Consider the following 72,089-nt stretch of genomic DNA (forward strand, 5'->3'; position numbering starts at 1 on the left):
TTCTGGCTGTTGGTAGAAGTGCATCACAGGTATTATTACGGCTCCATCCAGTTGAGGCCAATCTGCCGGGAAATCTCCTAAGACAGTATGGAGTACATCTTCTTTGGGTTCTTCAGTCACGATAGGAGGTACTTCTTCCCGAGGCTTCAATAGACCTGGGCACAACTTCAAGTGGTCTCTTGAGACTGTTACAGCTGTCTTACCTCCATCTTTACTGATTAAACAGGTTTTTCTATTGTCGAACCTGGAATCCAACACCGTGAAAGGCTCTCTTTCCCACTGGTTGTCAAGCTTGTGGTTTCTTCTCTTTCGCTTCAGCACAACTTCTCCAGGTGTTAAGGGTTCTGCAGGTGCACTCTTGTTGTACTGTGCTTCCTGCTTATCTCTCACCCTATTTAGACTGTCTTCGACACAGGCCTGTACTCTCTTGTACTGCTCCTGTCGAGTCGTATCCCAGTCTTCAGTGGACATATCTGCTTCCGGCTCTACCACTCCAAGTTCCAGGTCCATGGGCAACTTTCCGGGTGCTCTCATGAGGTACGCTGGAGTACAATTGGTGGAACTCACAGGTATGTGATTTTACAGATCTACCAGGTCAGGTAGTCTGTCTGGCCACTGATTCCTTTCTTCTAGAGGTAAGGTCTTTAAGCAGGTCTATGACAATATTGTTCATCTTTTCACATAGACCATTAGTTTGAGGGTGGTACGGCGTAGTCTGAATCTTCTTACACCCGTACAGATGGCAAAACTCTTTGAACAGCTCGGCTTCAAAGGCAGGGCCTTGATCCGTCAGCACCTTATCCGGGTATCCATGGGGCCTGCAGAAGTATGCTTGAAACGACCTTGCTGCAGTTTCTGCCGTCAGATCCTTGACGGGGCTACCACCAGGAACCGGGAGTAGTTATCCACCATGGTCAGGGCATAGAAGTAGCCTGACCTGCTGGGTGACAGCTTGACGTGACCCAGGGCGACGATCTCCAGGGGCTGGGTTGTCTTGATGGACTGCAAGGGTGCTTTCTGGCTGCTGTAGTCTTTTCTTCTGAGGCTACAGAGTCCACAATCCCGGCACCACCTCTCTATGGAACTCCGCATTTCAACCCAATAAAACCGACTCTTCAGGAGGGTTTCCAGCTTCTTCCAGCCAAAGTGCCCGGCTTGATCGTGGTAGGCCTCCAACACCATCTTGATGTCTGTCCTGGGCACTACGATCTGCCATACCATCTCATGGGTCCTAGGGTTGACATACCTTCGGCACAGCTTCTCTCTATAGATGAACAGCCGGCTTCTCTCATTTCACAGTTGTTTGGCTTGTGGAGGAGCATCTTTCTCCAGGGATGAACCTTCCTGAGTTATCAGTTCCTTGATACGGCTAACAACCGGGTCGCTGTCCTGGGTCTCCTTCCAACTGTGATGAGGTAAAGGGTTTAGTGTCTTACCACGATACCTCCTGGAGGTGCGCTGCTCGTGGACCATCCCATTTCTATGGAAGGCAGGTAGCTCAATCTCCTCCAGGTCATCCACTTCTTCTTCAGTGTCCGACTGGTGAGGCATTCTGGATAGGGCATCGGCGTTGGCGTTCTTGTGGCCTGCCTGGTACTTGATGGTGAACTGATAGTTTGACAGTCGGGCCATCCAACGCTGTTCCATGGCTCCCAACTTGGCTGTCTCTAGATGTGTCAAGGGGTTGTTGTCAGTATAGGCCGTGAACTTAGTGGAGGCCAGGTAGTGCTTGAATCGTTCAGTGATGGCCCAGACCAAGACCAGGAGCTCCAACTTGAAGGAGCTATAGTTTTCTGGATTCCTCTCGGTAGGACGAAGCTTCCTGCTGGCATAGGCAATCACCTTCTCTTTGCCATACTGCTTCTGGCTTAACACAGCTGCTAGTCCCTCGTTGCTGGCATCAGTATACAGCAGGAATGGTTGGCTGTAGTCAGGGTAGGCCAGGATTTCTTCGCCAGTCAGGATCTCTTTCATCACTGCAAACGACTCAGCCTGCTCTTTACCCCACTGGAAGGGGGGGGGTTTGCCTCTGTGGGACTGTCCTACCAGGAGATCTTGCAAAGGCGCTGCCTTCTTGGTGTAGTCCTTTACAAATCTCCAGTAATACCCGACCAGTCCCAGGAACTGACGTACCTCCTTGAGATTCTTTGGTTCCGGCCATTTCTGGATGGCAGTGACCTTCTCCGGGTCTGGTGCTACTCCTTCTGGACTGACTATGTGCCCCAGGTACTGAACCTTCTGTTTGAGCAGGTGGCACTTGGAAGGCTTCAATTTCATCCCATACCGGGACAATGCTTCAAATACCTCCGCCAGGTGCTTCAAATGGTCCTCATACGTCTTGGAGTACACTATCACATCATCCAGGTATAGCAGCACGGTCTCAAAGTTACGGTGTCCCAAACAGCACTCCATCAATCTCTGGAACGTTCCAGGGGCGTTGCAGAGTCCGAACGGCATACTGTTGAACTCGCAGAGCCCCATCGGGGTAGTGAAGGCCGTCTTCTCCCGGTCCTCCTCAGCAACTGTTACTTGCGAGTACCCACTAGTGAGGTAAAGGGTAGAGAAGTAATTTGCAGACTTTAGTGCAGCCAGGGATTCCTCGATACGGGGCAAAGGGTATGCATCTTTATGTGTAATGCGATTTACCTGTCAGTAATCTACACACATCCTCATGCTTCCATCCTTTTTCCTGACGAGGACCAGGGGAGCTGCCCAGGGGCTACAGCTATCTCTTATTACCCCTGCTTTCTTCATGTCATGCAACATTTCCTTCGCTTTCTGGTAGTGTGCTGGTGGTATGGGCCTGTAACGTTCTTTGATGGGTGGATGGTCATCTGTGGGTATATGGTGTTGTACCCCTTTAATCCTCCCAAAATCAAGTGGGTGTTTGCTGAATACCTGTTCGTATTCCTGGACCACCCTGTGTACCCCTTGTTTTTGATGGACAGGAGTGGTGTCAGTCCCAACATGGAGCTGTTGACACCAATGCCCCACCTGGGTTTCTGAGTCGTTACCCTCCACTGTGTCTGATGAGGTTAAAGACTCTACTGTGTGTATGGCATCATCATTCACAGTACACAACCTGGCAACAGTGGCGTATTTTGGTAATTTAACTTCCTCCTCCCCACAATTTAGGAGACGTATGGGTACCCTCCCATTGCGTACATAAACTACCCCTCTAGGAGTCAAGAGTGTAGGTCTGTGTTCCGAGCTAATGGGCTCCACTACCGCCTGGTAGTTCTGTCCCTTGAGACCAATGGGTATTCGGTCAGTCACGTGTACATTACCAATCTCACCACCTGTTAGCTTTACCTGTTGCTGGTACAGGAGGGCTCGAATCTCTCTCTGGAGCACCTTCCTCTGCCCTGGTCTGGCAGTGTCAGCAATCTGTTGGAGCAAAAACAACACTTCTCCCAAGCAGTTACCAACAATATTCGTACTTAGTATCATGTACAAGTCTGTATCACCAGGGTTAGATTCTATGACAATTAGTCCTTGGTCCTTTAATTACACTCTCCCCACCTTCACTATCACGTCGTTAACCCTGACTAGGTTAAGAGGAAGGCCATTAGAGGCATACACCGAGAGGTTCGGGGTTGGCGGGCGGAGTTCATCTACGGACCAGTACTTTTTAAAGAGAACATCAGATATGATGGTTACCTGTGAGTCGGTGTCCAGTAACGCAGGTGTTGCTATGGCGTCCAGCACGATGGACAGGAAAGGCCTTCCTCCTACGAACCGGTGGTACCAGCTTGATGGGCCTGGTTGATTTACTCCTGGGTGTCTGCCCTCGGCCCCAGGGTTTGCTTGTTTAAAGGACAGTTCCACGCTGTGTGGCCTGCCTTGTGGCAACGGTAGCAGATGAATTCTCCTGGAGGGCGACGTTGGTCGTTGGTCCTCCCACGGGGTGGCGTTGTCCTCCTCCGGGGTGGCGTTGTCCTCCTACGGGGTTGTGTTGTCCTCCTTCTTCTCCTCATCCAGTGGACATCCTCAGGGCTGTCGGCGAGTAGGATCCTTCCTTCCGGCTCGGGCTCCTCCTGTAGCTGCAGGGTGCTCAGGACAGTGGCCAGGGTTTTACTCAGCTGACGCACTTCAGAGCGCAGCCTGTCCAGCTCGCTAGGGGGCACTTTTTGCATCTTTGTTTCAGCCGTTAATGAAGGAGCGGTGGGTGCTGCGGGCACTGTGGTGGCCCCACCCTTGTAACGCTGGATAGCAGTCCCTGATGTTTCCAGGGGCTGCAGGCCCTTAATGGCCATGTCCTTCAGGGTGTCAAAGGTGGCATTTGGATGATCTAAGGCCGACCACCGTACAGTTCTGCCCTCCTCCTGGGACCTCAACCCCTGGATGAACTGTTCCGTCAGCATTTTTTCAGGGCCCGCAAGGCTTCCTGTAAGCGCCAGGCGTAGTCCCGGATACTGTCCTCAGGTTGCTGGACACAGTGGTAGAACCTCATCCGAAGATCTGTCTCAAAGCGGTTTGCAAACACAGTTTGCAGCCTCTTAAAGATAATGGATACAGATTTCTGGTCTGCAGCTGGCCAGGTTTCAACTTCCCGCTCTGCGGCACCAGTCAATTGTCCCAGCAAAACAGCGGCTCTCTGCTTACCAGTCATGGAATACATGTCCAGTACACTGCATATTTTTCTCTTGAACCCGGACAGGGTGTCCGGTTTGCCATCATACTGGGGAAGCCATTTTTCTCCAGGGACATACGGCAGGGCCATGGGTATCAACGGAGTCACGACCCCTGCTGGTGGGGCGGCCGCTCCGGCCTGTGCAGCGCCGGGTGCAAGTTGGGCATCAGGAGCGTTAACCGGTGCTCCGGCGGCTTGCTGGTCGTCAGCCATGGTTGCGCCCCCCCCAGAAAACCGTAGCCTACCTTCACGTCTTATCAGGTAGGCCGCCGCACCGCGGGTGACGATCTTCTTCCAGGACCTTGCGTCGCTCGCGTCTGATGTCAGAGCGTCCTCTGGACTCCTTCAAGGACCTGACGCTTCCTGGTTCGACGTCAGGGGCGGGGCGTGTCCTGGGCTTTGCGCGCTTTTCACAGTCACAGATTACGCGCCCCCAGGGCCGTGGGATACTCGGAAGTCGGGCCTATGGTTGCCGGTGGGGGAGAATATCACAGTGGCTGGCCCGGTCCGTGGCCCAGCGCGGTCACCCAAAAGGGGGAATTATTTATAGGGGATTTGGAAAGTTCGTGACACCACCTGTGGAATGCGGCTAAAGGGAGCCGCCGCTGCGGAGCAGTCCTCTGAGGCAGATGTTAGGGCAGCTTATGATGGAACGGCTCCCCACAGGTGGAGGGGGCCTCAGGGCAGCGTGTAGAAATGGATGGTGGTACGGGTGAGAGACGGCCAGGACGGTTCAGGGAGAAATGACAGACACTCACACGGGGGTTCGCTTCGGTACCTTTACTGGTGTAGATGCAGGTATGGTCCAGGGTACTCGGTATGCAGGGTGCACTTCTGGACTCTCCCCAGTGAGCGGGTATAGGGCCTCCTGATCTGTTACTTTCACTTGCTAAGCTTATGACCTGCCTGGAGCTAGGCCTGGCTTTATTACTGTCTCTCTTCCTCTCTTGCACCTGCTGACCTGGTGGTAGGGCCTTCTCTTGGAGATCACTCCCCCTGGACACTGGGGCCTCCGTAACTCCTAGCCCTGGTACAATAGTCAGCGTTGGTCGACCTGGGACTTGTAGTCCTCCAAGTATCCAGTGGTCCCTACTGGGTATAAATGGTCCCTGTAGGTGGGGACCCGGTGTCTGGTTCGGGGTGAGCCTGGTACGCTCCTCTGCCCCCTTAACTCCTCTCTCCTTTCCTCTTTGCCGTCGGCCACACTCAGAGCCCTCACTAGGCTTCAACTCGTGCTGTAGGCCTTGGCTCGCCTAAACACTGCAGCCAGCGTGCTGCCTCTTTACTGGTCTAAGTGCCAGCACACTCTCTGAACTATCTTCTGACTGAGCTGCCTGGTTCCACCCTCCCTATATATATATCCCTAATGGGCTCCCTCTGGTGGTCTGAGGTGGTAGGGTGGAGGTGTGTGAATGTGTGAGGGCCTCTTGTGGAGAAGTCCATCCATGCACCCTACTGGGTTCTGTGGTACCCGTGCGCTGCAGGGCGCCACACTTCCCCTTTTCTGAAAGTTTTGGGAGAGTTGGCGACAAAGAGATACCCCTACTATAGGGCAATGAGCAGTGCTATGGGTTTTATGAGGGAGATGTGGAAATGGCTGTGAAGGCTCCTAAAGATGGTGGTAGCCACCAGTTCTTTAGAGACCAACTGAGGACAACCATGGTCCTCCGGGCTATGATGTCAGCGAATTGCCCACTAGTTCAACATGTTTCTGATAAGACAACCTCTGTTAAAATACTTTGACATAGGCTTTGGTTATTCTGAGCTTTTTAGTTTGACACTTACACCTAGGGGGCAAATCCTACGGCTCAGGAGCGTAAAGTTGCACAATGCACTGGGTGGGTTGACGTGGTTCTTTTTATTGGCACAGATGGAAAAAGGATCTTGGAAAAGGAGTTATGTTTACTGGAAGTCTCTCTATAGGAGGAAAAAATCTTGAGCAGGTTATAACAGCCGGATAGTGTCTTTCACTTGGACGGTGCCATAGCAATCCCAGCTTTTCTGGAGTATGTCATGGATGATAGCACCTTCATTCTTCCTTCCTTGAGCCTTCAGGTGTCACCTACTCCTACCAACCCATGATCTCAGACACCACTTAGCGATGCTGTGAACCTCGTGATGGGAACGTCACCCTTTTTACAGCTAAAACACCTCCTAGTAAAAGAAAAGGAAAACACAACACCTCTGATTCAACCTTTTATGGTGCAGCCAAAATTCAGAGAACACCGGGGTTGATCTCCTGCTAATCAGTTCCATCTTCGGCTAGGAGAGAGAGGTTCCTGCTGCAGCCAGCTGTCTTACACCCTGCACAGGGCTGCAAAAAAGGAAAAGGAGGGCATGATTGTAAAACATAGGAGATTTATATAGCTTTTTTTTAGTTTACCTATAGTATAAAGGAGGATGAAAGAAGGATGTGAATGTGGGAAGTACTGGGATTGTTTTTTATCTTTTGTGCATTATTTGTGATTAACGTCACTTGAACTCCAATCTCCTGTATTATTAGTCGTCGCTAAATACTATGCAGTCTAAACTATGAAAGAATTTACAATCCCAGTATAAGATGTGTGCACAGAGCACTGACATTAGGTGGAGCCCTCCACTCCCTACAGCACAACCGGTAATAAACATCCAGATCCACAGAGAAGAACGAGGAGACGGAATTAGAAGTTTGCACAAAAAGCAATGACACCAACGCTAATGGACAGAATACACCTTAGGTTCAAAAGATAAAGCTCCAGACAATAAGCTACAGAACGTCATCGCTCCACCCCGTGAATCATCCTCTGTCTTTAGTGAATGGGACACTGACAATCCAGGTAAGAAAAGGATTAATGACGGCGATTCTAAAGTGAGTGGAGGGGTGGAGGGTTGTGACCGATAATGGGCGAAGAGTCTACATATTATAAGTCCTCTGTTTCTAAGCAGGAAAGGGTTAATCGTAGATTATCTCCTGCCTGATTCTACCTGATTTCCTTAAAGGGTAAATCAATTTCTATACAATATGTGGCTCCATGGACTGAGCAGTGCACCTCCATTATATGGCGAAATCCGTGTTGGGGAGAGGGGGGAGATGCAGGAGCTTCTCTACACGGAATAATCAGATGTTCTGATACTGATTGTTGAGTATTTATGGTTTTGTAGCTGAAATTTCTAAGGGATATTGAGATTAGACATATAGTAACACTGACATGATTAATTCCCTGTTAAAGTCTTTCAGTAGTTACTAGAACTTTGAGAGTCACTGAGGTTTTCTTGTTAGACACATTTGTAGTCAGCTCCCTTACATATGGGGGCGCAGCAAGAAATACTTGCAAGCAAGACCCCCATCTGCTCTGAGCGCGGAGGTGACACATTTCCAGTGTTTGTAGCCATTTGTTTCAGGAACAATTCCATAGATATAATCATAGCGACCTTCGTCTTTCCTGGTCCTATTATTTGTACTGAAGATTCTAATGTTTGTCACAATCGTTCACATTGCTCCATGTTCTCTAATCTCACAACTAAAATATTAAAATTCCTTTTTTTTCTAATATTCATTCATTACTTCATTCATTTTTTAAACTATTTATTAATTTATGCATCTATTTATTGATACATTTATTTATGTACTGTATATATGTATTGCTTAATATGTTCATTCATTCATTCATTCATTATTTCATCTATTTACTCATACATTTCCTCATTCTCATCTATTCACATGGTGATGATTAAGGCTTTCATTTTTCATTAATCCTCATTATTTCATTTGTTTCTGAATTAATTCATTACTTACATCCAGTTTAATGTCTTCATTCGTTCACTCATTAATATTTTCATTATTTTATTCATTTATTCCATCCACTTTTGTTTCTTAATTTATTCTTTACTGGTTCTTTATAATTCACTTGTTTTCTTAATCCGTCACTACTTCATCCATTCACTTATTCATTTGCAGTTTTGATCTTATTCATTCATTCGTTTATGCATTCATTGATACATTACAAGTTCATTCATTCTGTTTTCATACTCATTTATTAAATTAATCAATGATTCATATATTCATTATTTCATACATTTATTATTAAAATTGTATTTGCATTTATTCCTATTCATCCATATTTATTTTATTTCTTTATTATAATTATTTTTAATTCATTCCTCTGCACAAATATGCTTAATCATTCATTCTTTATCATTCATTACTTACAACAAATAAAATCAGTTCAGTTTCTAGATGTCCTCTTATTGCACTGTACAATAATGTGTATTCTGGCCATTACAGACCACAAACCATTCATTCATTAAGTTGTAGATTCTTTAATTTTCATTCATTCATTCCAGTTATATTTTTTCCTCCTCTTCTACCAAGAGCCATCACTTTTTTTTATCCCCATTGCAACATGAGGGCTTGTTTTTGGCAGGACAAGTTGTAGTTTTAAATGACACCATTCATTTTACCGTACAACGTACTTAAAATGGGGAAATAAATTCCAATTGAGATGAAATACTGAATACAATGCAATTCCGCCATTGTTTTTCAGGTTTTCTTTTAACAGCATTCATTTAATGGTAAAGATGACCTGGCAATATGATTCTCCAGGTCAGTACGACGACGGCGTTACCTTGCTTGCATAGATTATTTAATTTGTTTTGCCATTTTCCAAGAACATTTGTGTTTTAAAACTTTTTTTTTTTCATTTTTGTACTTTATTTTTCAGCTGTTAGGGACTTGTACCTGTGGTCGCCTACATTTTGCATATTCACAGTTTTGCAGTATATAATATAAAGATAGCAGCGATGTGGGCCTTCAGCAACTGCTCCATTTAAAAGTCAGAGATTGACAGCAGCATCTAAATGGTGAACAGCAGCGATCATAGCTCAGCTCACGACTCCTCTGCTCAGTGTGTCTTGGATGCAGTGAGCGACAGCTCAGTCGTCCAATAAACTGCAGGGTCGTACTGAGCTGTCGGTATTTTGATAGACAGCTCAGCCGTCCAATCGGAGACTCGGAGCTTCCTTCATGTCTTCCCTATTCCATATGATTACCCCCCTACTTAGTTGAGCAGTCAATCCCAGATCTCTGCCAATCATAGCATTTGGTCGGTGGTGCTTTGCCTTGTATTCCTGTGCTCTGTTTGTTGATCTTTAGCTGCCTGACTTTAGACCTTGTTCTGACCATCCATTTGCATAGCCCCTATGCTCTGATCCACTATCTTCCTGGTATTCTGACCTCGAACCATGACCTGACTTTGCCTTTGTCTTTCCCCTTTAGTTTACTACGGGCTCTCTTTATATCTGATGTTTGAGTACCTTGCCTTTCTTCTTGTCCATGAGTAGTTACTAACATCACATTACAATTAGCCATATACTTTTTTTTCCCCCACAATGGATTTAGTTTGTACACTCTGTGTTCAGGTGGAAAATCTGACCCAGATGGTCCAGGATCTGGCCAAGGAGAACCAGAAGCTAGAATCTTCACAGTCCCAGCTGCAGGGTCAGTTTTCTAGTATTATGGATGCTTCTCAAAGCTCTACGCTACAGACAGTAGTTATAACTTCGGTACCGTCTGACGAGCAGTTGGTCTCTCCCAAACCAGTAGTTGCACTTCCTGATAAATTTTTCGGGGTAGAAAGGCCAGTTTAGGGTATTCAGGGAGAGCTGTAGACTATTTTTTACCTTACGACCCGGTCTGCAGAGGATGAGTCTCAGCGGATGGGAATAATAATGTCCCTACTGTGAGGTGGCCCTCAGGCTTGGGCATTTTCTTTGTCCCCTTTAGCCCCAGAACGGTTTTCTGTTGAAGCCTTGTTTGATGCCTTAGGGATTATCTATGATAAATCTGACAGAATCCAGGTCACGGAGGCAAAGATCATGAACCTCTCACAGAGGGAGCCGCACCGCTGAGGACTATAGTTCCGAGTTTCGCCAATGGTCCTCTGAGTTTCTGAGGAATGATGCAGCACTGAGGTTCCAGTTCCACAGAGGTCTTTCTGATACTGTTAAGAATGCTCTGGCTCTGCATACTCTACCTTGTTCCTTGGGGGAGGCCATGACTCATGCCATTCGAATGGATGAAAGAATTCAGGAGAGATGTGATGAGTGACAGGGGGTTTTTGTTTTTTGTCATTCTTCCCAAATCCATCCACTTACCTGAGGTGGAACCTATGGAGGCTATAGCTTCCAGCTCTCGAGTCATTGAGAAGAGACGTCGGCATAATCTCGGACTCTTCCTCTATTGTGGTTGCCCTGAACATTTCCTTAAGGACTGCTAGGCACGCCCTCAAGCAAGCAAGCCAACGGGAAACACCTAAGTCTGGGTGATTGTCGAGGAGGTCACCCAGACTCCCAGGAACCTTTTTACTCCTCAGACAAAACACTGCTAAACGTGGAACTACTTTTTAGGAACCAATGGTTGTCTGTGTTAGCTTTCATTGACTGTGGACCTGCCTCCAACTTCATTGATTCTGGACTGGCTCTGAAATTAGTGTTAGGGACAGTTAGGTTGGAAATACTCATTCAAATTTTTGTCACTGACAAAACACTGTTACTCCAGAATCTTGTCCAGCTGGTAACGATGGAGGTCACACTTAGAATGTGAAAACTTCACTCTGAGTTCATCTCCTGCTATGTTTTAAACAATCTACCTGCTAGGTTGCTACTGGGGTTTCCATGGCTATGTATTCACAATCTTGTTTGTTTGGTGTCGGAAGGATATTGTTAAGTGGAGCCCCAACTGTCATAAGTTGTGCACGGCAACATGGTCAAACAACAGCTAGTAAAAAAGGATTGTAACCAGCTCACCTGCGTGGCTCAAGGTGTGCAGGAGCAAGGGAGAACCATGTGACTCCACATGTAATGCCAAGCAAAAGAGGAAAAAAAATTCCAGCTCCTTAAAAATTCCAAGTTTATTCAAACAAATTAAAAGATAAATCCATAATGTGATCAAAGGCAAATTGCTTCAAACGCTCACTGGAGTTCTTTGTAAAAGCTATATGAGAATGAGTCACAATATGCCTATAAACAGTGTGTAGGGGTTTTACTCGCTGGGGTGCGGCGGGAGGAAAACAGGAGGCATGTTTCTTTTTCCTTTAAGGCTATGTGTCCACGATGCAGAAATGCTTCGGATTTTTTCCTTAGCGTTTCTGCATCTCCCTGGCAGAAAAAACCGCGTGCGGATTGTACAAGCGAATTGTACATGCGGATTGTACATGTGTTTTTCCTGCCAGGGACATGCGGATGTGACGCGTTCTTCACTGCATTTCCGCATGCGGGTTGACAAGCGCTTTCCGAGCGATTTTAGCATCACTTGGAAAGTGCTTGACAACTTGGTCACACTATATAAATGTCAAAAAATAAAAAAATAAATATATACTTACCCTCCGATGGCCCGCGCTGTCTTGCTTCACTCGGTCCCGGCTGCCGGCAGCGGTACACTGAAGGACCTGCCGACGTCAGCGTAGCGTGACCCGTCACATCGCGAAGTGCCGGGAAGCAAGGAGGAGCGCACCGCGGGCCGCCAGAAGGTAAGTATACATTTATTTTTTATTTTATTCTTTTTTTAATGGTACCTGGGTGTGGATGAGACTCTCCTCTCCTCCACACCCGGGTACCATCTGCACATTACAACGCACCAATTACGCAAGTACAAATGCAGTCTTGCGGAATTGGCGCGTTCTAATGCAAGTCAATGGCGGCGAAAACGCAGCACTTCCGCAAAATAATTGGTAGTGCTGCGTTTTTTTCCACAATGATAATCCGCAGCGGAAATTTCCGCAGCATGTGCACAGCACATGCGGATTATCATTGGGGGACATGGCAGGCCTTCTACCATGCGTTTTTTAAGTGTTTCTGCAGCGGTTTTGCTGAAATGCTTAAAAAACGCATCGTGGGCACACAGCCTAAAAGTCCATGTGGGTTTATTGCTTCATTAACCCAGAAGCAAAACAGAAAAGCAAAAGGCCTTGAGATCAGGCAAACGTCCTCAGCAAGTCTCTGCTCTCTCAGGTCTGTGTGGCACACAAGCTGGGGTAGCGTCCAGTGTCCTGGCTTGGTTTGAAGACAAACACACACAGGAGGCCTTCTCCCTCCAAACACACAGACCATGGGACAAACTGCAGCCTCCATTCCATAGGCTGCTAACCACACCCAGAGGTGAGGTATGTGGGTTGCTGGACCCGCCCATTCTCTCCTAGCAACCCGTACCCCGGCTCCCAGGAGCAACAATTAGACCTCTAAGTGCATGCGTGCACTAGAGAAAAATACACCGGGCTACATCACAGATACCAGCCATCTCTGTTATACATACCTCCCATCGCCTACACGATAGCCACCTTACATACCTCCCCCGTCTGCCTAAAGCCGTGGTGCTTGGCACCTTCTACCACTAGACAGGGGATTCTCAAGAGGGCATCAGCATTACCATGTAGCTTCCCTGCTCTGTGTTCTACATGGAAGTTTAAATCCTGTAGGGTTAAAAACCAGCGGGTGACACTGGCATTTTTCCCCTTTGTTTCCCTCATCCATCTGAGTGGGGCATGGTCGGATACCAATCTAAATTTTCGACCTAGCAGATAGTACCGCAATGTGTCCACCGCCCACTTTATGGCCATGCCGTCCTTCTCTATGACCGCATAATTTTTCATGCAGGAGGACCGCTTCCTACTCAGGTAGAGGACAGGGTGCTCCTCCCCGTGTATCTCCTAGGAAAGGACTGCGCTCAAACCGACATCTGAGGTATCTGTCTGGAGTACAAACTCTTTCTTGAATTCGGGGGCAACCAGGACCGGTTGCCTACACAGAGACACTTTCATCTGCAGTAACTCCCGGTTGGTGAACCTTATAATTCACTTCACCAACCTTTTCCACCACCTCATACGGTCCTTGCCACTGGGCCAAGAACTTGCTTTCCATGGTAGTTATCAGAACCAGGACTCTGTCATCAGGATTAAATTGCCGCACTCTGGCTGTAGACCCTGGCCTGTGCCTCTTGTGCCTGGAGGAGATGTTCTTTTACGATGGGGATTACCTTCGCTATCCTCTCCTGCATCAGAGCGACATGCTCAATGATGGTCCTGTGGGGTGTGACTTCGGCTTCCCAGGTTTCATTAGCTACATCCAGGAGACCCCGCGGAGTTTGAATGGCGAAAACCCAGTAGAGCCTGTGGAACCTCTCGGATAGAGAACAAACGGCAGGAGACAGTCCCAGTCTCTCCCATCCTTTTCTATGGCCTTCCTCAGCATACTCTTCAGAGTTTTGTTGAACCTCTCTACGAGGCCATCTGTCTGAGGATGGTACACTGATGTTCTCAGTTGGGAGATTTGCAGGACCTTGCACAATTCCCTCATTACCTTACTCATAAAGGGTGTTCCCTGGTCAATCAGGATATCCCCTGGTAACCCTGTCAGGGAGAAAACAGACTAATTCACGGGCTATAGTCTTGGCGGAGGAGTTTCTCAGCAGGATCGCTTCAGGATAGCGGATGGTATAGTCCAAGATGACCAAAATATATTGATGCTCACAAGCAGATTTGACCAAAGGACCGACCAAGTCCATGGCAATTCTCTCAAATGGCACTTCAATAATGGGCAATGGCATGAGGGGACTTTGAAAGTGAGAGGTGGGGGCGGTTAACTGACATGTAGGACAGGACCTGCAATACTTTAATATTTCCCAGTGACACCGGGGCCAATAGAACCTCTGCATAATCCTTTTCTGCATTTTTTTCACCCCTGAATGTCCCCCCAAGATATGGGAATGGGCCATGTCCAACACCTTCCGTCTATAGGGCCCTGGCACCAATAACCAGCTCCTCCCTTACTTTCGTAACACGGTACAACAATTCCCCACTCAACATAAAATAGGGAAACCGTGTGTCAGCCCCAGGCTCCTGTGCAACCCCATTTATCACCGTGACATTATTGAAGGCTTCCTTAAGAGTTACAGTTGTGGCCAAAAGTATTGGCACCCCTGCAATTCTGTCAGATAATACTCAGTTTCTTCCTAAAAATGATTGCAATCACAAATTCTTTGGTATTATCTTCATTTAATTTGTCTTCAATGAAAAAACACAAAAAGAATTGTCCTAAAGCCAAATTGGATACAATTCCACACCAAACCTAAAAAAGGGGGTAGTCAAAAGTATTGGCACTGTTTGAAAAATCATGTGATGCTTCTGTAATTGGTGTAACTAACAGCACCTGTAACTTACCTGTGGCACCTAACAGGTGTTGGCAATAACTAAATCACACTTGCAGCCAGTTAACATGGATGAAATTTGACTCAACCTCTGTCCTGTGTTCTTGTGTGTACCACATTGAGCATGGAGAAAAGAAAGAAGACCAAAGAACTGTCTGAGGACTTGAGAAACCAAATTGTGAGGAAGCATGAGCAATCTCAAGGCTACAAGTCCATCTCCAAAGACCTGAATGTTCCTGTGTATTCCGTACGCAGTGTCATCAAGAAGTGTAAAGCCCATGGCACTGTGGCTAACCTCCCTAGATGTGGACGGAAAAGAAAAATTGACGAGAGATTTCAACGCAAGATTGTGCGGATGGTGGATAAAGAACCTTGACTAACATCCAAACAAGTTCCAGCTGCCCTGCAGTCCGAGGGTACAACAGTGTCAATCCGTACTATCCGTCGGTGTCTGAATGAAAAGGGACTGTATGCTAGGATACCCAGGAAGACCCCACTTCTTACCCCGAGACATAAAAAAGCCAGGCTGGAGTTTGCCAAAACTTACCTGAGAAAGCCTAAAACGTTTTGGAAGAATGTTCTCTGGTCAGATGAGACAAAAGTAGAGCTTTTGGCAAAAAGCATTAACAGAGTGTACAGGAAAAAAAAAAGAGGCATTCAAAGAAAAGAACACGGTCCCTACAGTCAAACATGGCGGAGGTTCCCTGATGTTTTGGGGTTGCTTTGCTGCCTCTGGCACTGGACTGCTTGACCGTGTGCATGGCATTGTGAAGTCTGAAGACTACAAACAAATTTTTCAGCATAATGTAGGGCCCAGTGTGAGAAAGCTGGGTCTCCCTCAGAGGTCATGGGTCTTCCAGCAGGACAATGACCCAAAACACACTTCCAAAAGCACTATAAAATGGTTTGAGAGAAAGCACTGGAGACTTCTAAGGTGGCCAGCAATGAGTCCAGACCTGAATCCCATAGAACACCTGTGGAGAGATCTCAAAATGGCAGTTTGGAGAAGGCACCCTTCAAATATCAGGGACCTGGAGCAGTTTGCCAAAGAAGAATGGTCTACAATTCCAGCATTGTAAGAAACTCATTGATGGTTACCCGAAGCGGTTGTTCGCAGTTATTTTGGCTAAAGGTTGTGCAACCAAGTATTAGGCTGAGGGTGCCAATACTTTTGTCTGGCCCATTTTTGGAGTTTTGTGTGAAATGATCAATGATTTGATTTTTGCTTCATTCTCTTTTGTGTTTTTTCCTGGCAAGCAAATTAAATGAAGATAATAAGACCAAAGAATTTGTGATTGCAATCATTTTCATGAAGAAACTGAGTATTATCTGACAGAATTGCAGGGGTGCCAATACTTTTGGCCACCACTGTAGGTCCCTATGTTGGGCAGACCCGAAATTCTCACTGGTCACCCCTAATTCTGGAATATCAGATTCAGGGGACTCTACCTCCTCATCTCGCACAAGGACACAAAAAGGAAACTTGTCTGACTCTGGGTATAGTGACAACTCATCAGGGTTAACTAGTTTCCTAGCTGAACCAGCGAACCCGGAACCCTTCCCCCACAGATCCCAAAATAAACAAAAGTCCCGGCCTATAATTATAGAGTGCAACAAGTCCTGAACGACGCCGACCTCATGGGACTCAGTACCGTGGGCCGTTTCAATGTCCACTCTGGCCATAGGGTAGTCCTTAGCATCACCGTGGATGCACTGTACGCCGACTTTTTTCCCCGGGATCAGTTGGAGAGGAAGGGTGAACCTCACAAGGGTCCCCAGACTCCCAGTCTTTTAATTTGTTTGAATAAATTTGGAATTTTTAAGGAGCTGGAATTTTTCTTCCTTTTTTGCTTGGCATTACACGCGGAGTCACACAGTTCGTCCTTGCTCCAGGTTAGCTGGTTACAATAATTTTTTTACTAGTTGTCTCGATTTCTAATTTTTTTGTACCTCTGGGCATTAGAATTTATAACCGCTCTGTTTTGGCAATTTTTGCAATTTGCTCAGGGAAAGAAAATACAGTGGCGCTCCAAAGGTGTGACCGGCAGGACTGCAGCGAATTGCAAACAATACCACAATTGTCCCAGGGGGTAAAATATTATAATATTAGATAATTTGCGCTGAGCTGCTGGATAATAAAAAAGGGAATAGAGGTAAAATCAATAAGAAGAATTTTATTTAAATAAGATTAAAATGTGTAAACAATAGTTTGTTAGATATTAACTTCAAGAACCGTTTTGGAGGGGTAGATTAGATTTAGGGACAGGATTGGATGATAGGAAAAAATGGAGTCCGTTTGACAGCAGAAATACAGCCGAGATTGTCAGTGGTCGATGGGTTAAATAGAGCGACCTTAGATGGAGAGAAAGGTATGTGGATTAGAGTGGATCAATGCTCCGAGTCGTTGACTTTTTTAGAGTAGACTGTTTTATTACCTGATTGGCTGTAAGTTAGAATTCCCGACAGTTGGTGCTTACTCTGGCTTTGCCGGTGGCTAAGTGTTCTAAGGTAACTAGTACACAAAAGAAGCTCAAATACCTACAAGAAAAGGAGGGGCTAAGGGTTATGTCATAGGTAATATTACTCTGCCAATATTTACCTGATGCGAGGGTTCTATGGTTTTATCCTAGATCAGTACTTTAGGTTGATAATGGGATTTTTGAAAGTAGAGCAATTAACCTGGAAGAATAAAGAAGGTAATCATATTTAATGATTAGAAAAGGTATTGACCAATTATATCATGTCATACCTAATATGCCTGAGACAACAAGTGTTGATAGAATTTTTGTGGAGGTATTCTCCCCAATGTTGGTTCCAGTGTTATCTGTCTAAGTCGGTTCCTTCCTGATATGTGGAAAAGTTCCTATTAACTTAGTAGATGGGAGGTCCCCGTGATACCAAGTATCAGGCAGGTGGTGCAAGGAGCGTGGTCCTGGTGGCACCAGAAGCAATGAGTGACCGATACGGCTGCTGCAGGATAGAGGAAGGGACTCATCAGGCAGTTCCCGATAATCACTGTAGCGATCTCAAAAACAGAGCACAGGCACCCCGCTGTGACAGGCCCTTTACTTGCAGTCTTACCTCAAGCAAGGTGCAATGGACTCCATTTTTTCCTATCATCCAATCCTATCCCTAAAACTAATCTACCCCTCCAAAACGGTTCTTGAAGTTAATGTCTAACAAACTATTGTTCACACATTTTAATCTTATTTAAATAAAATTATTTTTATTGATTTTACCTCTATTCCCTTTGTTATCCAGCAGCTCAGTGCGAATTATCTAATAATTATACAATTTTTGCAATTTAATATGACTCATCTTTCTGACAGACTACGCAAAGCAGCACATGTTTTTTTCACCAACCCAGTATTGGAGGCCACATGTAGTGATATGACTCATGATTAGAGATGAGCGGACCCTTGGATGTTTGGGTTCATCGTGTTCAAACAAACTTTAGTCCAGAACAGTACCTAAACTTGAACCCGAACCAGAATCCCATTGAAGTCAATAGGGAGCCGAAAAATGACCATAGTAAGAGCTAAGGGGCTGCAAAAGGGTGTCTCTCCTCAGTATGCGAACTCCAAACACTAAAACTGACTTCCGGAAGAAGTCCGTGTTTGGAGCTCAGCACCAGACACTAGGTGCCCGGTACGAACCCCTAACTTTGCAGTTCGGGTTCTTTCATCTCTACTTATGATTGGAAAACACTTGAAAAATTAATTTATTAATGAGACCAAAATAAGGTGGGACCATAATACTTTGGAAAATTACATTCAGAAGGAGATGATCCCTAGAGGCTGGAGAATGCCAGAACTGTACCTGAATTTGAACCCGAATCAAGGGCCATTCGGAGGACGCAAACATACCAAACATCTGGAAGGACTACCCGCCGCAGGAAAAATAATATAAGGTCTTCAAGATCTAAACAGTATACTGTATTCTCACCCAAAGAAGGGTCAACCAGACAAGCTTTGAGATTTAACACAAAAAAGCCATTTTTTTACCCGGTTCAATCTAGGATGGACTGCACGGATCATTTTCAAGAAACAATTGAAAGGGAACTTAAGAAACTAGACACAACAACTAGAACAATGAAGCATCACACCAACCTCACCTCTTCTCAATTTCCTGCATTACAAAAATTAAAACAAATGTATGACATTACCATCATCAAAATGTCAGACAAAGGTGGTGTAGTGGTGATAATGGATTCCAGTTTATATACAGTACAGACCAAAAGTTTGGACACACCTTCTCATTTAAAGATTTTTCTGTATTTTCATGACTTTGAAAATTGTACATTCACACTGAAGGCATCAAAACTATGAATTAACACATGTGGAATTATATACTTACCAAAAAAGTGTGAAACAACTGAAAATATGTCTTATATTCTAGGTTCTTCAAAGTAGCCACCTTTTGCTTTGATGACTGCTTTGCACACTCTTGGCATTCTCTTGATGAGCTTCAAGGGGTAGTCACCGGAAATGGTTTTCACTTCACAGGTGTGCCCTGTCAGGTTTAATAAGTGGGATTTCTTGCCTTATAAATGGGGTTAGGACCATCAGTTGTGTTGTGCAGAAGTCAGGTGGATACACAGCTGATAGTCCTACTGAATAGACTGTGTAAGGCAGCGCTAGTCATCATAATGGGGGATACTCGCTGCACCGGGTCAATTTAAGGCACATAAGCAATGTCCTTCCGATATTTCACAATGCAGCTTATTATTTCGTCATAAACCGCTAATCACACAGTCCATCTTAGTATACTCCCGGCATGTTTACACCTATCACCTCCGGGAGCTTCTCAAGTGGCAGACCGGCATATTACACACATCACAATTCGGGAGCCTTTCCAGCGACAGATACGTCCACTTGACTCCCGTTATAGCCCTCGGCTATGCAACAACATAAATGTCCATATAACGCAGCGTTTTACCTTTAGCGGGTTTTGGCTGCTACAGTCCGTTTATTCCGCCACCACTGTGGCTTTGCGGCTTTCCCAGGTGGGGGTCTCTAGCCGTCGTCTCCTCGTAGGTTACTGGTATGTCTTCCACACTTGACATCCAGCCTGCGCCTTTCAGGGTTCTGCACCAAGCCGGCTCTCCCTCAAAGGCCACTGACATCCACGCACCGGATCCAGGCTCGGCCTTTCAGGCTGCCAGGCTTCACTCTCGGCCTCCCTAGGCCTCTCACAAACGGTGTCCCACACACACAGAGCACAGGCCTCACGCCTCACACCGAACACACCTGTCTCAAATTACCAGGGTTTATATATCCTGTGCACACACACACATACTGACAGGACCTTGCTGATGTCACAGTCATGTGATCAGTCAGCTGTGTGTATAGGTCCTGTGTGCTGTCCCAGTCATGTGTACAGACCTTTACTGTGCATACAGGACCTGTGTGATGTTACAGTCATGTGACCAGTCACCTGAGGGGGAAGGTATATGGTCAGGTAAAACACATTCTAGACCGTTACCGTAATGCCAGCAAGTCGCTGCATTGCAACTGTTAGACTTTGTATTATGGCAAGAAAAAGCAGCTAAGTAAAGAAAAACCAGTGGCCATCATTACTTTAAGAAACGAAGGTCAGTCAGTCCGAAAAATTTGGAAAACTTTGAAAGTGTCCCCAAGTGCAGTTGCAAAAACCATCAAGCTCTACAAAGAAACTGGCTCACATGAGGACAGCCCCAGGAAAGGAAGACCAAGAGTTACCTCTGCTTCTGAGGATAAGTTTATCTGAGTCACCAGCCTCAGAAATCGCAGGTTAACAGCAGCTCAGATTAGAGACCAGGTCAATGCCACACAGAGTTCTAGCAGCAGACACATCTCTACAACAACTGTTAAGAGGAGACTTTGTGCAGCAGGCCTTCATGGTAAAATAGCTGCTAGGAAACCACTGCTAAGGACAGGCATCAAGCAGAAGAGACTTGTTTGGGCTAAACAACACAAGGTATGGACATTAGACCAGTGGAAATCTGTGCTTTGGTCTGATGAGTCCAAATTTGAGATCTTTGGTTCCAACCACCGTGTCTTTGTGCGACGCAGAAAAGGTGAACGGATGGACTCTACATGCCTGGTTCCCACCGTGAAGCATGGAGGAGGAGGTGTGATGGTGTGGGGGTGCTTTGCTGGTGACACTGTTGGGTATTTATTCAAAATTGAAGGCACACTGAACCAGCATGGCTACCACAGCATCTTGCAGCGGCATGCTATTCCATCCGGTTTGCATTTAGTTGGACCATCATTTAATTTTCAACAGGACAATGACCCCAAACACACCTCCAGGCTGTGTAAGGGCTATTTGACCAAGAAGGAGAGTGATGGGGTGCTACGCCAGGTGACCTGGCCTCCACAGTCACCATGTTATGAGCTGCTACAAACACTAAGGAAAGAAAGGAAAACTGGCCCTACAATTGGACTAAGCTGATTCCCTACGATGCAGCGGGGGACCTGTTCCTTGTGAACAGACCCGCCTAAGTCCTCGGCTGGTCTGAACGCAGACCTATAGATATAAGGGAGGGGTCCCTACAAGAACTAAGGACTGGGATATAGATGGACACCTCCTAGCAGAAATTGTAGCAGAGCAAAGACAAACAAACAAACAGAAGTACAAGTGGTCAAAAGACCAAGCAAACTACAGAGTAAGGTACAAGGCACCTGGCTAGCTTAAGAGTAAATGTAACACTGAAGCCCAGCAAGGCCAGGAGGGCGGAGCTGGATTAAATAGGCAAAAAGTCATGTGACCAGCAAAATAGAAAAAACTAACAGGAGAGTTCTAACACACCAGACCTGAACCCAATCGAGATGGTTTGGGGTGAGCTGGACCGCAGAGTGAAGGCAAAAGGGCCAACAAGTGCTAAGCATCTCTGGGAACTCCTTCAAGATTGTTGGAAGACCATTTCCGGTGACTACCTCTTGAAGCTCATCAAGAGAATGCCAAGAGTGTGCAAAGCAGTCATCAAAGCAAAAGGTGGCTACTTTGAAGAACCTAGAATATAAGACATATTTTCAGTTGTTTCACCCTTTTTTTTAAGTATATAATTCCACATGTGGTAATTCATAGTTTTGATGCCTTCAGTGTGAATGTACAATTTTCATAGTCATGAAAATACAGAAAAATCTTTAAATGAGAAGGTGTGTCCAAACTTTTGGTGTGTACTGTAGGTCACAAATTATGTCTTTGTTAAAGGATACTTCAACTTATAGTATACTTACATGCAACCCTACCTGTATTTTTCAAAATGATACTAATATTATTATTATTGAAGAGGGGTTTTCTCTTGGGGTTCTCACCAAAAAACAAAAGGATTATCTCATAGTTGAACACCAAATTTTTCATGCCCTCCCCAAAGTGCATAAGGCTGTTGACCCCCCTCCAATGAGACCAATAGTCTCACGTATAGGATCAATAGCTAAATAACACCTTAGTGAATGGCTGGACTCCCTTCTCCAACCATTATCCCAGAGAACTCCAGGATTTCTTTGGGATTCCAGACACATTTTGGACCAGTTTGCAAGTCTGATACGGTTAAGTGATTTTTCATGGTTGACTTGTGACATTTTCGCATTATCTACCTCGATACAACATGATATTGATATTAATGCTTTAGAATTTCATCTGTCTAGATGTAGCGATTACTTTATGGATTTATGTTCTTATATTGCTCATGTCACACAATTTCTCATGACACACAATATATTTTCATTTGATAATTAATTTTTCTTACAATGCAGGAGAGTAGGTGCGAAGTACTTACCTTCTTTGGCAAATTTGGTAATAACATTCCTCCCAAAATGACATCTTCACTGCAATGACAATCCATTTATTTAATTTGTTCTGGTATGGCAGATACATAGACTTTTTGCTCTTTACATAGCGAAGGGATGTGTCTGCCACACCTGAATTTATACAGTATCTCAACAACAACCATTGCAACTTGCCCTTCACTCATGCTACTCATTCATCAACCATATCATTTTTGGATCTACAATTAGAGGGTATCTGCAATAGAACCATTCTTACATCATACTAAACCGCTATCAGGTAATACAATCCTTCATGCCAACAGTAGCCACCCAAGGCACACTATTAAATCCATCCCAGTGGGAGAATTTACATGTATCATGAGAAATTATAGTGACACTACTAAATTGACTCCATTACTCACCATGAATGCCAGACAGCGTCTTTAAAAGTATTTAGCATTGAAAAGGTGTTGAAGTCCCTTAGAGGAGGAGACATTAGGAGATGCCTTCTAACAATGGAGACTTGGTACCTGTTATCCTGAAGGTCTTAGGCTAAGTGCCCACGATGCAGAAATGCTGCATATTTTTTCCGCTTCTCCCTGGCAGGAAAAACACATGCGGATTTTACATGCATTTTTCCTGCCAGGTAGAAGCGTTTGTCAAGCGTTTTTGCATGCGGGTTATCAAGGTCTTTTCCAAGCGATTTTAGCATCACTTGCAAAAGTGCTTGACAACTTGTTCACACTATATAAATCCATGCAACCGGCATATATAGTGTGACCAAGTAATAGTTAAAAAAAAAAAAGAATAAGAATGGTAAAAAATAAAGATTATACTTACCTTCGATGGCCCCCGGTGTTTTCTCCGCTATGTCCGGTCTGATATATGGGTCGCGGTGGTGTGAAAGGACCTGCCATGACGTCATTTAGTCATGTGACAGGTCACGCGACCATCTGTTTTATGGGTCGCGGTGGTGTGAAAAGACCTGCCATGACGTCATTTAGTCATGTGACAGGTCACCGTCCGCCGATGTCAGCAGTCGCGTGACCTGTCACATGACTAAATGACGTCATGGCAGGTCCTTTCACACCACCGCGACCCATACAACAGACCGGACGTAGCGGAGAAAACACCGGGGGCCATCGAAGGTAAGTATAATCTTTATTTTTTATTTTAAATTCTTTTTTTAACAGGTTCTATGGTACCCGAGTCTGGATGAGAGTCTCCTCTTCTCCGGACCCGGGTACCATCCGCACAATGAAAAGCATAATATCCGCTTGTGCACATGTGCTCATACGGATATTATGCGATTCAATGCAAGTCAATGGCGGCAATTACACTGCGTGTCCGCAAAATTAATGGACATGCTGCGTATTTTTCCGCAATGAAAATCCGCAGCGGAAATTTCCGCAGCTTGTGCACAGCACATGAGGATTATCATTGGGGACCATGGGGCACGTATTACCAAGCGTTTAAGCATTTTCGCTGCGGAAATTCTGCAGCAAAAACGCTTGAAAAACGCATAGTGGGCACGCATCCTTAATGCCCACAAAGAAATTATGTTCCACTATTTATTTATTTATGTTGTCATTTTTGTTCTTGTTTTTATTGCTATGCCTCCGTCATGTGGTTTATACCATGGTTTTCATTGGCTATACCATTGTTTATAGACATATTGTGACTCACTATCATATAGCTTTGACACAGAACGCTGAGCGTTTGAAACGCGTTGTCTTTGATCATATTATGGATTTATCTTTAATTTGCTTGAATAAACTTAGAATATTTAAGGAGCTGGAATTTTTCTTCCTTTTTTTGCTTGGCATAAAGTTTGAGCATCTTTAAAAAAATTTAAGCTGAAAGTACCATCAGCGAAGTTGGGCCCTAAATTTATTGGCCCTTACGAGATTTTGGGGGTAGTTAAATAGGCTGTTTTCAGATTAAAACTTCCTCAGTCTTTTTGTGTCCCTAATTGTTGTCTGTCTCATTTCCGCCTCCTCCAGTTTCTTTGATGGAGGTTTAGAATACAAGGTGCAGAGGATCGTAGATTCTTGAGGGGTCTGAAATTCCCCACAATATCTCATTCATTGGAGGGGATTTGGACCCAAAGAGAGATCCTGGGTTTTGGCTCGTTCTGTGAAGGCCGATCGTTTGGTCAAGGCCTTACATCTTAGGCTTCCTAGGAAACCTGGGGGTCTGGTGGCCCCCCCTAGAAGAAGGGGTACTGTCACGATTCCTCCACTCAGTGTTTCTTGGATGCAGTGAGTGACAGCTCAGTCATCCGATCTAGTGTAGGGACATCCTGAGCTGTAGGTATCTGAGACTGGAAGGTGCTGAGCTTCCTTCAGGTGTTCCCTGTTCTAAATGATTACAGAGCTACTTATCTTGACTGTCAGCCCCAGATCTCTGCCACATGTAGAATTTGCTCGGTGGTGCTTTGCCTTGTATTCCTGTGCTCTGTTGATCTATTGCTGCCTGACCATGGACCTCATTCTGACCATCCATTTGCCTAGCACCTTTGCTCTAATCCGCTATCTGCCTGGTATTCTGACCTCGGACCGTTACCTGACTACTCCTTTGTCTATTCTCTTTTGTTTACTATATGCTCTCTTGGTATCTGACCCCAGAATGTTAGACTACCCTGCCTCACAGCTTGTCCATGAGTAGTGACACACTGCTGCTGCTGTTACACACAGATATCGGCTATGTATTATAGTTGCCATCTACCGCGTGTGGAGAGAGCTTAGCTCCTGAACCCCCTCTACACTTGCAGACCCCAGCACTGATGACCAGTTACGTAATTTTGCAAACTGAAGTTCGTTCCTTCATTCATTGCACATGCCTATTAAGTAAATACTTTCAACAGGAGACTTTATGTTTAAACATTAAGAAAAGAAAAAAAATGAAGGCTCAGATTTGAGATGTTCCCTGGACAAACCAAACATTTTTTTGTTCATTCATCCATTCACTACAGGGTATTTAGCTGTTTTTTGTGCATGAAAGAACTACTTTAGATTGGCTTCTCCATAACTTCTTATTTCATCCATGATCTTCAAGATCCTACAACATTTTTGAAGTTTGACCTTGTATTTTTGGATCTCCCGCAGGACGCAATCAGGATCTGATTTTGGATCTGTCTCCAGCAGGGTGACCTCACTGTGGACCTACCACCATGCGTAAACTATTTATCACAGTACTTCTCCTTGCCATATTCCTTGTAAGCTTTGGTTGGTACCAGAGCAGTTTCCAGGTGAGACATGTCTACACATCTACAATTTTTTGACTCATTCATTTTCCTTAGTATCTTCAGAAGTCATAAATCAAATAATATTCCAATGTATGATGAGAATATTATGAATTTCAGGATTCCTTGAGAAATTTACTCCAGACCTGCTTTGCACCCAATGCCAACCAAGAACAACCTTTGACGAAAGAGTCAGCCACTCCATTGAAAACTGAGCTCCAAGTAGAAGTAGATGCCATATTTGACAAAATGGAGAAACTCATCCCCAATGTGTCATTTACCTACTTTAACCAGACAACAAATGGAAAGAATGGTAAGATTTCCATTGTCAACGCACGTGAGACGTACTGTGTGGGAGATAACTTTGTGGTGCAGGTCGATATGTTCGATCACTTGAGCAACCGGAAGACATATGGAGGAGACTTCTTAAGACCAAGACTCTTTTCTTCAGAATTTGGAGCTTCTGTCTCAGGAATCGTGGAGGACTTCAAAAATGGGTCCTACCACATTCACTTTCCATTGTACTGGGCCGGCAAAGCCAATGTCAACATTCTGTTGTTCTACCCAAGTGAAGGAGTGGCTGCTCTCTGGAGGTCAAGACATTCCAGTCAAGGAGTTGTTGGCTTCGAGGGGAGATATGAAAAGTTTGGTAAAGTAGCTGTTACTAAATGTGCCTTTAGGCTCCCTGAAGAAGATGGGAAGGAGATCTGCGAATACAAGGACCCTTTATACGAGGAGGTTCTCCACTGCTACAAAGTTCCCAACTTTACTTGTGAAAGTCTGAACGAAATGAGGGGCTATGATCTTTATGCCTCATATCTTACCCCGTTGGAAAAGCAAATATTTCAGAGGTACAACTTTCATTATGGTTTTAACATTTTAAAGGAGAATTATTATTGTTACTTGAGAAATATCTAAATATCCAAATGGCATAATCCCTTCATTTTGGAATTCAGTGTAAGACATGGTACAGGGACCCAAACTGATATAATCTTTGGGTGGTCATAAAGATAACTAATAGTAGACTTTGCTACAACACCAAAATATGACCTGCTTCATTCTTAGGCTGCGTGCCCACTATGCAGTTTTCAAGCGTTTTTCCACAGCGAAAATGCTTAAAAAACGCTTATTAATACGTGTCCCATGGTCCCAAGACAATCTGCATATGCTTTGCACATGCTGCAGAAATTTCCGCTGTGGATTATCATTGCGGAAAAATGTGCAGCATGTCCATTAATTTTGCGGACACGCAGCGTAATTGCCGCCATTGACTTCCATTGAATCTCATAATATCCGCATGACTACATGTGCACATTTGGATATTAAGCGATTCAATGTGTGGATGGTACTCGGCTCTGGAGAAGAGGAGACTCTCCTCCAGACCTGGGTACCATAGAACCTATAAAAAAAAGAATTAAAAAAAAACAAAACAAAAAAAAACATTATACTCACCGCCTGATGGCCCCCGGTCTCCATAGCGATGCGTCCTCGCTCCCCAACAGCTCATGATGGTCTAAAAGGACCTGCCATAACGTCATTAAGTCATGTGACGGGTCACGAGACCGCTGACGTTGGCGGTCGCGTGACCTGTCACATGACTAAATGACGTCATGGAAGGTCCTTTTAGACCATCGCGAACCGCTGGGGAGACCGGAGAAGGAAACCGGGGGCCATCAGAAGGTAAGTATAATTTTTTTTTTTTTTACCATTTTTATTCTTTTTTTTAACTATTACTTGGTCACACTATATAAATCCATGCCAGTTGCATGGATTTATATAGTGTGACCAAGTTGTCAAGCACTTTTCCAAGTGATGCTAAAATCGCTTGGAAAAGCGCTTGATAACCCGCATGCAGAAATGCATGCAAAAACGCTTGACAAACGCTTCTACCTGGCAGGAAAAACGCATGTAAAATCCGCATGCGTTTTTCCTGCCAGGGAGATGCGGAAAAAATCTGCAGCATTTCTGCATCGTGGGCACTTAGCCTTGGTCATATCAATATTTTGGATCTTGAGCACCTTGGCAAGGTACTGAAGTTTAGAATAGAGAGCAATAGAAAGAGTGTCTCTTGCTCTAGAGGACCCGTCCGGTCCTGTATTACACAGACAATTCATTGATTTTAATGTGCACAGTGTAATACTTCATTTCACCTGTAGGAGCACTGCAAGGAAACTGAACACCTGCTTCTAGGTTTCTCTGCAGATCACAGTTGATCATTTGAAAATCCTTGTAATGAAAATGTATTGTATAAAGTGGAAAATACTTTCAATATTTCATGTGTTTACTGATTTATTTTAAAAAAAAGGCCACATTTTATAATTATATAATTATATTATTATTTTTGTCATTCCTGTTTTAAAGGTCAAATATTGTTGTACAAATCCCACAAGAAATTTCACCTATCACCGTTGCCCAATGTAACAGTAAGTTTAACCATCATTTATATTTATTTATTCAAAATTCTTTCAAATTCCAATTTCCATGATTAAGATCCAGTCAGTCTGTGTTTTCAGAAAAGGGCTGAGGGGCAATACCAGAGACAGTTCATGTTTTTAAAAAATCCTTTATATCTAAATAAGTAACTTTTTTTGTGTTACCTATCATGTACTGAACTTGTAATTAATTGTTAATGCAGCTTTGGATGTAACTAGAGTATGAAAAGACAAAGGGATGATTCATCAAGCAGTTTTCTCCAGAATTCTGGAGTAAAACTGTTTGAAAATGAACAAAAATGTTTGCACAACTCAACTCAAAGTTGCGCGAAATTGTTGCAGCTTTTTTTTTTTTTTTTTACTTTTACAACAGTTCTACCAACTTTTGAAAAGTGGGTGTCGTACATTTGTGGTGGTGGCGCAATGTACTTGCAAGATGCGCCAAATTTATTAAAAAAATCTTATTTCTTGGATCTTTTCCAGCCACAACAAAAGCTCCAAAGCCAAAATGTCAGACAGGAATGGGCTCCCCGGTCCCGAGCGGATACTTCTACAATAACATCTGGAATCCGGATTACTGTAGCATGACGGTTTACACGACGGCGGACGACTTTACCAAATGTCTGCAGGGGAAGAAGCTCTTTCTCATCGGAGACTCCACGTTACGTCAGTTCATCATGCACTTCACCGAGGGAATCCAGAGTAAGGATTACACCTCTCGTGATTAGAGATGAGCGAACCCGAACTTTAAGAGAGAGAGAGAGAGAGAATTTGTCCAGTTCCGAAGTTCAAGTCCCTATACATTTCAATTGGGTTCGGGTTCATGTTCAAGGTCGGGTAAAGTTCTTGTAGCCGAACCGAACTTTGGACATAAAGTTCGGTTGGGTGCGAGGACCCGAACTTGCACGGTTCCGCTCATCCCAACTCATGATACATTATTTCCACTTTTATAGAGGCCGAACCAATGTATCATAAAATACACTATATATTTCAATTTCCCACCTTTTTTAAGATCTCTGCTTGCAGCCAGTGAATGGCTTCATTCTTATTTACAGCCAGAAGCTTGAAAACTCAATGCATGTCACAGATAAGAGTCCAGGCTGGAAACAAGTATAGCAAGCTGTAAACTGAGAAACGTATTGAAATGAAAAGGTTTTCAGCTCCATAATATAAGAATGTTTTTAAACACTGACAACAAGCAGAGAAATTAGAACACCAATGCTGCTATATGAGTCGGCTTTACCTCTGCAGTATCGGAGGCGTAAAGGGACACTGAAGTTGGCCTCATCCAGGAATACGGGAAGTTGCAGAGCTGGACTTGCAGGTTTTGTAGGAAAGAGCATGTAAGCATGCACTCCTTGCCTAGGAAACTGTCCACCTCTGATAGACTGCAGTAGTGGTTGGTAATCTTGACCAGATAGCCCCCTCGAGAAGCAATGGGTCTTGGTCTAAAAATCACTCAAGGATGTTCCGTTAAGTCAGAAGTTTCTCCTCTAGTACTCTGAAAAGCTTAGGAAATGTAGATCTTACATGGTGGCATTCAAATACTTTATCAAGCATGTAGTACATGGATGAAATGGAACCACCAAAGAGGGAGCCAGTCATATTTAGAGGTCCTCCTCTCTCGTTCATTGAGAGGCATCTGGGGGGTAGACATTCTTTTTTGATGCCCTTATGTCTTCATGTCCTTTATCCTTGGGGTAACATATATTTTAGTATGTCTTTTTCCAGAAGAGTATATGTCAGTCACTCTTGGAAGTACATTTTCATGCAATCATCATCACTTACTGATACGTCTTCTCTTCCTTAGTTGTGAAATATTTCCGATACCATCAAAAAGGATGGGCAGGTTGGTCATTGTCACTGGAAGCCATGAACATGGAGAAGGATATATATGTTTCCTACAAGAGACATGGTTTTCCATTGGAACACGATGTCTTCTACTACTTCAAGGAGGACCTCTACACCAGTCGTCAGATCGACCAGCGCGCGGGGGGAAAAGACACCATTTTTGTGATCACGATGGGACAGCACTTTAGACAGTTTCCTCTTAAAGTTTTCATACAGAGAGCTATCAACATCCGCAGAGCTCTAGAGCGACTGTTCCTCAGGAGTCCAGACACTAAGGTCATCATAAAAACTGAAAATACAAGAGAACTCTTTGCCCCGGTAGAAAGACAAGGAGACTTCCATGGTTATACTCAGTATCTGGTCCTTAAGGAGATTTTTCAGGGGATCAATGTTGGTTTTGTGGATGCGTGGGACATGACGGTGGCATCGGCTACAGCATCTGTGCATCCCCCCAGTTTTACATTTGCAAATATAATGAGCCTAACGTTCACCTTTGCTTGTTAGTAAAATAGGGAAAGACTACTATTTTTTTTATTTTGGCTGGTTATTTGGAAAGCTGTGGGAATGTCCTATGGACCAAGGTTATTATCTTCAATCATGAAATGTTACTTGAAACAACGTAGGTCTAAAATACCTCTTGGAAAACAAAGACAGTAGGAGCGCCAATGGTGAAGAGCCTGAGGTTTGGGGGGGGGGAAATGAAGGGGGAGATGTTGTGACCACTCACCTGGTCCTGTTGTGCAAAGGAGCCCCGCACAACAAGGGAAAACGCTTCCAGGTGGGAGTCTGTAAGATGATCACAACTTAGCAGGAACTGTTGTAGGGAGCTTCTGTCTGCTTCAGCGGTCACATGACCAGGACCGTGTGACCGAAGTGGGCATTCCACAATGACATCACGGCAGGTCCTGTAGTAGGCTAGTTGTAAACAGAGCAGCTTCCACCGCTCTCCACAAGGGAGATTAGCAATCAAGAAAGAAGGAATTCTGCGGTGTTAGTGAAGCGCTAGAACAACTAGACAGTGGATTAGGTTATAACACACAAACCTTTTATTGTTTAGTACGCTCTCTAACGCCACAAGTGTGGCGTTAGAGAGTGGCGTTAGAGAGCGTACTAAACAATAAAAGGTTTGTGTGTTATAACCTAATCCACTGTCTAGTTGTTCTAGCGCTTCACTAACACCGCAGAATTCCTTCTTTCTTAAAATACCTCTTGAGCCAGATTGGCTTTCTTGATCAGTGAAGGTCACTTGGACTAAGTATTATAGGATGAAAGCTAATGAGGGAAGATTTTCTGGCCAAAATAGACTTCTAGGGGAAGATAACTTAAATCAGTGGAGGTCTCCTAGATTAGGGAAGGCTTCATAGCTTTAAGTATGAACAAAATAGACTTCTTGGATTAGCAATTATTACTTTTTATTAAGTGATATCGTTTAGATTTGGGAAGGCTTTTTGGAGCAAAGTAGGCTTCTTGGATTAGGGAACAGCATGTGGACCAGGAAATGTCTCCTAGTCCAAGAAAGACTTTATACACCTAAGCACTAGCAGAAAATGTTTCTTGGATTATGAAACATTACCTTGACCAAAAGATATCTTTTAGCTGAGGGACCATCTTAGTCTAGGGAAGATAACATGTCCCAGGAAGGCCACTTACACCAAAGAAAAACTCTTGGACTTTAGGATGTCTCCTAGATTTCTACAGTAGTTTTCAACAAGCGAATATTTCTTAGATTAGTATTGTGGAAATTCTTTTTAACTGAGGAAGATGTTGTGAACATGAGAGGATCTTTTGGACCAGTGAAAGGAAAGTGTCTTCTAATTACGTCTCTTGAATCAGTTTAGATAGATAGACCAAGAGAAGATCTGTTGGATCACAGAAGGTTATAGGTCAAAGGGAGCTTGCATAGACTGGTTCTAGGTCAATTAGTAGAGTGTGAGGATTAATTTGTATTATGATATAATTTGTGCACTTATATAACTTGTAAAATGATCATTTCTGTGTATTGTATCATGAAATTTAATATTAATAAATTCAGGGATTTTGCACATTTTTATTAAAAAATATTTAGCAGAACATGACATTTTTTCAGACTTTCTGCTGGTTATCAGACAAATCACAGGATCAACGTGTTACCAGTGACCTCATCTATTGTGCTTCAAACCTTACAAAATCACTCCTTAAACTCTTTCTTAGGATGCATTTACACATCTGTGGTGTCATGGTCCTTGATTCATGTACAGGCCATTTGCTATATGACCAATTGGTAAGTGTATATGTGCAGGGCTGCCACTAGGAATTTCGGCGCCCAATACTGTTAAAATTTTGGGGCCCCCTTGAGACTCCGCCCAGGCTCCACCCCAGCTCCGTCTCTACCCCTCGAACCTTCCACAGTCTCACCACCAACTCTTGGAAAAACTCCACTTCTACACCACGTCTGACTCCTCACCAATCATACATTAACAATTTCCATCGAACACCATTTGGATTTTTTTTTTCACCACTTAAATAAAAAAGAACCTATACATGTTTGGTATCTACGAACCCGTAATGACCTAGAGAATCATACTGGTAGGTCAGTTGAAGCATTCGGTTAACATGGAAAAAAAACAACAACCGTGGAATTGCTTTTTTTTTGCAATTTCACCGCACTTAGAATTTTTTCCCCGTTTTCCAGTACACAATATGGTAAAACCAGTGATATCATTCAAAAGTACAACTCGTCCCACAAAAAATAAGCCCTCACACGGCCATATTGACCGAAAAATGAAAAAGTTATGTCTCTAGGAAGAAGGGGCGCAAAAACCTAAAATGCAAAGATGGAAAATGCTCCGCTCATGAAGGGGTTAAAAATCTATAAATTCTAGAATATAAATACACCCAAAACATAACTCTAATAATGTAAAAAGGATATAGTAGCCAAGAGTAAAAGAGGTGGTGGGGGGGGGGGACACCCTATTTGTCAACTATTCATGTTCCTACCTTCTGGTTGACACCTTTTTGAAATGCAATCCTTGTCAGCAGGGCACAGCAACCCCTCAGCAGTGCGCGGCACCCACCCCCCCTCACACAGCAGGGCCAGGCACCCAACCCCACCCTCACACAGCAGGGCCAGGCACCCCCCCCCCCCTCACACAGCAGGGCCAGGCACCCAACCAGGGCCGGCTTCAGGTTTTTCTGGGCCCCGGGCGAAAGAGTCTCAGTGGGCCCCTTTAACACATACCACGATTCATGATGCAGAGATACGGCGGAGAAATATATATATATATAGTACAATGCAAAGATTTCACTTCTTCCATTACATTAGTGATATCTATTGTAAATTCCACAATAGCTCAGAAACCGGTGAATCGCTCCACACAGAAGACTGGCCCCTATATAAGGCTCCATACGGAATACTGGCCCCCATATAACGCTTCATACGGAATACTGGCCCCCATATAAGGCCCCATACGGAATACTGGCCCCCATATAACGCTTCATACGGAATACTGGCCCCCATATAAGGCTCCATACAGAATACTGGCCCCCATATAAGGCTCCATACAGAATACTGGCCCCCATATAAGGCTCCATACAGGATACTGGCCCCCATATAAGGCCCCATACGGAATACTGGCCCCCATATAACGCTTCATACGGAATACTGGCCCCCATATAAGGCCCCATACGGAATACTGGCCCCCATATAAGGCTCCATACGGAATACTGGCCCCCATATAAGGCTCCATACGGAATACTGGCCCCCATATAAGGCTCCATACGGAATACTGGCCCCCATATAAGGCTCCATACGGAATACTGGCCCCCATATAAGGCTCCATACGGAATACTGGCCCCCATATAAGGCTCCATACGGAATACTGGCCCCCATATAAGGCTCCATACGGAATACTGGCCCCCATATAAGGCTCCATACGGAATACTGGCCCCCATATAAGGCTCCATACGGAATACTGGCCCCCATATAAGGCTCCATACGGAATACTGGCCCCCATATAAGGCTCCATACGGAATACTGGCCCCCATATAAGGCTCCATACGGAATACTGGCCCCCATATAAGGCTCCATACGGAATACTGGCCCCCATATAAGGCTCCATACGGAATACTGGCCCCCATATAAGGCTCCATACGGAATACTGGCCCCCATATAAGGCTCCATACGGAATACTGGCCCCCATATAAGGCTCCATACGGAATACTGGCCCCCATATAAGGCTCCATACGGAATACTGGCCCCCATATAAGGCTCCATACGGAATACTGGCCCCCATATAAGGCTCCATACGGAATACTGGCCCCCATATAAGGCTCCATACGGAATACTGGCCCCCATATAAGGCTCCATACGGAATACTGGCCCCCATATAAGGCTCCATACGGAATACTGGCCCCCATATAAGGCTCCATACGGAATACTGGCCCCCATATAAGGCTCCATACGGAATACTGGCCCCCATATAAGGCTCCATACGGAATACTGGCCCCCATATAAGGCTCCATACGGAATATTGGCCCCCATATAAGGCTCCATACGGAATACTGGCCCCCATATAAGGCCCCATACGGAATACTGGCCCCCATATAAGGCTCCATACGGAATACTGGCCCCCATATAAGGCTCCATACAGAATACTGGCCCCCATATAAGGCTCCATACAGAATACTGGCCCCCATATAACGCTCCATACAGAATACTGGTCCCCATATAACGCTCCATACAGAATACTGGTCCCCTTATAAAACTCCATACAGGATACTGGCCCCCATATAACTCTCCATACAGGATACCGGTCCCCTTATAACGCTCCATACAGGATACTGGCCCCCATATAATGCTGCATGCAGGCTGTTACCCCCCACATAATGCCCCATACAGGCTGTCCCCCCTTATAATGCTCCATGCAGGCTTTTACCCCCAACATAATGCCCAATACAGCCCCCCCCCTTTTAATGCTCCATGCAGGCTCTTACCCCCCCCATAATGCCCCATACAGGCTGCCCCCCCCTTTATAATTCCCCATGCAGGCTGTTCCCCACCTTATAATGCCCCATGCAGGATGTCACCCCCCCCCTTCTTTATAATGCCCCATGCAGGATGTCCAGTCCCCCCTCTCTTTATAATGCTCCATGGAGGATGCCACCCCCCCCTTCCCCTTTATACTGCCCCATGCCTCCATACATTAAAAAAAAAAAATCAAATACTCACCTTCCTTCTCCTCACCTGCTGCCGCTGCTCTGGTCTGGACTCCAGCGACGCCGGTATCTTCCCGCGCTGCGCTCCCTGTGACGGCTCAGGGGAGGGCGCGGTGTAAAGACGTCACCGCGCCCTCTGACCTGAGACGTCACAGGGAGCGCAGAGCAGGAAGACAGCTGATCTGCGGAGGCACGGGGAGAGGTAAGTATCCAGCTGCCGGGGCCCTGAGCAAGCGGCGGAGAAGGGCGGGCGCTGACACCGCTCTCCTCCGCCCATAGCCCAGCGGGGTGCGCGACCGCCAGTGGGCCCCTCTGCCTGCTCAGGGCCCCGGCATTTGCCCGGGTGCTGACGCCGGCCCTGCACCCAACCCCCCCCTCACACAGCAGGGCCAGGCACCCAACCCCCCCCCTCACACAGCAGGGCCAGGCACCCAACCCCCCCCCTCACGCAGCAGGGCCAGGCACCCAACCCCCCCCTCACGCAGCAGGGCCAGGCACCCAACCCCCCCCTCACGCAGCAGGGCCAGGCACCCAACCCCCCCCTCACGCAGCAGGGCCAGGCACCCAACCCCCCCTCACGCAGCAGGGCCAGGCACCCAACCCCCCCTCACGCAGCAGGGCCAGGCACCCAACCCCCCCCTCACGCAGCAGGGCCAGGCACCCAACCCCCCCCTCACGCAGCAGGGCCAGGCACCCAACCCCCCCCTCACGCAGCAGGGCCAGGCACCCAACCCCCCCCTCACGCAGCAGGGCCAGGCACCCAACCCCCCCTCACGCAGCAGGGCCAGGCACCCAACCCCCCCCTCACGCAGCAGGGCCAGGCACCCAACCCCCCCCTCACGCAGCAGGGCCAGGCACCCCCCCCCTCTCACGCAGCAGGGCCAGGCACCCCCCCCCTCTCACGCAGCAGGGCCAGGCACCCACCCCCCCCCTCACACAGCAGGGCCAGGCACCCACCCCCCCCCTCACACAGCAGGGCCAGGCACCCACCCCCCCCTCACACAGCAGGGCCAGGCATCCACCCCCCCTCACACAGCAGGGCCAGGCACCCACCCACCCCTAACGCAGCAGGGACAGGCACCCACCCACCCCTAACGCAGCAGGGCCAGGCACCCACCCACCCCTAACGCAGCAGGGTCAGGCACCCACCCACCCCTAACGCAGCAGGGTCAGGCACCCACCCACCCCTAACGCAGCAGGGCCAGGCACCCACCCCATCAGTCCTCGTACGATGTCCGCTGCTACAGTGCCGAGGCCTCCTCCTCAACATACAGGAATCCTGCCGCTTCTGCCGCTGTCTGGGTGCACCTGTCTCCTGTCCCATCCATGCTGCTCTGCTCCAAAATGAAAGTGAGTGCGCAGCGTCTGTGCATGTCATGTGACTGGCATCATTGTATCAGGACCATGATGCACCCGGTGGCTGTTTAACCCCTTAAGCCCCGCGGATGGTTTGCACGTTAATGACCGGGCCAATTTTTACAATTCTGACCACTGTCACTTTATGAGGTAATTACTCTGGAACGCTTCAACGGATCCCCCTGATTCTGAGAATGTTTTTTCGTGACATATTGTACTTCATGATTGTGGAAAAATTTCTTCGATATCACTTGCGTTTATTTGTGAAAAAAACAGAAATTTGGCGAAAATTTTGAAAATTTTGCAATTTTCAAAATTTGAATTTTTAAGCCCTGAAATCAGAGCGATATGTCACACAAAAGAGTTAATAAATAACATTTCCCACATGTCTACTTTACATCAGCACAATTTTGGAACCAAAATTTTTTTTTGTTAGGGAGCTATAAGGGTTAAAAGTTGACCAGCGATTTCTCATTTTTCCAAAAAAATTTACAAAACCATTTTTTTAGGGACCACATCACATTTGAAGTCACTTTGAGAGGTCTGTATGACAGAAAATACCCAAAAGTGACACCATTCTAAAAACTGCACCCCTCAAGGTGCTCAAAACCACATTCAAGAACTTTATTAACCCTTCAGGTGCTTCACAGGAATTTTTTGAATGTGGAAGAAAAAAATGAACATTTAACTTTTTTCACAAAAATGTTACTTTAGACCCAATTTTTTTTATTTTCACAGGGGTAGCAAGAACAAATGGACTGCAAAATTTGTTGTGCAATTTCCCCTGGGCACGCAGATACTCAATATTTGGGGAAAAAACACTGTTTGGGCGCACGGCAGGGCTCGGAAGGGAAGGAGCGCCATTTGACTTTTTGATTGTAAAATTTGCTTGAATAATTAGCGGACGCCATGTTGCGTTTAGAGAGCCCCTGTGTGCCCAAACATTGGAGCTCCCCCACAAGTGACCCCATTTTGGAAACTAGACCCCCCAAGGCACCTATCTAGATGCATAGTGAGCAGTTGCAACCCCCAGGTGCTTCACAAATTGATTCGTAAAAATGAAAAAGTGAAAAAAAAACACTTTTTCATTGTTACGAATCAATTTGTGAAGCACCTGGGGGTTCCAACTGCTCACTATGCATCTAGATAGGTGCCTTGGGGGGTTTAGTTTCCAAAATGGGGTCACTTGTGGGGGAGCTCCAATGTTTGGGCACACAGGGACTCTCTAAATGCAACATGGTATCCGCTAACAAATTGAATGGAAAATCGGCTCAAATTGTTAGCGGACACCACATTGCGTTTGGAGAGCCCCTCTGTGCCCAAACTTTGGAGCTCCCCCACAAGTGACCCCATTTTGGAAACTAGACCCCCCAAGGCACCTTTCTAGATGCATAGTGAGCACTTGGAACCCCCAGGTGCTTCACAAATTGATTCGTAATAATGAAAAAGTGAAAAAAAAACCACTTTTTCATTTTTACGAATCAATTTGTGAAGCACCTAGGGGTTCCAAGTGCTCACTATGAATCTAGATAGGTGCCTTGGGGGGTCTAGTTTCCAAAATGGGGTCACTTGTGGGGGAGCTCAAATGTTTGGGCACACAGGGACTCTCTAAATGCAACATGGTATCCGCTAACAAATTGAATGGAAAATCGGCTCAAATTGTTAGCGGACACCACATTGCGTTTGGAGAGCCCCTCTGTGCCCAAACTTTGGAGCTCCCCCACAAGTGACCCCATTTTGGAAACTAGACCCCCCAAGGCACCTTTCTAGATGCATAGTGAGCACTTGGAACCCCCAGGTGCTTCACAAATTGATTCGTAATAATGAAAAAGTGAAAAAAAAAACACTTTTTCATTTTTATGAATCAATTTGTGAAGCACCTGGGGTTCCAAGTGCTCACTATTCATCTAGATAGGTGCCTTGGGGGGTCTAGTTTCCAAAATGGGGTCACTTGTGGGGGAGCTCCAATGTTTGGGCACACAGGGACTCTCCAAATGCAACATGATATCCGCTAACAATTTGAGCCGACAATTTGTTAGCGGATATCATGTTGCATTTGGAGAGTCCCTGTGTGCCCAAACATTGGAGCTCCCCCACAAGTGACCCCATTTTGGAAACTAGACCCCCCAAGGCACCTATCTAGATTCATAGTGAGCACTTGGAACCCCTAGGTGCTTCACAAATTGATTCATAAAAATGAAAAAGTGTTTTTTTTTTTCACTTTTTCATTATTACGAATCAATTTGTATTCCAAGTGCTCACTATGCATCTAGATAGGTGCCTTGTCGCGTTTGGAGAGCCCGTGATGTGCCTAAACAGTGGAGCTCCCCCACAAGTGTCCCCATTTTGGAAACTATACCCCTCAAGGATTTTATTAAGGTGTATAGTGAACATTTTGAACCCAGAGGTACGGCACAGAATTTGTTTACATTAGGTCATCATATTGAATAAGTTGTCATTATTCTTGAGCGCAAGTGCTCGCTACTTGAGTTTGCATCGGGTACTCAGGTATGCACCATGTACAGCGTGTGCTCGAGTGACATGCTCGAGTCCCTGCTCCGCATGTTTCACGGTTATTAGACACCCAAAAAAAAACATGCGGGGATCGCTCGTGCATGGCAGGCAATCCCCGTAAAGTTTTTTGGACGCGAAGCATATGGGGCAGAGACTCGAGCATGTCACTCAAATACCCACGATACTCAATGCATACCAGAGCACCCGATGCAAACTCAAGTAGCGAGCACTTGCTCTCAACACTAGTCGCCATATCGTCATCTTTTTTTCTTACTTTTGAAAAAAATCCCAACCCCAGCCCTAGCCCTAGCACAACCCTAGCCCTAGCACAACCCTAACCCTAGCACAACCCTAGCCCCAGCACAACCCTAGCCCCAGCACAACCCTAGCCCCAGCACAACCCTAGCCCCAAGAGTTTATTTTTGACGCCGTTCCTTGTGCGGTATAAGTGATTAGACGACTTTATTCTTCGGGTCGGTGTGATTACAGCAATGCCAGAATCATATGGGGTTTTTATGACTGACAGCTGTCACACACTAAAAGACGCATTTTTTGTAAAATCTAGTTTTTGCATCGCCATATTTTGAGAGCTATAATTTTTCCAGATTTTGGCAGACAGTCATGTGATGGCTCGTTTTTTGTGGGATGACTTGACGTTGTTATTGGTGCCATTTTCAGGCACGTGCCATTTTTTGATCGCTTTCTATTCCGATTTTTGGGAGGCAGAATAAACAAAAAACAACAATTCAGGAATTTTTTTTTTTTTTTTTATTCTGTTTCGCGTGTGGTAAAATTGATGAGGTAGCTTTATTCTTCGGGTCAGTACGTTTACAGCGGTACCACATTTGTATCATTTTTCTATGTTTTGGCGCTTATACACAATAAAAGCTATTTTATAGAAAAAAATATTTTTTAGTATCGCTTTATTCTGAGAGCTATAACTTTTTTATTTTTCGGCTGATGGAGCTGTATGGTGGCTTGTTTTTTTGCGGGACGAGATGACGTTTTCAGCGGTATCATTTTTATTTATATGCGTATTTTTGATCGCGTGTTATTCCACTTTTTGTTTGGCGGTATGGTGATAAAGCATTGTTTTTTGCTTCGTTTTTTTTTTTTTTTACCGTGTTCACTGAAGGGGTTAACTAGTGGGACAGTATTATAGGTCAGGTTGTTCCGGACGCGGCGATACCAAATATGTGTACTTTTATTGTTTTTTTTTTTATAATAATATTTATTGATGGGTACATTATATTTTTATTTTTGGTGTATTATTTTTTTTATTTTTTTATAATATTTTTGCACATTTTTTTTTTCCACTTTCACACAGTTTATACACTTTATTACTTTGTCCCACTCTGGGACTTTCACTTTTTTTTTTCTGATCGCCTGCATGGCACAGGAATGGAGCACCATCCCTATGCCATGAAGGCTGTCAGAAGTGCACAGTGTGAAGATTGCTTGGAGATGCACTGCGCATGTCCAAGCAATCTTCCTGCTCTCTGGTGACCCGAATGTTGTCATGACGACATCGGGTCGTCATGGCAACACCCGGGAAGCCTTTGCAGACTGCGCTGGAAGCCGGAAGAGGAGGTGAGTATCGCCGATCACCTCCCCTTGCCCCCGCAATGCCGCGATCGACTTCGATCGCAGCATCGCGGGGGTTAATGTGCTGGGAGCGGTGCAGGACCGCTCCCTGCACATAGTACCGGGTGTCAGCTGTGACAATCAGCTGACACCCGGCGGCGATCGCGCCCGCACAGCCTGTGTGCGCGCGCGATCGCGATGACGTACTAATACGGGTCTGGCTCTTAAGTCCCAGGGCACAGACGCGTATTAGTACGTCAGATGTTATTAAGGGGTTAAAGGTGTAGCGCATATTTCCGTCCTCCGGGTACATTTATGGTTTAAACTGTGCCCGGGTCCCTGACTGTCTTCCTGAGGCCCGGTGATTAGAAGCAGAGAGAGGGGGAGGCCCAAGCTGGCCAGGGGCATGGCCCCCCCTCTCAGCCTCAGCACGCTCTCCTCAGACTAACTTCTGACTGACTGAACTGCCTGGCTCCACCCTCCATATATATATCCCTAACGGGCTCCCTCTGGTGGTATGAGGTGGAAGGGTGGAGGTGTTTGTATGTAATGAGGGCCTCTGGTGGAGAAGTCCGTCCATGCACCCTTTTGGGTCCTGTGGTACCTGTGAACTGTAGGGTGCCACACAAACACAGAGGTTATCTTCACATAGCAGAAATATCTTTATTTGACATTTGTTTAGGTTTAGTACAGCAGGTGTCAGCCCTTGATCTTTGAATGTGTGTGTGATTAGACAGGGCTTCTTTTGAGGAAGGAGCAGTTCGGCATCATACACAAAAATTGTTGTGTAAGTACTGGTTTCTAGGGATTTAAGCAGATCTGTTCCATGTACCAAGGAGGTCTTCCCTTTTTCTGGAACTTTAGGGAGAGTTGGCAACATGCAGATACTCTTACTATAAAACAATTATCAGTGCTATGGGTTATGTAAGGAAGATGTGGGAATGGCTGTGAAGGCTCCTAAAGATGGTGGTAACCACCAGTCCTTTAGGTCCAGCTGAGGACAACCATGGTCTTTCAGACTATGCTGTCAGCAAATTGCCCACTAGTTCAACATGTTTCTGAGAAGACAACCTCTGTTAAAATACATTGGTCATCTTGAGCTTTTTAGTTCATGATACTTATACAAGCGGAGCAAGCCCTATGGGCTCAGGAAGGGGTAGTGTAAAGTTGTGCAATGCAATGGGTGGGTTGACGTGGTTCTTTAAACTGGAACAGATGGAAGCAGGATATTGCAAAAGGGGTTACGTTTACTGAAAGTCTCTATATAGGAGGATACTGTTAGAACCCTCCTGTTTGTTTTTTTCCATCTTGTGTTTTGCGGTCACGTGACCATCTGCCTTTATATTCCAGCTCCGCCCTTTTGGCTGTGCTGGACTTCAGTTTTTGACTGCTTTGCTAGCCAGGTGCTTCGGGGGCCTATCTCTGTCAGTTTGCTTGGTCCTTCTGGGACCTCTAGTATCTTTTTGTCTGTTTGTCTTTTTTTGTTCTGCAACAACTTCTCTGTTTAAGAGGTGTCCCATTTTTGTTCCAGTCCTCAGTTCTTTTAGGGACCCCTCCCCTTATGCTATAGGTCTTCGTTCAGACTAGCCGAGGACTAAGGCGGGTCTGTTCGCTAGGAACAGGCAGCCCGCTACATCGTAGGGATTCAGGTTAGTCTTACTGTAGGGACAGTTTTCACCTATCTTTCCTTAGTACATGTTGCAGATCATAACAGATACAATCTTGAGCAGGTTACAATATCGTGATGGTGTCTTTCACTTGGACGGTGCCATAGCACTTCCATGCTTTCCGGGAGTATGTTATGGATGATGGCAACTTCATTCATGATTTCTTGAGCCTTCAGGTATCATCTGCTCCTACTGATGGATGGTCTCAGACACCAGTTAACACTGCTGTGAGCCTTGTGATAGGAAAGCCACCCTTTCTGGAGCCAAAACAGCAACCAGTAGAGGAGAAGGAAAACACAACACCTCTGAATCCACCTTTTATGGTGCAGCCAAAATTCAGAGAACACCGGGGTTGATCTCCTGCTAATCAGTTCCATCTTCGGCTAGGAGAGAGAGGTTCCTGCTGCAGCCAGCTGTCTTACACCCTGCACAGGGCTGTAAAAAAGGAAAATGAGGGCATGATTGTAAAACATAGGAGATTTATATATATTTTTTTAGTTTACATATGGTATAAAGTAGGATAAAATGAAGGACCTGAATGGGGGAGAAATGGGATTTTTTTTTTGTTTTACTTTTTGTGTATTATTTGTGTTTAACGTCACTTTAACTCCAATCTTCTGTATTATTAGTCGTTGATAGATACTATGCAGTCTAAAATATAAACTAATTTACAATCCCAGTATAAGATGTGTGCACAGAGCATTGACATTAGGTGGAGCCCTCCACTCCCTACAGCACAACCGGTAATAATCATCCAGATCCAAAGAGAAGAACGAGGAGACGGAATTAGAAGTTTGCACAAAAGGAATGACACCAACGCTAATGGACAGAATACACCTTAGGTCCAAAAGATAAAGCTCCAGACAATAATCTACAGAACAATGTGGCACCCCAGGGGTCTGGTTGCCACAGTGATAGAAATATTATGTCTGAGAGCAAGTGGGAGGTTTCCTGGTCAGGAGCCCTTAAACATGCAACACCTCCTGTCCCAGACCAGATAGGGGAGGAATCTGCCCTATATAAACTGGATCTGGGGCGGGGTTAGTAGAGTCAGAGCCTGGAGTTTGTTCCAGTCACAGGGAAAGTAACAGCGAGGAGCTCTGTAGGAGCAGGAGCTGAAGACCAGGGACTTGAGCTAAGCGGAGTTCGTCCTGGCAGAAGACGCTAAGAACCGGACACAGGAGTCCAAGGCTGTGGGGACGTATATATACCCAGCAGCAGAAACCCGCCGGCAGGGGATTTCAGGTCCTCTGGCCATAGAAGCCCGGAGGCTCAGTCACGAGCAAGGGACCAGCACCACCATCGAGGAGCGGGGGCTATCAGAAGGCCCCAAGTCACCAGCCATACGGGTGAGCACCACACGGTACACTCAGGGACGTGGGCTACTTCCACTCGCTTACAGCAAGGTAGCCAGGAAGAGTGCAGATAGACGGGGAGGCCTACAACTCCACCTGGCCAGGGGAACTCCAGTTTGCTCACAGACTGACCAGGCCTCTTATGCTAGCCAGTACTCCCGGGAGGGTCTGCCTTATCATCATCAGTAAAGACCCTGAACTGCACTGCAAAGCCTCTGAGTCGTTCCTGCTGCGCTCGTGCACCATCACTCCCATCATCCACACTCACTACCCTGAGGCTATACTCTTCCCGTGGCGAGTTATACTACACTCTGCTGCCCTCACAACATCAGCCTCAGAGGTCTGCTCAGCAGCGGCGGTTCTTATTGACCGCAATCCACGGGTGGCATAGTCGGACATTGCATTATACTGATACAGAGACTGCCACAATATTGGTCTGGCCACCATGAGCCACGGGACCGCACCCCACGGCCCAGGGGGCGCGTCAGCTTTTTGGCGTAGTCGGCAGGATTGTGACCAACCTGCCACAAACGGGTGGAAAAGGACTTCATACTTACCTGAAAAAGAGTTTTCCCGCCATCCGGAGCCGTTTCCCGCCATCTTCAGCCGTTTCCCGCCATTCTCAGCCGCTTTCCCACCATCGGGCGCCATCTTCGGGACGCCGCGCGGGAAGAAGAGGGGCGTGGACGTTCAAACCGCGCGAGACCTGAAGCCCCGCCCTACGCACCAATGCTGCGCAAGGTCCTGGAAGGAGAGAGAGCGACGCTGACGTCACCAGGACGCGACGCAAGGCCCTCGCCCGGAGCAGCACCAGCGGAGCCACGGCCAACGGAAGAGGATCGACGAAAGGTAGGCCACACTTAACTAGGGGGGAGGAAGATGACGGACACGGAGGGACCCTCTACCACCAGCGCGGCCACTGCCGCAGTAATGCCGTTCACAATGCCATACATCCCCGGAGCAGCCTGGCTGCCCCAATACTCAGGGGAGTCGCATACCCTAAGCGACTTTAAAGAGAGACTGTACAGCCTATTTAAAGTATACGCCCTGACGGAGGAACAGAAAATGAGCATATTGATAGGCCAGTTTACCGGCGCAGCCCAGCGTGAAGTAAAGTCCTGGTCAGTCAGGGACAAGGAGACCGTAAAGGAGATCTTGGCCCGTCTGAAGGACACTTTTGATACCCGCACCTCAGCCGAGATCAAAATGAGATTTTATGGGTGCAAGCAGCAGGCCCAAGACAGTATAAGAGACTATGCTTTGAGTTTGCAAGAGCCCCTGGGAGCCATTAAACAGGCAGACCCTGACAGTGTGCGGAATGCAGATGAACTGTTAACTGAGCAATTCATTGAGGGTCTGCTGTCCAACGCCCACCGAACCCAGTTACGTGCAATGGCCTTGCAGAACCCTGGTTTAGACTTTGCAAAGTTCAAAGACAGGGCCATCCGGGTGCTCCGAGAACCGGCACCGGGTAGCGCTGTAACCCACCGGCGCCCTGCTATTACTTATCATCAGGAGGCGGCGCCCTTGTCTACAGAGTCTGTAGGAGCTGGTGCGCAGGTTTTGGACAACAACCCGGCTACAGACCTGCACTATCAGGTCCAAGAGCTGACTAAAAGCGTAGCCGTGCTAACCAGAACTGTGCAGTCTTTACAGGTCTCTCCTCCAGGAAAGGTCCAGCTGGCGTTCGGACCGGAGGACGTCCCGTGGCGCCGACAGAGGAGGATCCCAACGTCCAGAGGAAGACCCAGCGACAGATACAAGGGGGACGGACAACCCATCTGCCGCCGCTGCAATCAACCCGGACATATGGCAAGGTACTGTCATTTAAACGGGCACAACCTGGGGCAGAGGGGCAACCCCCAGGCATAAGATCATCAGGCCCCTCAAACTGGCGTGATAAATATGTAGGGGGACGTCCAGTCTTGCCTGTGGTACTGGATGGCATTCCAATGAGTGCCCTACTAGACACCGGGTCACAGGTGACTACCATCCCTTATGTGCTCTTTAAGCGGTACTGGAATGACTCGGACATAACCCGCTACCCAGATGACGACCTGAGTATCGTCGCTAGCAATGGTCAGCCCATGCCGCAGGTGGGATTCAAAGAGGTGACCATTAAAATCGGTAAAGTCGAACTGGCGGCACAAGGACTGATTATTGTGGACATTGACCGTCATGAGAGTCACCCTAAAATAACCTTGGGAACTAACGTGATTGAAAATTGTCTTGCAGAGATAATTCTCATTTTACAGCAGGTTGCCAAGAACGCCAGTTCCAGCCAGCAGCGTGTTCTCCAAAAAGAGATCCGGGCACTGATGAAACGGCAACAAGTGGAACTATCTGGTGGTGAGATTGGTAGCGTGAGAATGTGTGACCCGTTCCCTATTGCAATGCCCCCGAAAAGTGAGATGATGATCTGGTGCCGGGCAGCTATTGGTCTAAGAGGTAGAGACTACCAAGCGATGGTGGAACCCGTTTACTCAGACAGTAGGCCCACCATTTTGACAGCACGGGGGGTGGTCGATGTACGCCATGGGAGGGTACCTGTCCGCATCATAAATATCGGGGAGAGAGAAGTATACCTGCCCCGGTATGCCACGCTAGCCAAATTGTTCACCATAAACCAAAATTCTGCAAGGGCCGTGGAACCCTTGCCTCCATCTCAACCAGAGGAAGGTAACGGCTCTAAGAAACAAATGGAGGACTGGTGTCAGCAACTGCATTTGGGTACTGACTCCACTCCCTCACACCAAAAACAGGGAATCTACCGGGTGGTTCAGTAGTACGAAAGAGTCTTTAGTAAACACCCACTAGACTTCGGGCGAGTAAAGGAGGTAGAACATCACATCCCCACAGGAGACCATCCACCCATAAAGGAAAGATACCGACCTGTACCCCCTGCACATTATCAGCATGCAAAGGGGATGTTGTGGGACATGAAGGAGGCTGGGGTAATCAGGGACAGCTGTAGCCCCTGGGCAGCTCCACTAATTCTAGTGAAAAAGAAGGACAACACAATGAGAATGTGTGTAGACTACAGAAAGGTCAACCGTATCACACACAAAGATGCATACCCGTTACCTAGAAGAGAAGAATCTTTAGCTGCATTAAAATCTGCTAACTTCTTCTCCACTTTGGATCTTACTAGCGGGTACTGGCAGGTTCCTGTAGCAGAAGCAGGCAAGGAGAAGACCGCATTCACCACCCCGATGGGTCTCAGCGAATTCAACTGTATGCCGTTCGGGCTCTGCAACGCACCAGGAACCTTCCAGCGGTTGATGGAATGCTGTCTGGGACACCGGAATTTCGAGACGGTCCTGTTATACCTGGACGATGTCATCGTTTATTCCAAAACCTACGAGGACCATTTGAAACACCTGGCAGAAGTGTTTGATGCCCTGGCAAGCTACGGCTTAAAAGTGAAACCATCCAAGTGTCACCTGCTGAAACCAAAGGTGCAGTACCTGGGACACGTGGTGAGTGCTGACGGAGTGGCTCCCGACCCCGATAAGATCACCGTGATTAAACACTGGCCAAGACCCTTCAGCATAAAGGAAGTGCGGCAGTTCCTCGGGTTGGTAGGGTACTACCGAAGATTCATTCCCGGTTTCACCAAAACGGCAGCTCCTATGCAGGACCTCCTGATAGGTCAATCCAGGAAGGCCAAAAACCAGAAGCTGCCCTTCAGGTGGATAAATCTGGAAGAGGAGTCCTTCTACCAGCTGAAGATGGCCCTCACGGGGGATGAAATCCTGGCGTACCCTGACTACGGCCAGCCCTTTATCCTCCACACGGACGCGAGCAACATCGGGCTAGGAGCCGTACTGTCCCAGATCCAGCAGGGGAAAGAACGGGTAATCGCTTACGCCAGCCGAAAACTACGGCCCACAGAGAGAAACCCTGAGAATTATAGCTCATTCAAGCTAGAGTTCCTGGCAGTGGTGTGGGCAGTGACCGAACGTTTCAAGCATTACCTTGCCTCTTCCAAGTTCACCGTTTACACGGATAACAACCCGTTGACACACCTGGACACTGCAAGACTTGGTGCCCTGGAGCAGAGATGGATGGCCCGCCTGTCCAACTATGAATTCACCATCAAATACCGGGCGGGACGCTCAAATTCCAATGCGGATGCCCTGTCCAGAATGCCAAACTTACCGGACTTAGGGGAAGATCCAGAAGAACTGGAAGAAGTCGAACTCCCTGCGTTCCACCGTCATGGGATTACCCTGTATTCCCACCGTGTAAGGGACAGGCGCTCTGCTACGTTCAATCCCTTACCCCACTACAGCTGGGCGGAGACACAAGACAGTGATCCCGCAGTCCGTCTGGTGAAAGAAATGCTGACACAGGCTGATGCCCCTCTTGACCCAGACGCTCCAGAGGAGACCAAGTAACAGTGGAAGAAGAAAAGTAAACTGTTTCTTTACAAGGAGAAGCTGTGCCGGAGAATGGTCAACTCTAGAACACATGAGCTGACCTGGCAGGTAGTGGTCCCAAGACGAGACACGGCTATGGTTCTGGAGGCATACCACGATGGAGCAGGACACTTCGGATGGAAGAAACTGGAGTTCTTGTTGCGTGGACGGTTCTACTGGGTAGGCATGAGAGGAGCCATCGAGAGGTGGTGCAGAGACTGAGGCCCGTGCAGCCTAAGAAGAAGAGACCGTGCCAGCCAGAAGACTCCCCTGCAGCCCATCATCACCAGGCAGCCACTGGAACTGGTAGCCCTGGACCATGTGAAACTTGCTCCAAGCAAATCTGGGTACGTCTACGCCCTCACCATCGTAGATCACTACTCCCGGTTCCTGGTGGTGGTCCCTGTCAAAGACTTAACGGCTCAAACAGCAGCCAGGGCCTTCCAGCTGCACTTCTGCCGTCCACACGGGTATCCGGAGCAAGTGCTGACGGACCAAGGACCAGCCTTCGAAGCGGAGGTCTTCCAAGAGTTCTGCAATCTGTATGGCTGCAGGAAGATAAGAACAACGCCCTATCACCCTCAGACCAACGGACTATGTGAGAAAATGAACCAGGTGGTGATAGACTTGCTAAAAACGTTGCCCCTGGAAGAACGCAGTCTGTGGCCTGAAAAACTGCCTGATCTGGTGGACTTGTATAATCACATCCCCGTAGGTTCCACCAACTGTACCCCGGCTTACCTAATGAGAGCAAGACCTGGTAAGCTGCCTATTGACCTGGATATGGGAGTCCTGACACCTGAGGACACCTCGCCAGAGGCAGACTGGGATACAGAACGGCAGCAGCAGTATCAGAAAGTACAGGAGAGCGTCGAGCGAAGTCTGTCTCAAGCAAGAGAGAGGCAAGAGAAGACTTATAACCAGCATGCTCCCGCTGCTCCCCTGGTACCTGGAGAGCAGGTCTTGAAGAGAAAGAGGCGGCTCCACAAGTTGGACGACCAGTGGGAGAAGGACCCGTACACAGTACTGCCTTCAAGTCATGATAATCCAAAAGTCTGTGTAATCAGTAAGGATGGAGGAGAGACCACAGCCATTGTTTCCAGAGACCACCTGAAAAAGTGTCCAGAGCAGCTGCAAAGCCCTGACGAAGATCAAGAGAACCCTCAACCCGCAGAGGAAAGGGAAGAAATGATCAGTACAGTACTCGGAGACTTTCCCCAGTCCTGGACACAAATCAACAATGCTATCGTGGTACCCGTCCTCACCTTTCTCCAGCCAGCCCCTCAGGGGCCTACAGAAGAACAGGTAGTGTCAGAAGAGCAGCCGGCCCAAGAGGCAGAAGAATCCATACCAGCAGCCCAGGAGAATCAACCCTCTGCTAGTAGTGAGCCTGCCGTGCCCCTAGTAAGCCAAAGAGTACGCAGAAAGCTGCCAGGCCTACCCGCAACACCTCCTACACCCTGTGGTGCAGACCCAAATAGTGGGTTGCGTAGGTCCACCAGGAGCACTAGAGGACAGATGCCCGCTCGCTGGAGAATTTAAACTATAATGTGAATTTACCTGTAAACTACAAATGTTGAAAATGGTTTATGTTTGCTGCCTGTTTATTAATTATTTTTCTCTAGTTACCCTTCAGGTTTATTTGGACTGACAGGTTATGGACGCTGAATAACCGGAACTACATTGTAGATAGTTACACTTGGTGCTTCTTGCGAAGACGGCCACGGAAGAAAAACCTGTCTGGCGTGGCCCCGTGTGGTCCAAAGTAGTTCGCTTCGCCTTGCAGCCACGCCCAAGGCCAACGTTTGGGGTTTGCTTTGGACAGGTCCCCTACTCTGCTTAAAAACTTCACCCTGGGTGATGTGGACACCCGGTTATGGAAATGCCGTGACCATCAAGACAAAATGTACTTTTTCCTGTTATTGTTTATACCCTTGTATGTGTGTTTTTCTTAAAAATGTGTTTAGTCCCGGAGTACTAAATTTCACTAGGGGGGAATGGGGCACCCCAGGGGTCTGGTTGCCACAGTGATAGAAATATTATGTCTGAGAACAAGTGAGAGGTTTCCTGGTGAGGAGCCCTTAAACATGCAACATCTCCTGTCCCAGACCAGATAGGGGAGGAACCTGCCCTATATAAACTGGATCTGGGGCGAGGTTAGTAGAGTCAGAGCCTGGAGTTTGTTCCAGACACAAGGAAAGTAACAGCGAGGAGCTCTGTAGGAGCAGGAGCTGAAGACCAGGGACTTGAGCTAAGCGAAGTTCGTCCTGGCAGAAGACGCTAAGAACCGGACACAGGAGTCCGAGGCTGTGGGGACGTATATATACCCAGCAGTAGAAACCCGCCGGCAGGGGATTTCAGGTCCTCTGGCCATAGAAGCCCGGAGGCTCAGTCACGAGCAAGGGACCAGCACCGCCATCGAGGAGCTGGGACTATCAGAAGGCCCCAAGTCACCAGCCATACGGGTGAGCACCACACGGTACACTCAGAGACGTGGGCTACTTCCACTCGCTTACAGCAAGGTAGCCAGGAAGAGTGCAGATAGATGGGGAGGCCTACAACTCCACCTGGCCAGGGGAACTCCAGTTTGCTCACAGACTGACCAGGCCTCTGATGCTAGCCAGTACTCCCGGGAGGGTCTGCCTTATCATCATCAGTAAAGACCCTGAACTGCACTGCAAAGCCTCTGAGTCGTTCCTGCTGCGCTCGTGCACCATCACTCCCATCATCCACACTCACTACCCTGAGGCTATACTCCTCCCGTGGGGAGTTATACTACACTCTGCTGCCCTCACAACATCAGCCTCAGAGGTCTGCTCAGCAGCGGCGGTTCTTATTGACCGCAATCCACGGGTGGCGTAGTTGGACATTGCATTATACTGATACAGAGACTGCCACAATATTGGTCTGGCCACCCTGAGCCACGGGACCGGGTCGCCACTACTACTCCCAGCATTGCCCTGAAGTCCGGTCCCGGGTACCCCACGGCCCAGGGGGCGAGTCAACATCATCGCTCCACCCCGTGAATCATCCTCTGTCTTTAGTGAATGGGACACTGACAATCCAGGTAAGAAAAGGATTAATGACGGCGATTCCATTGTGAGTGGAGGGGTGGAGGGTTGTGACCGATAATGGGCAAAGAGTCTACATATTATAAGTCTTCTATTTCTAAGCAGGAAAGGGTTAATCATAGATTATCTCCTGTCTGATTCTACCTGCTTTCCTTCAAGGGAAAATCAATTTATATACAATATGTGGCTCCATGGACTGAGCAGTGCACCTTAAGCGCTCCATTATATGGCGAAATCCGTGTTGGGGAGAGAGGAGATGCAGGAGCTTCTCTACACGGAATAATCAGACGTTTTTTGTTAATGATTGTTGAGTATTTATGGTTTTGTAGCTGCAATTTCTAAGGAATATTGAGATTAAGCATATAGTAAAACTGACATTATTAATTAGAAAGAGCATCACACTCTTGAAACAAAGTTGTTTACCCAACAATAAGGTACTAACAATTTTGTTTGGCCCATTTTTGGGGTTTGTGTGAAATTATGATCAATTTGCCTTTTTTTCACTTTCGGCCATGACTGTATAATATAAAGATGGCAGCGATGTGGGCCTTCAGCAGTACCAGCAACCACTCCATTTAAATGTCAGAGATTGACAGCAGCATCTAAATGGTGAACAGCAGCAATCGTAGCTCAGCTGCGGCCGCTGCTGTTAGATGCAAATACTGGCTATGTATTACAGTCGCTATCTACCGCGTGTTAGGAGAGCTTGGCTCCTGAGCCCCGTCTACACTTGCAGACCCCAGCGCTGATGACCAGTTACGTAATTTTGCACAAGTTCGTTAATTCATTCATTCATTCATTGCTCATGCTTATAAAGTAAATACTTTCAACAAGAGACTTTATATTTAAAAATTAAGAAAGGAAAAAATTAAGGCTCAGATTTGAGATGTTCCCTGAGCAAATCAGACACTAATTTGTTCATTCGATCATTTATCCATCCATCCATCCATCCATGAAGGGGTATTTAGCTATAATTGGTCTTGTGCATAAAAGCTACTGTAGATTGGAGCTGCTCCATAATGTCTCATTTCATGAGTGATCATTAAGATCCTACAACATTTTTGAAGTTTTTCCTTATATATTTAGACCTCCCACAGGATGCGATCAGAATCTGATTTTGGATCCGACTCCAGCGGGGTGACCTCACTGTGAACCTACCACCATGCATAAACCATAGATCCCAGTACTTCTCTTTGCCATATTCCTTATAAGCTTTGGTTGGTACCAGAGCAGTTTCCAGGTGAGACATGTCTACACATCTACAACTTTTTGACTCATTCGTCTTTCCTTAGTATCTTCACAAGTTATAAAATCCAATTGTATTCCCAGGTGCGATGAGAATATTATGAATTTCAGGATTCCATGAGAAACTTACTCCAGACCTGCTTTGCACCCACCAACAATCAAGAACAACATTTAACGAAAGAGTTGGCCACTCCATCGAAAACTGAGCTCCGAGTACTGTCAGATGAATCAACCCCTCCACCAAAAACTGAGCTCCAAGTAGAAGTAGACACCATATTTGACAAAATAGAAAAACTCATCCCTAACGTGTCATTTACCTACTTTAACCAGACAACAAATGGAAGAAAGGGTAAGATTTCCATTGTCAACCTCCGGGAGACGTACCATGTGGGAGACAACTTTTTGATGCAGGTCGATATGTTCAATCACTTGGGCAAGAGGAAGACGTATGGAGGAGATTTCTTCAGACCAAGACTCTTCTCTCCAGAACTTGGAGCTTCTGTCTCTGGAACCGTGGAGGACTTCAAAAATGGGTCCTACCATGTTCATTTTCCATTGTACTGGGCTGGCAAAACCAATTTAACAATTCTGTTGTTCTGCCCAAGTGAAGGAATGGCCGCTATCTGGAGGTCAAGACATTCCAGTCAATGAGTTATTGGCTTCAGTGGGAGATATGAAAGTTTGGTAAAGTATCCATAACTAAATGTGCCTTTAGGCTCTCTGAGGAAGATGGGAAGGAGATCTGTGAATACAAGGATCCTCTATATGAGAAGGTTTTCTAGTGCTACAAAGCTCCCAACTTTACTTGTGAAAGTCTGAATGAAATGAGAGGCTATGATCTTTATGCCTCATATCTTACCCCATTGGAAAAGCAAATATTTCAGAGGTACAACTTTCATTATGGTTTTAACATTTTAAAGGAAAATTATTATTGCTATTTCCCTAAATGTCATTGAGAAATGTCTAGATTGTGCTGGTGGTGAAGATCCACGTCTTAGAACCTCCAATGAATCCCAACATGACGTGACTGTGCCTCTTGGTTTCTCCAACACTTAGAAGAAGTTTTGGTTGATTTCCTGAGCTTTGAGCATGGATGAGTTTTAGCATTAGAGAACTTTTTAATTCTTTCCGAATGGCATAATCCCTTAATTTTGGACTTCGCAAGACCTGGTACTGGGATCCAAACTGATAGATATCTTTAAGACCCCTCAAAAGATTTTAACAGTAGACTATTCTACAACACCAAAATATAAACTGCTTCATTTTTATGGTTTACAGCCAGAATTAGAAAGACACTGCAGAAGGAATTGTCCTTTAGTCATACCTATATTTTTGACCTTGAGCACCTTGGAAAGGTACTGAATTTTGAAAAAAACAAAAAGATAAGCAAAGGGGCTCTTATCAAGTAAACAAAACTAGAAAAACTCGTATAAAATAGCTTTATTAAATTATTATAAAAATAGTAGGAGAAAATAGACGTAACGGAAAAATATATATAGATATAAAATTACCAAGGTCATACGGTTAGTGAATGGGTTTTATGGTCCCTGATTCAACCCTAAATTCCCTACCTGTCTGCGGAGGCTGGCCCCCATGTATTAACTATGTGGTGCCCCCACTCAACGTGGCCTGACCCTATTGGTCCCTATAAGATACTGAAGCTTAGAATAGAGAGCAATAGAGTGTCTCTTGCTCTGGAGGACCTGTCTGGTCTTGTATTACACAGGCAGTTCATTGATTTTAACCACTTCGCGCCAGAGCCTGTTTTTGCCTTCGTGACCGGGCCAATTTTTTCAATTCTGACCACTGTCACTTTATGAGGTAATTACTCTGGAACGCTTCAACGGATCCCCCTGATTCTGAGACTGTTTTTTTGTGACATATTGTACTTCATGATAGTGGTAAAATTTCTTCGATATCACTTGCGTTTATTTGTGAAAAAAATGGAAATTTGGCGAAAATGTTGAAAATTTTGCAATTTTCAAACTTTGAATTTTCATGCCCTTTAATCAGAGAGATATATCACACAAAATAGTTAATGAATAACATTTCCCACATGTATACTTCACATCAGCACAATTTTGGAACCAAAATTTTTTTCTGTTAGGAAGCTATAAGGGTTAAAAGTTGACCAGCGATTTCTCATTTTTACAACAAAATTTACAAAAACATTTTTTTAGGGACCACATCTTATTTGAAGTGACTTTGAGGAGCCTTTATGACAGAAAATACCCAAAAGTGATACCATTCTAAAAACTGCACCCCTCAAGGTGCTGAAAACCACATTCAAGAAGTTTATTAACCCTTCAGGTGCTTCACAGGAATTTTTGGAATGTGGAAGAAAACAATGAACATTTAACTTTTTTTCACAAAACTGCTACTTTAGCCTCAAATTTTTAATTTTCACAAGGGCAGCCAGAAAAAATAGACCCCAAAATGTGTTGTGCAATTTCTCCTGAGCACGCTGATACCCCATATGTGGTGCAAAGCCACTGTTTGGGCGCACGGCATGGCTCGGAAGGTAAGGAGCGCCATTTGACTTTTGGAATGGAAATTTGACTGGAATCGATAGCGGACGCCATGTTGCATTTGGAGAGCCCCTGAGGTGCCTAAACAGAGGAAACCCCCAACAAGTCACCCCATTTTGGAAACTAGACCCCTCAAGGAACTTATCTAGATGTGTGGTGAGCACCTTGAACCCCCAGGGGCTTCACACAATTTTATAATGTTGAAGGGTGAAAATAAAAAAACACATTTTTATCACAAAACTGCTACTTTAGCCTCAAATTTTTAATTTTCACAAGGGCAGCCAGAAAAAATGGACCCCAAAATGTGTTGTGCAATTTCTCCTGAGCACGCTGATACCCCATATGTGGTGCAAAGCCACTGTTTGGGCGCACGGCATGGCTCGGAAGGTAAGGAGCGCCATTTGACTTTTGGAATGGAAATTTGACTGGAATGGATAGCGGACGCCATGTTGCATTTGGAGAGCCCCTGAGGTGCCTAAACAGAGGAAACCCCCAACAAGTCACCCCATTTTGGAAACTAGACCCCTCAAGGAACTTATCTAGATGTGTGGTGAGCACCTTGAACCCCCAGGGGCTTCACACAATTTTATAATGTTGAAGGGTGAAAATAAAAAAACACATTTTTAACACAAAACTGCTACTTTAGCCTCAAATTTTTAATTTTCACAAGGGCAGCCAGAAAAAATGGACCCCAAAATGTGTTGTGCAATTTCTCCTGAGCACGCTGATACCCCATATGTAGTGCAAAGCCACTGTTTGGGCGCACGGCATGGCTTGGAAGGTAAGGAGCGCCATTTGACTTTTGGAATGGAAATTTGACTGGAATGGATAGCGGACGCCATGTTGCATTTGGAGAGCCCCTGAGGTGCCTAAACAGAGGAAACCCACAACAAGTGACCGAATTTTACAATCTACTCCTCTGTATAAATTAATCTAGTGGTGGGAAAATAAGTAGGTAAATGGTCACTAAACCCATAGATGAATTCCCACAGAGGTGTCATTTCCATAATGGGGTCACTTCAGGGGGGATTATGCTGTTCTGGCACTTTTCAGAGTACCAGAGCTAAAGAATCCCCCCTGAAGTGACCCCATTTTGGAAATGACACCCCTCTGGAAATTCTATGGGTTTAGTGACCATTTTAACTCGATGGATGATTTCCAGAAACAAGCACGCAATGGAAGGTTTAGATTCTGGAGAACCCCCCCTGGAAATTAAGTGAGCTCTACTCGAATATGTCATTCACTAAATGAACCAAATGTTTGAATGACAAATTGGGATACATTTTTACAGTTTAAAAACGTGGTTCTGTGTGGTAGATTTTAAAGCAGTCAGTGACGCATAAGGCTGGCAATGATGGGCATTGTGGGCAATAGTAGCGGGTATCACGCCTCATTCCTCTCTTAGTACATACACGACATCTTTTCTGGGGGTTCCTTCTTGTTTCCGTTGCTGGAATAAGTGCAATAAAATGTCGCTCAGTGAGTCTTTTCACATCCTCAGATTCTAATGGATGAGCGGGGCTAACTCTTTGAAAGACAAGATTTTCAATTACCTTTTCTTGATAATCAAGAAAAGGATCTGAATTTCCTGCTTTTTTGTACAACACAAAAGAATTGTATGTGGCCACCTGAAACAAATAGATAACCAACTTTTTATACCAGGTATAGGACTTTCTTGATACCTGGTATGGCTGTAGAACCTGGTCTGCAAGGTCCACACCCCCCATGTGTTTGTTGTAGTCAATGACTGACACAGGTTTTTGCTTCGGAGTGGTGGATCCTAGTTCTACAGTGGCCCTTGTGGCATCTGTGTGGATCGAGCTGAGGACAAAAATATCCCTCTTATCCCTATATTTCAGGGCAAGCAGCTCTCCGTTGCGTACAGCCCCTGACTGCCCCTTTTGGAACTTTTGGTTGACCAATGGTTGTGGAAACCCCTGACGGTTTTTACGGATGGTCCCACAAGCCCCGATGTTGTGTTCAACCAGACTTTTAAATAGGGGTATGCTGGTGTAATAATTGTCCACATATAGATTGTAGCCTTTTTGAAAAAATGGACTTATCAGCTCCCAAACAATTTTTGCAGATGTCCCCAGATAAGTAGGGCATCCTGGTGGGTTTAGTTGGCTATCTTTCCCCTCATATATGCGGAAAGCGGATGTGTATCCGGTTGAACTTTCGCACATTTTATAGATCTTTATTCCAAACCTTGCCCTTTTAGATGGGATAAATTGCTTGAGGTGCAGTCTTCCTTTGAATTTTACAAGGGACTCATCTATAGAAATATTTTGTGTTGGGGTGTAGAGGCTTAAGAATTTTTCTGACAAATTTTCAATGATGGGTCTAATTTTATATAACCTGTCATGTTCTGGGGCATTTCTGGGCAGGCATTGACTATTGTCGTTAAAATGCCAAAACCGCATGAGCATTTCATAACGGGTCCTAGGCAGAATGACTGAAAACATAGGGGTGGCTTGAACAGGGTGGTTGGACCAGTAGGATCGAATGCTCGGTTTTTTAACAAGCCCCATGGCAAATGTAAGTCCTAAAAATTTTTTTATTTCCGGGACATTAGTTGGTGTCCATAAATTTGCCCTAGCATAGTAAGATCGGGGATTCTGGCTTATGAATTGGGATGCATATAAATTTGTTTGCACGACAATATGCTCTAGCAAGCTGTCTGTAAAAAACAAATAAAAAAAATGAATTGGTCCAAAATCTTCCACCTCCACATTTATACCAGGAGTGGCGTTGAAATCAGGGCTGAATGGAGCAGCCGAATCCGAAGCCTCCCATCTGGGAAATGCTAGATCATGTGGCAACGCCCCTTGTACACTGGCGTGCGCCAATTCACTAGTAGCAGGGACAGCGCTTGTACTGGGCAGTGTTCCCTGATTTGGAGACGTTTCTCCAGTAGCGCTATTTGCCCCTATTGTTGTACTGGTCCTTGGGCTTGAGGATGGAACAGAATCACTGCTCATTTCTGAGCTCTCAGTGTCGCCGCTACTAAAGCCCTCAAAATCCACATCTCCATCTGAGATTGCACTGTCATCAGTGTCAGAACACAGCAGGGCATACACCTCCTCTGCGGTATAAGTCTGACGGGCCATTTTATTTTTAGATTTTTTGACTGGACTGAACGGACGGGACTGATCTGACAGGACTGACTGACCTGACAGGACTGACTGATCTGACAGGACTGACTGACTGACAGATCTGACAGGACTGACTGACTGACAGATCTGACAGGACTGACTGACTGGACTGACTGATCTGACAGACTCACTAACCCTAACTCTTACTTTCTTTTTTATTTTATTTTTTTTACTTTCACAGTGGCAAGGCTGACAGCTCTTGTCACTCTGTTTCTCCTCTGCTCTCTCACTGAGATCGGAGGAGAAACAGTGTATTTATCAGGCAGATCGCCCGGGAAAGTTTGTTGCTAAAACAAACTTCCCTGGTGATCTCTCTGATTGGCTGGTGTGACGCTGACATCATCGAGACCTGAGCCAATCAGGTCTCAATGATGTCAGAGGTCACAGCACCGGGATCCCCGCCGCTCCTGAGGTATGTGGGGGGTCCCGATCGCCGACCACCAGCTGTTACTATCTTTTAAATGCCGCGATCGCTATGGATCGCGGCATCTAGAAGATAGGAACAGGTTAACATCATGGGGACCTGATCCATTCAGGTCCCCATGATGCCACATGTCAGAGCTATCGCTCTGAACCGGTACCGCAGCGCTAGCAGGACCCTGGGGGTCCTGAGCGCTGCGGGACCACCCACCGTTTTTAAACGTCGGCGCTGCACAGAGCCCGGGCAGCGCCGACGTTTATGTACAGTGGGCGGTCCTGAACCGGTTAATGTGCACAGTGTAATGCTTCATTTCACCTGTAGGAGCACTGCAGGGAAACTGCACACCTGCTTCTAGGTTCCTCTGCAGATCATAGTTGATCATTGGAGGATCCTTGTAATGAAAATGTATTGTATAAAGTGGAGAATGCTTTCAATATTTCATGTGTTTACTGATTTATTGAAAAAAACAAACAAATGTGACATGCAGAAGTAGTGCTGTTGCTTCAAAAGCATCCACCAACTATTAGAAGTAACACAAGCACAGGAGACAGGATGTGTTGTGCTTCAGAAGCATCCAGCAACTAGAGGGGTTAATACAGTCACATGAGACAGGGAGTGTTTTAGCAGAACCCCAGGGGGATTGTGGGGAACTTGTTATTGTAGTCTGGCTGAAGCTGAAGAGAAAGGTAGTGTGTTATCTGTATCTGGCAGAAGGCAACTGAACAGGATTCAGATCAGTAGAGAAACTAAACACAGGTCATATAATCTCCCTAAACTAACAGTGCAGAGTATTATGGGGCAGGAAGATAAGGACTGGAAGGAATTGTGTCACAGGGATCATTTCCCTCATCAAACCCTACCCCCCTCCATCGCCATGCAGGATAAAGAATGCTGTGTACTATTGTGTCCTTGTGAAGGAAAAGCCTGTGGTTGTGTATGCATAGAAGTGTGCTGCAAAGAGATCTAATCTGTGCTGAATTATGCTACTGAAGAGACTGTAATACTCTGCCTTGGGAAGAAACTACTGTATTGTTACTGGAGCCGGTTGCTCAAGAAACTCAGACTGTACTGTAATGAAGATTGTTGCTGTAATATCCCTGAATTACACTGCCCGTGCTTCAGATTAAATTCCACAGTTAAACTGTTGAAAAAGACTCTTGTCAGATGTGTCTGGTCAGCAATTGAATGTATCGTGTGCCTGAGAGAAGCTGCAACCTATGGTCGCCCTGAGTAACGCTTCCCCCAGGATTCCAAAGAATTCATGAAACCCGTCTTGCCCTATCTGAACCTAGCGGCGTGCGTATAACACAAACTTTATAATTATTATAAAATTATATTATTATTTTTGTCATTCCTGTTTTAAAGGTAAAATATCGTTGTACAAATCCCACAGCAAATTTCACCTATCACCGGCATTGCCCAATGTAACAGTAAGTTTTACCATTATTTATATTTATTTATTCATAATTCTTTAAAATTCTAATTTTCTTGAAAAAGGTCCAATCAGTCCTTTATATCGAAATAAGTAACTTTTTTGTGCTATTTATCATGTACTGCACTTATGTTATGAATTATTAATGCATCATTGGATGTGACTGGAGTATAAAAAGACCAAGGGCCGCTTCATCAATCAGTTCTCTCCAGAATTCTGGATTGAAACTGATTGAAAATTCACAAAATGTTTGCACAACTCAACTCAAATTTGCTCAAAATTGTTGCATTTCATTTTTTTTTCACTTTTACACCAGTTCTATCATCTTTTGAAAAGTGGGTGTCATACATTTGTGGTGGTGGCGCATGACACTTGCAAGATTCACCAAATTTATCAAAGAATCTTATTTCTTGGATCTTTTCCAGACACAACAAAGGCACCAAAGCCAAAATGTCAGACAGAAATGAGCTCCCCTCTCCCGAGCGGATACTTCTACAATAACATCTGGAATCCGGATTACTGTAGCATGACGGTTTACACGACGGCGGACGACTTTACTAAATTTCTGCAGGGGAAGAAGCTCTTCCTCATCGAAGACTCCACGTTACGTCAGTTCATCATGCACTTCACCGAGGGAATCCAGAGTAAGGATTACAAACGAGCAGAGAAATTAGAACACCGATGCTGCCATATGAGTCAGCTTTGCGTCTGCAGTATCGGAGACACTGAAACCGGCCTCATCCAGCAATCCAGGAAGTTGCAGAGCTGGACTTGCAGATTTTGTAGGAAAGAGCATGTATCAATGCACTCCTTGCCTAGGAAACTGTCCACCTCTGATAGACTGCAGTAGTGGTTGGCAATCTTGACAAGATAGCCACCTCGAATAGCAATGGATCGTGGTCTAAGAATCCCCCAAGAATGTTCCGTTCAGCCACAAATTTTCCCTCTAGTGCTCTGGAAAGACAAAGAAATGTAAAACTTACATGGTGGCATTCAAATGCCTTACTAAGCATATAATGCATCAATGGAGTGGAACCAACAAGAGGGAGCCAGTCTTATTTAGAGGTTCATCGAGGGCCTTCAGGGGACGGACATCCTTCTCTGATACCCTTATGTCTTCATGTCCTTCATCCTTGGTGTAACATATATTTTCTTTCTCAGAAGACTATACGTCACTCCTGAAGGTACATTTTCATACGATCATCATCCCTTACTGATACCTCTTCTCTTCCTTAGTTGTGAAATATTTCCATTACCATGATAAAGGATAGGCCATTGTAACTGTAAGCCATGAACATGGAGAATGATATACTGTACATGTTTCCTACAAGAGGCATGGCTTCCCACTGCAACATGTTGGCTTCTAGTACTACAAGGAGGACCTTTACACCAGTCGTCAGATCGACCAATGCACCAATGGGAAAGACACCATTTTTGTAATCATGATGGGACCACACTTTAGACAGTTTCTTTTTAAAGTTTTCATGCAGAGAGCTGTCAACATCCGCAGAGCTCTAGAGCGACTGTTCCTCAGGAGTCCAGACACTAAAGTCATCATAAAAACTGAAAATAGAAGAGAGCTCTTTGCCCCGGTGGAAAGACAAGGAGACTTCCATGGTTATACTCAGTATCTGGTCCTCAAGGAGGTTTTTCAGGAGATCAATATTGGTTTTGTGAATGTGTGGGACATGACGGTAGCATCGGCTACAGCATCTGTGCATCCTCCCAGTTGTACTTTTGCAATTATAACGAGCCTACCATTCACTTTTGCTTGTTAATAAAAAAAAATAGGGAAGGACTGTTATTTTTTTCATCAAGTTATTTGTACCAAGTATTTTTTACATCATGGAAAGGTACTATGGACCAGTTTAATTTTCTTCCATCAGGAAAAGTCTTGGAACATCTTTTATATTCTTGTGTACACAAGGCTCTTTGGACCGCATTGTCATTTTTGGCCAAGGAAGGTCATTTGGACTAGGGCAGTTCTGAAGGAATAGAGGGTGAATCCTACGTAAAAGAAAGTTTATGGTTTAAATAGATTTCTAGGATTGGAGAAGATCACTTGAACCAGGGGAGCTCTCCTAGACTAGTGAAGGCTTCATAGATCTAAATATGAACAGAATAGGTTTCTTGAATTAACAAAGGTTACTTTGACCAAGAGACATCTTTAAAATGAGGGACCATCATGAACCACCTTAGGTTTCTTGGATGAAAGAAGACCACATGGACCAGGGAATGTCTCCTAGACGAGGGAAATATTTTTAGACCACGGTAGGATTCTTGGATCTGAGAAGGTCACTTAAACCAGAGGAAGATTCTTGGACCATTGGATGTTTCTTAGGCTCAGACTTTATGGCCAATTGAATGTCTTTATTTTTATTTTTTTACTAATAGCTTAGAATTGATTGAAAAAATAAAGAAGTAATATTTCACTGATTTTCCCCACCGTTCTGATGCTAAGAAATGCCACTCAGCCAATCAATGGCTAAAGTGGTCTCCTGTAAAGCCAATGGTTGGGCATTGTAGAGCATTTACGGCGAGTCGAGACTGGACCGAGAATTAGTCACCATTATTTATCAGAGAATCACTGGAATGGGAGAAGTGGGAGTTCAAGGAGTTTTTTTCTATTTTTTTTTTTTATTTTCATGCTTTTTTTCAAACTTTTTCTAAGCATTATTTAAAAAAAATGTACTGTGTGGAAACCACTATTCATAATCTCTGATGTGGTTAAAAATAAAGAAATTCGATTGGAAACTCTGCTGGGGCATGAACTGTTACTCTGCATGAGATGCAACAGAATATATGCATGCTGTATGAAAAGCAGACAATTAATACATATAATAAAATGCTGAATGCTTTGTATGTATTTGTATATAAGGCATCAGGGTATTTGTATAGTGTATGGACAGTGAGCTGCATGGTATAACTTCCCTCTTGCATGTTAGATAGAAGTGGCTTACAAAAGGGACTGTAATGGGGTCAAAATCTACCCCATGGCAATTAAACAGTACAATGTTGTTCTGCCTGCAATAAAATATATGCTCACAAAATGTAGGTTACGGCTTTATCTAGTTCAGATTCAAACACAAAGCTTTGACACTACCACAAAAGCTTTCTGTGTCATTTACTATACCTTATGTAAACAGCACTGTTTTTTTTATTATGTTTTCTCATCACTGGATATCATGGTTATCAGTGAAGTATGCAGCATCTGTTTTACTCTGAAAAATTTTCCTGTCTTGTGTTATTATGAAAATTCAGACTTGTCGTAAGGACTTTGCAGACATCCCAATAATTACCTATATCAATGTCCATGCAAAATACCCATGACAAGTGTGAACTGAACGCATTGCAACTCTTTTCCTGTAAAATTAAAGGATAATTTCAGCAAATTTGACATAAATCACTATTCCAAGTGAATATAAGAAACTTTGTAATATATCTTATCAGAGAAATACACTGATATCTCTCCTGATTTTATCCTTTGAGCTGATGCTGCTGGGAGGCTTCACCGGAGAAAATATAGACGATCAATTCCTTGAAGGTCAAAAAAAGACATCCACATAGGCACAGTAAATCACAAGCATTGATTGAAGGGGTTTTGCATTGATTGACGCATTTTGGATTTATCAGCTCCTTTCTCATATGATAAGATGGTAACATACACATATGGTCTTATGATTTGAGAAAGGAGCTGATAGATCCGAAAAGTATCATGATTTATCTGATACTTATGACTTTATCATTTCTAATCAATAAGGGATGGTTTTCTTCAATCAATGCTTGTGATTTATTGTGCCTATATTTGTTATCTTTCCCTTCAATGCTTTAATGTTTATTGACTGCACTCTGCTGGCAGTGTTTGTGGGAGAACTCTGTTGGCACTGTTAATACGGGGCACTCTTCTGACACGTAGTTATACAAGCAGTGATGTTTATTGAGGTCAGTGCTGACATTGTGAAAGAGCTGGAGAATATATGGAGGGCACTTTGCTGGTGGTTTTGTTTTTTGGTGACACTCAACTTACTCTGTTTTTAAGGGTCCTTCTGCAGACACCATTTGAAGGGGACACACTTCTGGCAATATATATGGGTGCATTCTGCTTTTCCTGAATATGGGGGACACTATCATATTTATGGGGGGCAAACTCTTCTTCTTGTTTATGGGGCTACTTTTCTGTTCTGTATATGAAGCTCCCCCACTGACACTGTTTAGGGTTGGGGTCACTCTCCTATTTATGTTATAGTTTGTCACACTCCTATTCCTATTCACGGGGACACTCTCTTGTTCCTATTTATGGGGAGACTCTCTTGTTCCTATTTATGGGGAGACACTCTTGTTCCTATTTATGGGGACACTCTCTTGTTCCTATTTATGGGGAGACACTCTTGTTCCTATTTATGGGGACACTCTCTTGTTCCTATTTATGGGGACACTCTCTTGTTCCTATTTATGGGGACACTCTCTTGTTCCTATTTATGGGGACACTCTCTTGTTCCTATTTATGGGGGACACTCTCTTGTTGCTAATTATGAAGGACACTCTCTTGTTCCTATTCATGGGGACACTCTCTTGTTCCTATTTATGTAGGACACTCTCTTGTTGCTATTTATGAAGGACACTCTCTTGTTCCTATTCATGGGGACACTCTCTTGTTCCTATTCATGGGGGACACTCTCTTGTTCCTATTTATGAGGACACTCTTTTGTTCCTATTCATGGGGACACTCTCTGTTTCCTATTCATGGGGACACTCTCTTGTTCCTATTTATGGGGTACACTCTCTTGTTCCTATTTATGGGGAGACTCTCTTGTTCCTATTTATGAAGGACACTCTCTTGTTCCTATTCATGGGGACACTCTCTTGTTCCTATTTATGGGGGACACTCTCTTGTTGCTATTTATGAAGGACACTCTCTTGTTCCTATTCATGGGGACACTCTCTTGTTCCTATTTATGGGGGACACTCTCTTGTTCCTATTTATGAGGACACTCTTTTGTTCCTCTTTATGGGGACACTCTCTGTTTCCTATTCATGGGGACACTCTCTTGTTCCTATTTATGGGGGACACTCTCTTGTTCCTATTTATGGGGGACACTCTCTTGTTCCAATTTATGGGGGCACTCTCTTGTTCCTATTTATGGGGAGACTCTCTTGTTCCTAATTATGGGGAGACACTCCTGTTCCTATTTATGGGGACACTCTCTTGTTCCTATTTATGGGGACACCCTCTTGTTCCTATTTATGGGGACACTCTCTTGTTCCTATTTATGGGGACTCTTTCTTGTTCCTATTCATGGGGAGACTCTCTTGTTCCTATTTATGAAGGACACTCTCTTGTTCCTATTCATGGGGACACTCTCTTGTTCCTATTTATGGGGGACACTCTCTTGTTGCTATTTATGAAGGACACTCACTTGTTCCTATTCATGGGGACACTCTCTTGTTCCTATTTATGGGGGACACTCTCTTGTTCCTATTTATGAGGACACTCTTTTGTTCCTCTTTATGGGGACACTCTCTGTTTCCTATTCATGGGGACACTCTATTGTTCCTATTTATGGGGTACACTCTCTTGTTCCTATTTATGGGGAGACCCTCTTGTTCCTATTTATGGGGACACTCTCTTGTTCCTATTCATGGGGACACTCTCTCGTTCCTATTTATGGGGGACACTCTCATGTTCCTATTTATGGGGACACTCTCTTGTTCCTATTTATGGGGGACACTCTCTTGTTCCAATTTATGGGGGCACTCTCTTGTTCCTATTTATGGGGAGACTCTCTTGTTCCTATTCATGGGGAGACTGTCTTGTTCCTATTTATGAAGGACACTCTCTTGTTCCTATTCATGGGGACACTCTCTTGTTCCTATTTATGGGGGACATTCTCTTGTTGCTATTTATGGGGGACACTCTCTTTTTGCTATTTATGGGGACACTCTCTTGTTCCTATTTATGGAGACACTCCCTTGTTCCTATTTATGGGGAGACTCTCCTGTTCCTATTTATGGGGAGACTCTCTTGTTCCTACATATGAAGGACTCTCTCTTGTTCCTATTCATGGGGACACTCTCATGTTCGTACTTATGGGGACACTCTCTTGTTCCTATTTATGGGGACACTCTCTTGTTCCTATTCATGGGGACACTCTCTTGGTCCTATTTATGGGGAGACTCTGTTGTTCCTATTTATGAAGGACACTCTTTTGTTCCTATTCATGGGAACACTCTCTTGTTTCTATTTGTGGGGAGACTCTCTTGTTCCTATTTATGGGGGACACTCTCTTGTTCCAATTTATGGGGACACTCTCTTGTTTCTATTTATGGGGGACACTCTCATGTTCCTCTTTATGAGGACACTCTCTTGTTCCTATTTATGGGGGAAACTCTTGTTCCTATTTATGGGGGACACTCTCTTGTTCCTACTTATGGGGACACTCTCTTGTTCCTATTTATGGGGACACTCTCTTGTTCCTATTCATGGGGAGACTCACTTGTTCCTATTTATGGGGACACTCTCTTGTTCCTATTTATGGGGACACTCTCTTGTTCCTATTTATGGGATACTCTCTTGTTCCTATTCATGGGGAAACTCTCTTGTTCATATTTATGGGGAGACTCTCTTGTTCCTATTTATGAAGGACACTCTCTTGTTCCTATTCATGGGGACACTCTCTTGTTCCTATTTATGGAGACACTCTCTTGTTCCTATTTATGAAGGACACTCTTGTTTCTATTTATGGGGGCATTCTTTTGTTCTTATTTATGGGGACACTCTCTTTTTCCTATTTATGGGGAAACTCTCTTGTTCCTATTTATGGAGACACTCTCTTGTTCCTATTCATGGGGACACTCTCTTGTTCCTATTTATGGGGAGACTCTCTTGTTCCTACTTATGAAGGACACTCTCTTGTTCCTATTCAAGGGGACACACTCTTGTTCTTATTTATGGGGACACACTCTTGTTCCTATTTATGGGGGACACTCTCTTGTTCCTATTTATGGGGGACACTCTCTTGTTCCTAATTATGGAGGACACTCTCTTGTTCATATATATGGGGACACTCTTGTTCCTATTTATGGGGACACTCTCTTGTTCCTATTCATGGAGACACTCTCTTATTCCTATTTATGGGGAGACTCTCTTGTTCCTATTTATGAAGGACACTCTCTTGTTCCTATTCATGGGGACACTCTCTTGTTCCTATTCATGGGGACACTCTCTTGTTCCTATTTATGAAGGACACTCTCTTGTTCCTCTTAATGGGGACACTCTCTTGTTCATATTTATGGGGACACTCTCTTGTTCCTATTTATGGGGACATTCTCTTGCTCCTATTCATGGGGACACTCTCTTGTTCCTATTTATGGGGAGACTCTCTTGTTCCTATTTATGAAGGACACTCTCTTGTTCCTATTCATGGGGACACTCTCTTGTTCCTATTTATGGGGAAACTCTCTTGTTCCTATTTATGAAGGACACTCTCTTGTTCCTATTCATGGGGACACTTTCTTGTTCCTATTTATGGGGACACTCTCTTGTTCCTATTCATGGGGGACACTCTCTTGTTCCTATTTATGAAGGACACTCTTGTTCCTATTTATGGGGGCGCTCTCTTGTTCCTATTCATGGGGACACTCTCTTGTTCCTATTTATGGGGGGCACTATTGTGTTCCTATTCATTGGGGACACTCTCTTGTTCCTATTTATGGGGACACTCTCTTATTCCTATTTATGGGGACACTCTCTTGTTCCTTTTAATGGTGGGCACTCTCTTTTTCCTATTTATGGGGGACATTCTCTTGTTCATATTTATGGGGACACTCTCTTGTTCCTATTTATGGGGACACTCTCTTATTCCTATTTATGGGGGACACTCTCTTGTTCCTATTTATGGGAGGCAATCTTTTGTTCCGATTTATGGGGACACACTCTTGTTCCTATTTATGGGGACACTCTTCTGTTCCTATTTATGGGGACACTCGCTTGTTCCTATTTATGAAGGACACTCTCTTGTTCCTATTTCTGGGGGGGCACTCTTTTTTTCCTATTTCTGGGGAACATTCGTTTGTTCCTATTTATGGGGACACCCTCTTGTTCCTATTCATGGGGACACTCTCTTGTTCCTATTTATGAGGACACTCTTTTGTTCCTCTTTATGGGGGATTCTCCCTTGTTCCTATTTATGGAGGACACTCTCTTGTTCCTATTTATGGAGGACACTCTCTTGTTCCTATTTATGAAGGACACTCTTGTTCCTATTTATGGGGGCGCTCTCTTGTTCCTATTCATGGGGACACTCTCTTGTTCCTATTTATGGGGGGCACTATTGTGTTCCTATTCATTGGGGACACTCTCTTGTTCCTATTTATGGGGACACTCTCTTATTCCTATTTATGGGGACACTCTCTTGTTCCTTTTAATGGTGGGCACTCTCTTTTTCCTACTTATGGGGGACATTCTCTTGTTCCTATTTATGGGGACACTCTCTTGTTCCTATTTATGGGGACACTGTCTTATTCCTATTTATGGGGGACACTCTCTTGTTCCTATTTATGGGAGGCAATCTTTTGTTCCGATTTATGGGGACACACTCTTGTTCCTATTTATGGGGACACTCTTCTGTTCCTATTTATGGGGACACTCGCTTGTTCCTATTTATGAAGGACACTCTCTTGTTCCTATTTCTGGGGGGGCACTGTTTTTTTTCTATTTCTGGGGAACATTCGTTTGTTCCTATTTATGGGGACACCCTCTTGTTCCTATTCATGGGGACACTCTCTTGTTCCTATTTATGAGGACACTCTTTTGTTCCTCTTTATGGGGGATACTCCCTTGTTCCTATTTATGGAGGACACTCTCTTGTTCCTATTTATGGGGGGCACTCTTTTGTTCCTATTTTTTGGGCACACTCTCTTGTTCCTATTAATGGGGGGCACTCTTTTATTCCTATTTATGGGGACACTCTCTTGTTCCTTATTATGGGGACACCCTCTTGTTCCTATTTATGGGGGACACTCTCTTGTTCCTATTTATGGGGGACACTCTCTTGTTCCTATTTATGGGGGGCACTCTTTTGTTCCTATTTATGGGGACACTCTCTTGTTCCTTATTATGGGGACACTTTCTTGTTCCTATTTATGAATAACACTGTCTTGTTCCTACTTATGGGGGACACTCTTGTTCATATTTATGGGAACACTCTCTTGTTCCTATTTATGGGGACACTCTTCTGTTCCTATTTATGGGGACACTCTCTTGTTCCTATTTATGAAGGACACTCTCTTGTTCCTATTTATGGGGGGGCACTCTTTTTTTCCTATCTCTGGGGAAAACTCTTTTGTTCCTATTTATGGGGGCACTCTCTTGTTCCTATTCATGGGGACACTCGTCGGTTCCTATTTATGGGGACACTCGCTTGTTCCCATTTATGGGGACAATCTCTTGCTCCTATTTATGGAGGACACTCTTTTATTCCTATTTAAGGGGGGCATTTTCTTGTTCCTATTCATGGGGGACACTCTCTTGTTCCTATTTATGGGGACACTCTCTTGTTTTTATTTATGGGGGACACTCTCTTGTTCCCATTTATGAAGGACACTCTCTTGTTCCTATTTATGGGGGGCACTCTTTTTTTTTCCTATCTCTGGGGACACTCTCTTGTTCCTATTTATGAAATACACTCTCTTGTTCCTCTTCATGGGGACACTCTCTTGTTCCTATTTATGGGGACACTCTCTTGTTCCTATTTATGGGGACACTCTCTTGTTCCTATTCATGGGGACACTCTCTTGTTCCTATTTATGGGGATACTCTCTTGTTCCTATTCATGGGGAAACTCTCTTGTTCTTTTTTATGAAGGACACTCTTGTTCCTATTCATGGCGACACTCTCTTGTTCCTATTTATGGGGAAACTCTCTTGTTCCTTTTTATGAAGGACACTCTTGTTCCTATTCATGGGGACACTCTCTTGTTCCTATTTATGGGGACACTCTCTTGTTCCTATTCATGGGGGACACTCTCTTGTTCCTATTTATGAAGGACACTCTTGCTCCTATTTGTGGGGGGCACTCTCTTGTTCCTATTCATGGGGACTCTCTCTTGTTCCTATTTATGGGGGGCACTATTGTGTTCCTATTCATGGGGGACACTCTCTTGTTCCTATTTATGGGGACACTCTCTTATTCCTATTTATGGGGACACGCTCTTGTTCCTTTTAATGGTGGGCACTCTCTTTTTCCTATTTATGGGGGACATTCTCTTGTTCCTATTTATGGGGACACTCTCTTATTACTATTTATGGGGACACTCTCTTATTCCTATTTATGGGGGACACTCTCTTGTTCCTTTTAATGGTGGGCACTCTCTTTTTCCTATTTATGGGGGACATTCTCTTGTTCCTATTTATGGGGACACTCTCTTGTTACTATTTATGGGAACACTCTCTTATTCCTATTTATGGGGGACACTCTCTTGTTCCTATTTATGGGAGGCAATCTTTTGTTCTGATTTATGGGGACGCACTCTTGCTCCTATTTATGGGGAAACTCTGTTTTTCCTATTTATGAATAACACTCTCTTATTCCTACTTATGGGGGACACTCTTGTTCCTATTTATGGGGAACACTCTCATGTTCCTATTTATGGGGACACTCTTCTGTTCCTATTCATGGGGACACTCTCTTATTCCTATTTATGAGGACACTCTTTTGTTCCTCTTTATGGGGGACACTCTCTTGTTCCTATTTATGGGGGACACTCTCTTGTTCCTATTTATAGGGGGCACTCTCTTGTTCCTGTTTATGGGGACACTCTCTTGTTCCTATTTATGGGGACACTTTCTTGTTCCTATTTATGGGATACTCTCTTGTTCCTATTTATGGGGGACACTCTCTTGTTCCTATTTATGAGGGACACTTTCTTGTTCCTGTTAATGGGGACACTCTCTTGTTCCTATTTATGGGGGACATGTGGCACCCTGCTACCCACAGGTACCACAGAACCCAAAAGGGTGCAGGGACGGACTTCTCCACAAGAGGCCCTCATTACATAACCGACACCTCCACCCTTTCACCACATACCACCAGAGGGAGCCCTGTTAGGGATATATATACTGGAGGGTGGAGTTAGGTAGTCAGTTTGTGCTGGCACAGGCATCAGTGAAGAAGCAGCATGTGAGCAGTTGTGCTGAGGGCAAGCCAGGGCCTAAAGCACGTGCTGAAGCCTCAGGGCCTAGAGCATGGCCGGAGGCAAGGAGAAGAGTGAGAGGAGTTATGGGGGCAGAGGAGCATCTTAGGCTCACCTCAGAACACAAGCCGGACACCGGGTCCACACCTACAGGGTCCTCTACGCCCAGTAGGAATAACCGGTATACCAGGAGGATTCTAAACCCCTGGTCAAACCGGAAGCTACAATCATTTAAAGAACTAGGAACCACAAAGGCCCCAGAGTCCAGGGATAGTGGTAGCCAGAAGAAAGTTCTTACCACCAAGCATACAGGTTAGGAGAGTGAAAGAGTACAGAAGCTAGGCCTAGTTTCAGGCTGGTCAGAAGCTTCAGCGTGAGAGGAAGAAACGGATGAGGAGGCCTTATACCCGCTCACTGGGGAGAGTCCAGAAGTGCACCCTTCCTATCAAGTACCCTGGACCGTACTTCCCGTTTACACCAGTAAAGGTACTGAAGCGAACCCCTGTCTGCGTGTCTGTTATTCTCCCCTGTCCCGGCTGGGCCACCTCTCACCTGAATCCCTTCCATCAACTCTGCCCTGGGGGCCCGCTCCGCCTGTGGGGAGCAGAAACATCCCAGCTGCCATCCCATCACCCCCGGAGGTCTGCCTCAGCGCCGGTACTCATTACCGGAAACCACAGGTGGCGTCACGAGACAAAAACTGTTAACAAACCCCCTTTTAAAGAGTGACCCCAGAGTACGGGCCCGGGAGCTGACTGCTGTGACATCCCAAGGAGGTAAAGGCTCGCGTACCGAGTCCCCCATATCCCCCTGGGCGAGTCAGACACTCTCTTATTCCTATTTATGGGGACACTCTCTTGTTCCTAT

General features: G+C 45.3%; 1 protein-coding gene and 1 pseudogene across 1 annotated transcript; both read left to right on the forward strand.

The window, feature by feature from the left end:
• Positions 1-6,810: 6,810 nt before the first annotated feature.
• On the forward strand, positions 6,811-31,075 carry LOC141161204 (NXPE family member 4-like). The gene is made up of 6 exons (XM_073645982.1): positions 6,811-7,449; positions 25,672-25,814; positions 25,929-26,659; positions 28,170-28,231; positions 28,724-28,942; positions 30,051-31,075. Exons 2-6 carry the CDS (start codon positions 25,737-25,739, stop codon positions 30,593-30,595), a joined length of 1,635 nt encoding a protein of 544 aa, XP_073502083.1. The 5' UTR covers positions 6,811-7,449; positions 25,672-25,736; the 3' UTR covers positions 30,596-31,075.
• Positions 31,076-52,414: 21,339 nt separating this feature from the next.
• Positions 52,415-61,811, forward strand: LOC141161205 (NXPE family member 4-like; annotated as a pseudogene).
• Positions 61,812-72,089: the final 10,278 nt, after the last annotated feature.

The sequence above is a fragment of the Phyllobates terribilis genome, unplaced genomic scaffold, assembly GCF_046119375.1.
Source record: "Phyllobates terribilis strain yellow unplaced genomic scaffold, ASM4611937v1 Scaffold_9__5_contigs__length_417890890, whole genome shotgun sequence".
Classification (NCBI taxonomy): domain Eukaryota; kingdom Metazoa; phylum Chordata; class Amphibia; order Anura; family Dendrobatidae; genus Phyllobates; species Phyllobates terribilis.

What these genes read in the sequence shown, in the direction of transcription:
- LOC141161204 (XM_073645982.1), top strand. Translation starts at nt 25,737, where the DNA reads ATGCGTAAACTATTTATCACAGTACTTCTCCTTGCCATATTCCTTGTA. An exon ending in GGTACCAGAGCAGTTTCCAG is followed by an intron (nt 25,815 to 25,928) that starts GTGAGACATGTC and finishes TATGAATTTCAG; the next exon opens with GATTCCTTGAGAAATTTACT. An exon ending in CACCGTTGCCCAATGTAACA is followed by an intron (nt 28,232 to 28,723) that starts GTAAGTTTAACC and finishes GATCTTTTCCAG; the next exon opens with CCACAACAAAAGCTCCAAAG.